General features: G+C 35.4%; 2 protein-coding genes and 4 non-coding genes across 6 annotated transcripts; 3 read left to right on the top strand and 3 right to left on the bottom strand.

Annotated features, from left to right (window-relative positions):
* Positions 1-14,334: 14,334 nt before the first annotated feature.
* LOC113852159 lies at positions 14,335-25,716 on the bottom strand. Its single transcript, XM_027482407.1, has 3 exons — positions 25,512-25,716; positions 20,730-20,985; positions 14,335-14,710 (listed from the first exon to the last, which is right to left on the bottom strand). Exons 1-3 carry the CDS (start codon positions 25,714-25,716, stop codon positions 14,335-14,337), a joined length of 837 nt encoding a protein of 278 aa, XP_027338208.1.
* On the top strand, positions 22,787-22,893 carry LOC113853560. The gene has a single exon (XR_003502644.1). It is a non-coding gene; the product is annotated as a small nucleolar RNA R71 (small nucleolar RNA).
* Positions 25,717-26,576: 860 nt separating the features above from the next.
* On the bottom strand, positions 26,577-26,683 carry LOC113853614. The gene has a single exon (XR_003502671.1). It is a non-coding gene; the product is annotated as a small nucleolar RNA R71 (small nucleolar RNA).
* A 12,838-nt stretch (positions 26,684-39,521) lies between these two features.
* On the bottom strand, positions 39,522-41,553 carry LOC113852148. Its single transcript, XM_027482397.1, has 4 exons — positions 41,446-41,553; positions 40,886-40,987; positions 40,065-40,380; positions 39,522-39,991 (listed from the first exon to the last, which is right to left on the bottom strand). Exons 1-4 carry the CDS (start codon positions 41,551-41,553, stop codon positions 39,522-39,524), a joined length of 996 nt encoding a protein of 331 aa, XP_027338198.1.
* Positions 41,554-43,743: 2,190 nt separating this feature from the next.
* Positions 43,744-43,850, top strand: LOC113853516. Its single transcript, XR_003502627.1, has one exon. It is a non-coding gene; the product is annotated as a small nucleolar RNA R71 (small nucleolar RNA).
* An 8,722-nt stretch (positions 43,851-52,572) lies between these two features.
* Positions 52,573-52,679, top strand: LOC113853485. Its single transcript, XR_003502623.1, has one exon. It is a non-coding gene; the product is annotated as a small nucleolar RNA R71 (small nucleolar RNA).
* The last annotated feature ends 19,410 nt before the right edge of the window (positions 52,680-72,089 follow it).

The raw sequence follows: 72,089 nt of genomic DNA, 5'->3' as shown, positions 1-72,089 counted from the left end.
GTGTTGTTGTAGGAAGTTATAAAAAAAATCATAGAATCAAATTGAGTTTCAAGTATCGTCCTCAAGGAATAAAGTTCTCAATTACTACTTCACAAGATCACAATTAGTTGAGCTTTACAAATTTCAGATGGATTTGGTATGAATGTATCAAAAATGAAATTAGAAAGTAAAACAGAACAGTTAGCACAGAGTAGCTAGAAAATTGTTTCACCAAAACTTCAACATTGAATCAATTAAGTTCTAAACTTTCAAGCATTTAGATGGAATGACAATCAGTTTCATGTTATATTAATCAAAGGACAATCCCTTGCCTCAATGAATCTAGCATCTAATCAAATCACTCTAATCCCTTAGATCTAATCTAATCAAATGTTGCATTAAGTTTGAGAAACCAAAAGATTGCAAGATTAAGATATCTTATCCCTAAGAAACCAATAACCTTGGCAACTAATTCAGATCTAAGAAACAAATTCAATTCCCATTGATAAGAGTTCCTTTATGATTAGTTGATCAAATTTCCATTCAATCACTACTTTAACAGTAGAATCAATCACTCAATCCAATCCAAAACTCAAAGTTCAGATCCAAAATCAATTCAACATTTTTTTTTCAGATTCACAGTTCCTAACCACAAAGAGTTTAAGTAAACAATACAGAAAGAGAAGAGAAGAGAAGAGGAGAAGAGAATGAACAAAGAAGAAACATCTTCAAGCCAATCTCCAATCTGATCCCTCAAGAAATGAAGCTTTGTGTTCGTCCTCAATCTCCCTCTCTGACTCTCTCAACAACAAAACAAATGGAAAATTATAAAAATAAACCAAAAATTCCCTAATTCCTGAGCTAACTGTCTTTTATAGAATTCCTGCTCTGCTGGCGTGATCACTTTTGCCAAATTACGGTAGTTTTGTTAGATATTTGGATCAATGTGGCAAGGAATTGTCCTTTGATTAATCTAGTGAAATTGATCATATATGAATTAAGAAACTTAGAGTTCAGATCTCATTCAGTTTTGCAATTGATAAAGAGGTGAAATCAACCCTAATTTCATTTACATATAATTTCATTAATAAAATTCGTAGCTCTGCTTTGTTGTAATTTTCTTATTTCTACACTTTATTGCTTTTGTTTGCAAATGCTCAAAACACTTCAAAATTCATTTAGCTGAACTAGTTATTGATTTGTGAAGTGGTAATTGATAAAATTAATCCTTCAGGACGATACTTGGGACTCAAACATGATTCCAAGATTTTATTACTTGCTACAACTACCTATTCCAAGATTTTATTACTTGCTCAAACATGAAACATTTATTTCTCTCCAGACAGTCCTCCTCTCTCATTTTTTTTCTCTGTTCTCTCACCTATTTCCCTTAGTGAAAGCATTCTCAAAGTTGAATTCCTTCCCAATCAAAGTGAGAACATCTACCTCATCAAGATCTAGGTGAGTTTCCGAAGCCCAGTGATAAATCCACATTTTACTACATTTTAAGCGTAATTTTTGTTAATAAATAAGTAGTAAAGTACAAAATAAACATGAAAATACCATAAAAATTGCATTGATATTCATAATTGTGTAGTGAGTTTGAAATTTTGGATTTTATTCTAATTCTGGAGAAATTTAGCTTAAAAGGAATTAATTTTTGTGCAGAAGCTTGGGCTTAAGACTTTGAAGTTGATATTGAAGCGAAGAAGTAGAAGAATTGAGCTTAAAAGATTAAGAATGAAGTGATAAATGTTAGGCGTAGCCACTTTGGATGCATAGAGTTAACACTTTAAAGAAGAAAATCTATGAAGATCAAGAGCGTAGCAACTCTAAGTACTGAAAGTGAACACTCCAGCAATAGAATTCATGAAGGGCCTGCGCGTTAACACTCTTGCTACTGAGAATAATAATGCCCAAGGCTAATTTGCTCAGGAATCATGCACGTAAACACTCTCGCCACAGAGAGTAGCCACGTGGAGCTTCGCTTAAACACTCTCGCTATTGAAAGTAGCCACGCGCAAGGCAGAATTTCACAAAACAGTTGTGCTTAAATACTCTTACCACTGAAAGTGTTTATACAAAATAATGAAATTCTGGAAACTACTTTTAAGTGTAAACTTTGGATGATTTGAATTCCTACTTCAGCCATACAAGCTTCTAGAAGGCCTTCCATGTTTAAACTCTCAGTGATTAAAGTGTAAAAGTGGAACAAGGCAGGAAAAATTATAAATAGTAGTTAAGAGTTCAGATTTTGGGACTTTTGAATCATTTTGTCATTCTTTTCACTTTCTAACTGTTTTAACTTCCAAGGGAAGTCAAAGAGAAGGATTAGGAGTGACTTTCAAGCTTTATTGCTAAAGGAATCAGGGTGAAGATTGGGTCTTGGAAGATGTTCTTCTGCTCCTTGTCTTCTTCTTCTCTTACTTTTCCTTCTTCCATTGTAATGTTGTTCTAAACCTTTTTTGTTAGGGATCCATGGATCTAGACTTGATATTGTGATGTAGTTTTGGTTTGGACCTTGTTGTTTGCAATCTAACACTAACAAGTGCACTAGGATTGCAGCAAGTAATGAGTAATTTTTAAGAACAGAATATCGTTTCCACAGGGAATTTAGATTTCAAGTATTAATTCACAAACTTATAACCATTTGAGCCATACGAATTTTGAATGAAATTTGTAACATGTAATAGCAATAACCAGAACAATACAGAGAAGTAAACTTGCAGTAAAAACAGAGTAATAAAGTTGTGATGGATTGAGATAGGAATGAAGAATAGTTAGGAATTTACTTCACAAGAATGTCAATATTAATTCAATTATGCCTCTGAACATTCAAGAACTTGGTTAATTGACAATCAGTTTCGCATATTAATAACCAAAGGTTAATCCCTTAACTCATTGACCCTAACAAGCAATTAAACCACCCTAATCCCTTAGGTGAAGTTCAATTTCAAGTTGCATTAAGACTTAGAACCTTAGGATTGGAGAATTAGGTCCTTTTATCCCTATGAAATCCGTAAATTCTGATTGCTAATTCAGATCGGAGAAGCAAATCCAACTTCTATTGGTAATTGTTCCTCTTTGATAAATCATACGAATTTCCATTCATAAAGTGCAATAACAGCAAAATTCACAATTCAATTAATCCAAGAACTCAAAATTTAGAAGCAAGAGTCAAATCAATACATCAATTCGAGTTCCATAAACTCCTAACTACAAAGAATTAAGCAAACATTGAAACAAAGGAAGAGAAAGAAGGAGAAGAAGAGAAGAAGTGCAGAGAAGCCATCTCCACGAGCTCCAATCCAATGCCTCTTCTTGGAGCTTTGAAATTCGACCCCACTCCTCTCTCTCACTCTCTCCCAACGAGAATCTAACAGAAAAAATGGAAAATGAACAAAAGATGCCCACTTCTGAGCTTAAGACATGTATTTATAGAAATCTCGATTCTGTGCATTGTCACTTTGTTTCATAAAAGTGACCACGCAGAGGATTATTCTATTTCTGGAAGACTGGAGCATTCACATTTGTTGATAAGAGTAGCAACGCAGGAGGTCGAGGAGTGCGCATGATCACTTTCGAGAGCAAGAATGATCACGCGTAACTTGCCTTGTTTCACTCCTCTTTGGAACTTCCACTGTCGCTGGTAAGAGTGGTAACGCAGAGCTTGTTAAAATCTTGCCATCTCTGGAACGTTCACTTTCGCCAGTAATAGTGACCACGCAGAGCTCGCTGAAATTCTTTCTTCTCTGGAACGTTCACTTTTGTTGGCGAGAGTGACAACGCACAACTCTGTTGAGATTGAACCTCTCTGGAACGTTCACTTTCAGTGATAATAGTGATCAATCCCACACTCAACTTCTCATTTAAGCTATGAATCACTCACTTTCGCTGGCAAGAGTAACCACGCCCAGCTTAACTTCCATGAGCCATGTTCTTTGAGTCCAGACTTGCTACTTTTCTGCTATTTCTCTATTAATCTACCAGCATCATGGTCTTTGCTCAGAATTTTCTACAAAAACACACTTCAATTATTAATTTCTACACAGAAAATTCATAAATACTAAACTAACTATGTATTTAAAGAAATTCTTCAATCATTCTATTTTTATGATTTTGTTCTGCTTTTTCCAACACATTTTCCTTATCAAATGGATTAAAACTATAGTAAAATACTAGTAAAAATATGGATTCATCAGACCTTAAGGTTTTAATTGAATTGAGTATGTGATTATGTTCTTAATGTAGTTGTGAACTAATCATTCATTCAATTGAAGTTAGAGGAATTTTTATCAATGGAAATTGCATTTATTTTTCAGATCTAAATCATATACCTAGGTTATGGAGGCCTTAGGAATAAGTGATCATAATCTAGTAATCCTATAATTTCTAGAACTTAATGCAATATTTGATTGAATTTCACCTAAGGAATTATTAGGGAGATTTAATTAGGTACTAGGATGAATGAGGCAAGGAATTGTCCTTTGGTTAAAGAAGTAAAATTGATTATCAATTTATTAGAATTCTTAAGAGTCCAGAACATTATTACACTGCAATAGAAAATCTGGTGAAGTGATTCCTAACTATTTTTCACTTAACATTTTAATACAAAATTCGTATTCTATTTTGACAGCATATTTGGTACCTTTTGTTGTTTTTATCTCTTATTCTTACATTTTACAAATCTTCCAAATGAATTATGTGGCTCAAATAATTGTTGAATTGTGAAGTGGTAATTGAAAATAAGATCCTTGTGGACAATACTTGGGAATCATTGATTTCCAAAATTTTATTACTTGCTACAACTACCTAGTACACTTGCTAGTTAGTGATTTTACACAAAGTATATTGTTATATTATAAAGTGTAACAAGTTTTTAGCGCCATAGTTGGGGATCTTTGTTTTTCAATATCATTAATAGTGAGGAGACAATTAGATTGAGCTATTTGTTTTTCTTTAATTCTGTTTTTATATACTTGAAATTCATAGTACTTTTTGATAATTTTCTGAACAATGTTGCTGTCCAGTTTTGTAAAAACCTTGTGGAATTTCATTTTATGTTTAGTTCAGATGTTTACATATTGATTTTTGTTCTTAATTCATTGTAGAATATTCTGCTAGTAATCTTCTGCATAATACTGTCCTGTATTTTGATCATTTTCAAGTGTTTTTGTTTGAGTTTAATTTTCTTGTGTTTTATATGATGAGTCACAAACTCATCTAAGAAATTAAAGATTTTTGGCATATTTCATTGGATTTAAATCATAAGTTAATGCAATTAATTGGAAAATTCAATGGAATGTTGCAAGTACTAAAAAATTTATATAGACCATTCATATTCTGATGTTTGTGACGCCTAAAAAATAGCAGGATTTTTTTATTTTTTATTTTTTTGTACGAACATAAGCTCTCTCTTCATAGAGAGTTTTAATCACACAATCAATATTCCGTATTCCATAGACAATCATCATTTCACTTCCCAATTTCAACCACACAGTGGGATAAGGATAAACATAACTCATGACATAAAGGTACCTCAAGGTATTTAAACATCAGTTTGGCAGAAATAGTAAAATGTTCAGATAGTGTCGAGAGCAACAAACATTAATTCAATCCATCAAACAGAATAGCAACATAAGTAAACCAAACACCCTAAGAGCAGTCCCACTAGGACAAAAACAAACAACAAACATCACTCATAAGGTGAATAATCCTCTATGGGATCAGACTCCTCAGAAGATGTCGGGGAAGCAAAGCTAGAAGAAGCAGCGTCGTCAGTGTCCTCTTCAATCCATCCAGCAGTGTGAGCTGGCGAATGGTTTGTAGTGAAGGGCGAATAGGTGTTTGGGTAGGTAGGGAGCATGTGGGGTAGTACATCATCATTCCTCACTGAGGGTTCTGCCATATGGACATCTCTCTCAGTGGCCACAGAGGGTGGAGTAGGATCCTCAGTAAGGAATGGTATAGGTGCAGGTACTGGTCTAGAACTGGGAGTACAGGGATCAACAGACATGGGAGAAGGAGTAGCTATAAGGGCAGGATAAGGTAGGTGAGAATCTCCAGGTGGGGTAGAGAAAACAAGCTCAATGGGGGTATCAACCATAAAGTGGGTGGTCCATGAGTGTCTGACATCCTGTCCATGAATCACTCGTGCCATTCCATGGAAGATGCTTTGCTGTGCTGCCGTGTCGAACACCCAAACGTCCTCCTCAGATGGCAGGATCCATACCTTCACTCAGAAGCTGGTCATCTGTATAATGCATATACAAAAGTACAACAACACACACAAACAGGGGTGAGTTCTCCAAACACAAACAAACATCCAATAGCCGTACCCCCAAGGAAGGTGGCTTTTCACACCATCACCCAAACCACATCATTATCCAATCTCAAAATAAACATCGATACAATATAAGTCGGTTCATACTTCTCATAGAAAATTCCTAGGTTCATCAAACTAATAATGCACATGATGCATGAATGCAAGTTTCTTTCCTCGCTATCCATCCCTCGAATTTTTGTTTTAATGCATATGGTATGCATGGGGATCCCTTACTCTACTGCCGGCGACTTGCCCAACATTTAGTGTAGAGTTAACAATTTCATATCCAAGTCGTGTGGCAATCGGAGGACTCCATTCCCTGCATCACAATTGCACAGAAAAGAATTTGTATCATTATTCAAAAACACCCAAACTGGTGCTGGCCCCAAACTGGGTCTCTTCGGGAATGGACCTCAACGACCCTAGGATGTGGAGTTCTTGTCGGGCTTGGCTAAGGCTTGCAAGTAGGGTCACGACCCGACCACAGAGATCTCTGCTGCGCCATCTAGGTCGACTGTTCCCCCTTTCGCCACCCCCGTAGGTCTACTCGGGACCGAACCTCCAATACCTACAGCTGTGCCTTTGTTATGCCATCAAGTCGTTCCAAAGAAACGTTATGATGCATGGAGCATGATTTTCTTTTCCTTCCCCAATGTTTTCTCAATCTTGGATCACATGGAATTCAAGCACAGAATCAAAGCCCTCACAAGGCCTGCTTAATCATTATTCACTTTTTCATCCAGCATAATTTTGTTAAACGACAAGGTTTAGGAATTACATACGAGCTTCCAATCCCATCAATACACATCCACTACTTCTCAACACATAAGTTTCAGTAATTTGACATAACCCACTCAGATTTTCCTCCTCCAATTCCATTATAATAATTTACTATATCACCATTGCTCATTTTATCATTTCCCTCGCTATTAACTATACTACTTCCTATTTAGATATAACGTGTTTCCATTTTCCTCTTTTCCTCTGGTTTTTCCATTTAGTTATTTTCTAATTACTTGTATTGATTCCCGATTACCTATTCAATTCAAGGTTACTTAGTTTAGTTCTAGCTCTCTTTAGGTTTATTAATATTAAGTTCTCATGCGATGGGTTCTATTAAGTAGTTAATAGTGAGATCTTTCCAAGAATGACTTTTATCAATTAACTACTATGTCCAGACCCTTAATTACCATCTCCATACCTTTAATTACTATCTTTTTAGTTTGGGTAAACTTTCCATCAAAAAGGGCTGCACTTGATTTTTATTTTTTTTTCCTTTTCACTCCTTATATAATGCAATGAACATGATGCATGATTTATCTTAATACTCACAAATCCAGGTGCAAACAGCAAACACACCCTATCATTACTCAATCCTTATCACTCATATTTCATCAAAATTAACACAATTTCAAGTACAACTTTTAGGATTCCTCATCATCAAAACCGAGAGTGAATAGTTTTCACTTTCTTGTCCACCACAAATTCCCAAAGGACCATATGCATGAAACTTTTAAACCAAGTGGAAACATACATCACAATCAATTCAATCATCCATCATCCAAACTAGCAAGCAACCATTTTCATGCAAATCACACAAAGTCTAGCACGGTTTTCAAATTCTAAAGTGTAGTTCAATATGCTAGTCTTTTTCATGAAAGGTCAAATTTGTCCAACCTTTCCACTAGATTTCCGTCAAGTTAAAATAGGTAACACAAAGGAAATTAACATGCAATGACATAGTTTCATCGTCCAAGTGCAGGAGCAACATTTCCAAGTGACATTCAAACTTCCAAGGAAAAACCGAAACACTTAGGGACTGAAATCAACATGCAATGGCTTCCATTTCACATGCAATCCAAGGTTTATTGATTACAAGAGTAGATCAACATTTTAAAGAAAGAATCCAGCCAAACAAAAGTGAAACCGAGGCATGCACAAAGGGATCCAAAGCATTCCATGGTTAAAATTCAACATGCAGGTGAAAGGATATGTTAATCAAGTCCTTGGTTAATGGTTTCAAGGAAGAAATATCATTAATTCAAAGATTTCTCCAAGGAGACATAAAAATCGAACATGCACAAGGGAAAATCCACATCCACACATCAAAGTTTCAAGCTTTTAAGGAACAAAGTTGATTAAAAGTGGAATCAAACTCTTTAGGATGTAACCGAGGCATGTAAACAAGGAAATCCACACACTTTTCGGATAAAATTTAACATGCAAGTTCAGATTTGAAGTTCTTCAAACATGTAGTCCAATATACACTATTTTTCAAAGGGAAAATCAGCAAAAACAGCCAAGAAATGGACATGCAAACACATCAATGGTGAGAACTCCCCCTTGCCTTGAATGTGTCAAAAATTTGTGAGTAAAAGGAGTTGATCTTGGCTGGTTCTTCAAAAGAAAGGTGCTGGACCGAGAGGATGAGTTTTAAACTTCAATCTTTCTCCTCTTGGCTAGGTTGTCTTCCTCGGTTCTTTGAAGAGAAAAGGGGAAAAGCTTCAAAATGGTTAAGATCAAAGTGAGAAAGGAAGTTTTAGGAGCTTTTGGTGTTAGGCTTCCAAGGTTCTTCAAATCAAAGAAGGAAAAAGGGTGAGAAAGCTTACCTCCTTGAAGGAATGGTCACGATTTTGAAGAATCAAGCAAGAGAATGCAAGGGTGAAAGCTTGGAGCTCCTTGGCTTGTCTTGAGAGGTTGAGAAGATGAGAAATTTTGAAGGGATTTAGGGAGAGGGGGTCTCGGTTTCTTTGAAGAAAATGGAGAGAATAGGAACTTGAAAGAATTTTGAGAGAAAGAGTGGGAGGCTCACGGTTCTTAGAGTGAAAAAGAGAGGAAATAAGGTAGCTTGACCTATTTATATGAAGTGTTCAATTTTCCTTTGCCAAATGTAACTTAATGCTCACGGTTTGGGCTTGTGGGACAAGGTTCAAATGCCAAAACTGCACAAAATTGATTTGAAGCAATTTGGAAGTGAATTTTGGTGAAAAACTTGAATAATAAGGGTGCCACGGTTTTTGTGCATGAATAGTGAATTCTTTTTGCAAACTTACAAGTTAAGTAAATACAATTTGGCAAGCAAAATGCATGGAGGAATATGGAGGCTACATGCACACGGTTTTGGAGTAGAATATTCCAAGAATTGCACAAATTTCCAAAGGCTAGATTCTAGGCAGCAAATGCATGCAATGCGATTGGCCGACAAGGAATTTGACGTGACGAGATTGACTTTTGAAGGGACATTTGACATGGTGCAAATTTCAAGAAAAGCATTTAATTAAAGTAATCATGATGCCGGCCTTTTAGAAGACAAGACAAGAAAGTTTCGGAATAATTATGTCTACAAATCAGGGGGCAAGAATCTTTTGCATGAAATTCTAATGGCTGATACTAGATTTGGAAATCTTTACAGTAATGATTACTAGATTTTGTGAGATTCCGTGCAGAATTTCGACGGCTAAGGAATGATTACAAAATCTTAGTAATGATTACAAAATCTCACGTTTTTCAAGGCAGATAATTTTGATTTGACAATTTAAATAAGATAAAATTTAACTTTTCCGGATAAAATTATTAGGAGTATTACGGACAGTACAACTGAACATACTCAAAGAAATCCTTGGACGATATTGAAACCATATATTGCATGCAGTTATCCTAAAATGCCGAACTTAGAAATAAATCAATATTCTATCAAAATAAAATAATTTAACCTCTATCTAATTATTCCGGTACTAAAGAACCAGAATAAGCAAGTAAGTATGATTCAAGGGTCACTAGCTAAATCAAGAGGATCGGGGCGTTACAATGTTGGCAATTGAATTTTTGAAGGAAATTAGACAAAAAGTGACAATTGGACTAAAAACCGAAAGCTAAGTACTGCAAGACACACTTTGTGGGGACATAAAGTTTCGTTTGTGGGGACACAATGCTGACAGAGCCTATAAAAGCAGAAAATTATGAAAAGCTTGACATCTTTTATTTCTTTCCTTTTTAGTACATTCTAGAGCGCAGAAATCTAGGTTTTTAAAGACAGCTTACGTAGAATATGGTAGCTAGGGTATTTTCTTTACATCTTTGCTAGAGGATTCTTATGGGAACTTGGATTTCATCTCATTTTTTCTAGTTTATGTAATAGAACAGTAACTTCTCATTTCTTCTATTTGCTGCAAACGTTATTGTGAATATGAACTCTATTTCTGCAATATATTTTAGTTTTATATTACTTACTTTCCTCATGTCTAGCTAAATATTTTGGGGTTGAGTGAGGATGAACTTATACCTTTTACCCTTTGCAATGACCTAACATTGGATATAGCTCAAGATACAAACTTTATTCTATTATTTTGATTCTGAACTTAATGCCTCACTGTTCCACGTGAATAGGGTTGATGAAAAGGAGTTCATTACTAGAAAGTTGTGTGCTTTCTTGAACTAGAACCAAAATGCTTATTAAAAATTGTCTAGGAATAGAAGTTTATAATGATGTGGTCTATTGGATTTTAAATCTTAATGTTGGATGTTTTTAGTTGTATCTAAGGAATTAGGACACTAATTTCATTTTAGAACCAATTACCAAGGAATTGGAATTGGGTATTTTAGAAAATCTGACCATTAGATGAAGTTGTATTTTGAGTTATGCATATACTTGTAAGCAAAGGGAAAGGAATAAGGGATTTTGAACTCAACCTATTTTTAATTGTGTTTAGACCCATCTCCTATAATTTAGACATTTACATTCTGCAATTAATGAGTAAATTTAAGATCCAAATATCGTCTCCACAGGGAATTTAAGTTTCAAGTACCACTTCATAGAATTATAACCATTTGAGCCATACAAATTTGAAAGGAGAGTTGTAACATACAAAAGCAATAAACCAAAACAATTAAGAGTAAATAAAAATGTGCAGAAAATAGATCAACGAATGCAATGTGAGATTAGAAATGGATTGAAAGGTAGTTAGGAATTTACTTCACAAGAATGTCAATATTAATTCAGTTATGCTTCAAAAAATTCAAGAACTTGATTAATTGACAATCAGTTTCGCATATCAATAGCCAAAGGTTAATCCCTTAACTCATTGACCCTAACAAGCAACTAAACCAACCTAATCCCTTAGGTGAAGTTAAATTTCAAGTTGCATTAAGACTTAGAACCTTAAGATTATAGAATGAGGTCTCCTTATCCCTATGAAATCCCTAAATTCTGATTGCAAACCTAGATCAGAGAATCAAATCTAACTTCCATTGGTAAATGTTCCTCTTTGATGAACTATACGAATTTCCATTCATAGATTGCAAGAAAAGTAGAATTCACAATCCAATTAATCCAAGAACTCAAAATTCAAAACCAAGAGTCAAATCAATACATCAATTCGAGTTCCATAAACTCCTTCCTAACTACAAGAAAACTACTCGACATGCGAGAAGAGAAAGAGAAAGAAAAATAAGAAAAAGAAGAAAAACTCTAAGAAGCCATAGCTAAAAGCTCCAATCCGATTCCTCTTTGTGGAAGCTTCAAGACTTAACCCCAATCTTCTCTCTCAATCTCTCTCAACGACAATCTAACAGAAAAATGGAAAAATAAGACTGAATCCCGAAAATCTGGGCACATTTGGTATTTATAGAAATTCCCAGATTTGCACGTTATCACTTTTATGAAAAATAGTATCTACGCAGAAGGTTTATGGTTGCGCGTTAACACTTCTATGAGAAAAAGTGGCCACGCGTAACTTTCTTGATATTGAGAGCTCTCTGGAACTATCACTCTTGCTGATAAAAGTGACAACGTATAGCTCAAGTGGTTGCGCATGATTACTCTTATGAATAAAAGTGATTACGCGCAACTCGCTAAGTTGAAGGCTCTCTAGAACGTTCACTTTCGATGATAATAGTGGTTACACAGAGCTTTCTTGATATTTTGCCTCTTTGGAATGCTCACTTTTAATGATAAAAGTGGTAGCGCCCAGGCTTCACTTCTTCTTTTAGCTCTGGAGTGATCACTTTCACTGACAATAGTGATCACGCCCAGTCTGCATTTTCTTGTTCTTGTGTTTTTGGAGTCCAGACTTGCTTCTTTCCTCTTCCTTGTCATTAAGCCTCCATTTTTATGAACCTTGCTTGAATTATTCCTTCAAAAACAAGATTAAAAACTTAATTCCTAAATAAAAATTTCACAATTACTAAGATAACTACAATTTTAAAGAACACTTCAATTCATTCTCTTTTCTGAGTTTTTCTGCTTTCTTCATATATTTTTCTTATCAAATGTGTTAGAATTATGCTAAAATATCAGTAAAAATATGGATTCATCACTACCCCAAACTTGAATTTTTGCTTGTCCCCAAGCAAATCAAATTAAACCAAGGGTAATTTCCTCCAATTTCAAATTCAATTAAGAAACTGTTTTTCTCAGATTTTCCAATTTCCAATTCTGTGTTTTCTGCAAAATTTTCAATCAAAGTGTTCATCCAAATACTCATCATGATATTCCTACTGCATAATCATCATTGCGTAAGAATTGCTATCTAAGTTCATATATTTCATCAAAATTCATGTGAGTACAATTAATCAACATGATCACAGCTCACTTGGAAGTGTTTCTCTCATCACTCAACAGTGTTTAGGTGTTGTTTTCTCTCTAAATCATCAATTCAACTACACTCTACCATATGCTTGCCTAATTTCTCCATCTCCTCTGCTTAATACAATTAATCACACATCTAGAGGGCTTTTTGCAGGTTATAATCGGGCTTAGGTTAAGGTAGATACTCAACAAAATAGGAAGCAAATGCAATTTCAAAAGATCAGAGGCATTTTGAGTGAATGACTTTAAAACTAGTATGGTTTTGCCTCATTTCTCACTAACTTTCTCAATTATGCAGCAAACAACTTGTTTTTGTGCAGCAGAATTTTCATTTTCATTTTTCTTTTCTTTTTCTCTGCAACAGTTTGCTGCGAATTTAAACTCCATATTGCTCTTTTCAACTCAATTTCTGTTTTTGAACTCATGTTTTTCTCTTTTCACAATTTTCTGCAGCCAGTTTTGCTGCATAATTTCTTTATTTTTTTGCAGCCAGTTTTGTTCTTACTTTCTAACTTTTTGAACTCAAACTTAGATAGCTTGTTATTCCCCTACCCCAAACTTATAAATTTGCTTGTCCTCAAGCAACATAATATGGATGCTACCCCAAACTTAGTTTTAAAGCTCATTCTTGATTATACTCACTATGCCTCTGATTCATTGAATGGTAAAATTGGTTTTTCAGCAGGGCTTGTAATGAAGTTAATTCAAGAAGAGGAATATTAAGCTCAAAGGGGTAAACTAGGGTATTCAAGCATAAGGGAAGGCATTTAGGCTGACTAGGTATATCAAAACATGGCCTCCATCATGTGTGTGAAAACTATAAACATGCATATTCAATTAAGAACAAAGGCAAGTTCTAGAGAATGCAGCAAATTCTGATTAATCACGCAAGAAAAAGAAGCATGCAGCTCAAATCTCACTCAGGTTGTGTAAGTGACATGTTAATCAATGAACTCACATTTCTCTTTTCAGATTTATATGCACCTAGTGGCAAGACTGCCTCATTTTTGAAAATACAAGTGTAATCTCATGTTGAGAATGAGAAAAACAACTAAAAAAAATTCAAATAGAATCCACAGAATTATCAAACATCTTGCAGTCAATGTACAGAAAAACAGCTCATATTCTATACTATTAACAGTAAATTTTCAGTGTATTGTATAGCTAACACATGAATCAAGAAATAGGGAATAAAAACACCCTTTTTCATGGCAGCTTGTGCAAGTGTCAACATCCAATGTGTGTGAGTGTTGTGTGTGACATTCTTTGCACAAAACACCAGGATTCCATCAATGATCAGTAATAGAAAGGGATTAAAACTGCAAAATTATTAAACTGAACAGAAAGTGATTGTCATTACAACTAAAAACATTAAAAATTATTCTGAATAACTACTGAATTTATAGACTTTTAAAAGAAAAACAACAAAAATAAAACTCCTAATCTATTCTTCTGCACTATCTTCATCTCCTGAACTTTCTTCTTCAGAACCCTCCTCTTCTTCTTCTTCTTCTTCCACTACTTCTTCAAATGTTGGCTGAGGAAAATAGGTTCTGTAGATGGGCATATTCTTGAACACAGAGGAGTGGAGACATTGGGCATTTTCTGCTACATCAGGGGTATGGTACATTTCCTCTTTTGTCATCCCCATTTTCTGCCCAATGTTGAGCATTATGCACTCCATCAGCATGACTCCAGCTTTTATGCTATTGTGGAGCTCATTCTGCCTTTCAGCCAATTGATTTTTCCCTTTAGCTAGTTGCTTTAGGGTATCCTTCATCATCATAGGCTTCTTCTTCTTGTACTTGGAGGGATGGGAGCTGCAGACGTACAGGAGACAGTAGCATAAATTTCTTTTATCATGGTTGTAGTAATGAATGGTGCAGCCCTGATCTTTTCTTGATAATCTCCAATTTCTACTCCTGCATCCTCACATAGCAAGATGATGATTGAGGGAAAAGCTAAGAAATCCCTTTTTGTCTTTAGGATGCCCAAGATGCATTCACTTATAACTTCTCCCACATCTATGTAGATGTCTGAGACTATGGCAAACAACAAAAATAGCCCTCTTGACAGCCAATGTGGAGCTGTGTTTGACAGGCATGAATGAGTTCAAAATGAACATGCTCCACACTTTGGAAAAGGGTAGCAGAATCTTGGTGATTATATGCTTTGGCTTGTTAGATTGGTTCAGCTCCCATGTGGTGCCTGGTTTACCAATCTTTTCCAGAATCCGCACAAAGTCAATGTCTGGACTTTCTTAAATGATTTGAAGTCCAGTTGTGCAGAATGTTGTGCAGAGTTAATTTCCAGCACCCTGTTGATGTTTGCTGGCGAGAAATCAATCCTCATTCCTTTGACCATGGAGCTGAACTTAGGGATTCAATTTCCCTTAAACCTCATGGCATTGGCATAGAATTCCTGAGTTATTTCCCTCCAACCCAGGTCAGCTGCTGCACAGAAAAATTCCCATCCTCTTTTTTGAATTTCTTCTTTACATTCTAGGTAATTGTCCCCAGCTATTTGGAATGCTCTGTCGGGAACAATTTTTCTTCTCAGAATGTTGGCTCTGAAAAAGTTTTCATGAGCCACACTTCTGAATCTGGGGTCATGTGTGGTAGGTGGGGAAGAGGTTGAAGGTGCAGTTGTTCTTGGCAGAGGTGATGGGGAAGGTGAAGGTGTAGGGGATCTTATCTGAAGTGGTGGAGAAGGTGAAGTTGCAGGGGATCTTGGCTGAGGTGGGTCAGAAATTTCAATGGGTGAGGAGCTGAGGAGCTTGAGACACCATCAGTTCTGGCCCTCTTTGCTGCTAGATTATTCCTAGCTTGAAGATTTCTACTGGATCTTTTTCTAGGAGTTGTAGAAGATGCAGCTTGCTTCTTCTTAGAAGTTGTAGAAGATGCGGCTTGCTTCTTCTTAGAAGGGCCCACAGGTGTATTGAAGGAAGTTCTAACCATTTTTCAGTTTCTACAAAAGAAAATGTAAAATTTTAACACATATGATATTTCTATGTTTGTAGAAAATTCCAGCAAATAGTTTACAGACATTCATTGTTTCACACTATGCTCATGCAGGTTGCTGTTAAGATAAAATCCAACATTCAAATACCAACACTCAGTTGCATAAACTTAAGCATTCATAGTGAAAGCATATAAAATCCTGCTGTAGGAGTTCAAAGTACACACTCTTAGAAAATATTAGGTTAACGCAGAAAAATTATTACAGGTCTTGACCAATTTTCAAAAAAATTCGGTAATTTCAGCAAAAGATTACAAGGTTTTACCCAATTTTCAACTAAGTATGCACTTCAATTCTTCCCAGCATAATTTCTAGCTCAATTTCATTACAATCATGCATTCTAATTTCCAATCCCACCTTTTCAGAAAATTCTGTTGCTATCTACTCAGATTCTACAGAGATTTGGTTCATATAGTGCAATGTGATTTCAATTATCCCATCAAATTAACATACATGACATGGAACACCTATTTAGAGTATTATCCATTCTATTATGGAACCAAATAGCCTCAGAACATGAATTCAAGTCTGCTATCAGAATATGTAATATATAGATGTAACAGTACAGATGCACAACATTAATCAATCAAATTTAGAGGAATTTTAATATTCCTAATTTGGAAGTTCAGGTTGCGTTTACTCTCATAAAGAAATAGGGTAGCGCAGAGCAATATTTTCAGGTTTCAACCAATTTTCAAACATAGTTTTGCAACCTAATCATTTTTAGCAACAAGCTATTTTATCAAAGTAATGCAGAGTTGATTGTCCTGGTATTTTTCAAGCATTCGATTGTATTACAAGTAGCATATGTTTACAATTAATCTCATGCAACAATTTCAGTTCAAACATTTTCACTGACGTCTTTTTAGGTCATCCCAGTTTCTGCAGAATTTTTATTCAAATATTGTGCAATGCAGATTCAGATGCTCCTAAAAAAAATTTAAATGACAGGGAAAACTTATTCAGTGTATTGTTCATACAATGCCCCATTACCCCATTCAACATTTTTCCCAAACTTCAAACACAAAAAACCCTAACTACAGTTTTAGAGGGATGAGAGTAACCGTACCTTGTAGGAAGATGCAGAAATGTATGAGAAATGCTTGATGATGCTAGGTCGACGCACACAGGGGATGAGATTTGCAGAGAAAGCTCAGAAAGAGATGAAGTTTTAAGAGTGAAGAGTGTGTGTGCATGCTCAGGTTAGAGAATATATATGGTTACGCTAGGAACGTGACAACTTTTTAAAACAAAAATGAACGTTGCAAAATTAATTAGTCTCAGCGTACTCACTATTTCTGAACAAAGTGAGTGTTCTAGAGAGTTGTTTTTTTCAGAGTGTGGAGCGCGTTGTCACTATTGCTAGGCAAAGTGATAGTGACAACGCGCAGCAGAGTGACAACTTTTTTCAATAAAAGGAATAACGCAGAAAGATTGAAAGTCTACTCACCTATGCGTAACCACTTTTGACAGAAAAATGAAGCGTTCCAGAGAGCTCATTTTCCTATCTATCTCTGCGTGATCACTTTTATCACTAAAAGTGATTGTTCCAGCAGAAATCTTCAAAATGCATTCTCTGCGTAGAGTCTTTTCTGCAACAAAGTGACTCCTTTCATTAACCAATTGCTTCTAAATTCTCAATTAACTCACTTTTCACACTCTAATCCATCAAATACACACTCTAAACATTGAATCTCAATTCAAGTATCCCAAATGTACCTCAGAAACTCAGACGCAGTAGAATATTCACATACATTATGCAGACTTTTCAAAAAGTTGTAAAATCTGATTATGCAGAATTTTTAAACCCTTGAATACACATTCACCACATTAATTCTAAATTTAAGTATCCAGATGCACCTCAGAAAATAGGTTCAACAGTATTTTTGCAGAGTATTTGCAGAACAGCAGAAAATTACAAAACAAGAATATGCAAAATTCTAAAACACTATAGAAAACTTAAAATGGGTTAGAAATGTGAGTTGCCTCTCACAAAGCACTTCTTTAATGTCACTAGCTTGACATTAAATGCTCCTCACTCAAGAGGAACCAATTTCAAGCATGAGATATTCCTTGTAAACTCCTCTCCATGATAGATCTTCAATCTTTGGCCATTGACCTTGAATTCTTTCCTTGTTTTCTGATCTTCTATAAGGATTGCTCCAAAGGGAGAAGTCTCCTTAATCAAAAATGGTCCAGACCATCTGGATTTCAGTTTCCCTGGAAACAATTTTAATCTAGAATTGAATAACAGCACTTGCTGCCCAGGTCTGAAATCTTTTTATAGCATGAACTTGTCATGGATTCTCTTTGTTCTTTCTTTATATAACTTTGCATTTTCATAGGCTTGCTGTCTGAATTCCTCCAACTCATGCAGCTGCAGAACTCTCTTCTTTTCAGCACTTGACAAATCAAAGTTAAGCCACTTGGTAGTCCAATATGCTCTATGTTCCAGCTCTAAGGGTAGATGACAGGCCTTTCTAAATACTAACTGGTATGGAGACATACCAATTGGAGTTTTAAAAGCAGTCCTATATGCCCACAATGAATCATCCAACCTTTTTGACCAATCTTTCCTTGAGCTATTCACTACTTTCTCTAGAATTTGCTTGATTTGTCTATTTGAAACCTCCACTTGTCCACTTGTTTGTGGATGGTATGGAGTAGCAACCTTGTGCTTCACACCATATTTCATTAATACAGCTTCAAGATACTTGTTGCAGAAATGGGTACCTCCATCACTTATCAGCACTCTAGGCACACTAAATCTTGAAGAAAATATTCTTTCTTATAAAAGAAATCACTACCTTTGCATCATTTGATCTAGTAGGAATAGCTTCTACCCATTTAGAAACATAATCCACTGCTACTAAGATGTATTCATGCAAAAATGATGGGGGAAAAGGTCCTATGAAATCAATCCCCCATACACCAAATAGCTCCACTTCTAGGATGTTGGTTAGTGGTAGCTCATGTCTTCTTGAAATATTTCCAGTTCTTTGACATTTATCACAATTTTCCACATACTTCTTGGCATCTTTGAAGAGTGTAGGCCAAAAGAAACCTGCTTGCAAAACTTTTGCAGCAGTCCTTGAGCTTGCATGGTGGCCTCTATATTCTGAATTGGGACAATGCCATAGTATCTCAGCTTACTCACTTTGTGGAATGCACCTTCAAAGTAACCCTTCCACTCCAATTTTGAACAAATAAGGGTCTTCCCATACATAGAATTTGCTGTCATGTAAGAACTTCTTCTTTTGCTGCCAAGTAAACCTCTTTGGGATGAATTGAGTTGCCTTAAAGTTTGCAATGTCAGCAAACCAAGGTATGTTTTCCACTACAAACAGCTTTTCATCTGGAAATTCTTCATTTATTTCCAATGATTCAGTGGTTAAACTCTCCAATGGAAATCTGGATAGGTGGTCAGCAACACCATTTTCTTTCCCTTACTTGTCTTTGATTTGTAGCTCGAATTCTTGGAGAAGTAGAATCCATCTTAATAATCTGGGCTTTGCATCCTATTTTGTCAAAAAGTATTTAAGAGCAGCATGATCAGTGTATACAATCACTTTTGAACCCATTAAATATGATCTGAACTTATCAAAAGCATATACAATAGCTAGAAGCTCTTTTTCTATTGTTGTGTAATTCACTTATGCAGGATTTAATACTTTACTTGAATAGTAAATAACATGCAATTTCTTATCTTTTCTCTGTTCTAAAACAGCACCCACTGCATTATCACTTGCATCACACATGAGTTCAAAAGGTAATTTCCAATTTGGTTTTGCAAGGATAGGTGTATAAATTAGTTTTTCTTTTAAAACAGAAAATGCATGCAAGCAATTATCATCAAATATGAAATCAGCATCCTTTATAAGTAAATTACTCAGAGGTTTAACAATTTTGGAAAAATCTTTTATGAACCTCCTATAAAAGCCAGCATGTCCTAAAAAACTTCTAACTCCCTTAACATTGATAGGTGGAGGCAGTTTACTAATGACTTCTATCTTAGCATGGTCCATCTCCATTCCTTTTTCTGAAATTTTATGACCAAGAACAATGCCTTCTTGTACCATGAAATGGCACTTTTCCTAGTTCAAGACCAGATTGGTATCTTGACATCTCTGCAAAATAATAGATAGATTAGCCAAGCAATCATCAAAAGAATCACAAAAAACAGAGAAGTCATCCACGAACACTTCAATGATGTTTTCTACCAAGTCAGAAAAAATAGAAAGCATGCATCTTTGGAAAGTGGCAAGGGCATTACATAAACCAAAAGGCATTCTCCGATATGCAAAGATTCCAAATGGACATGTAAATGCAGTCTTCTCTTGATCCAAAGGATCCACTGCTATTTGGTTGTATCCTGAATAACCATCAAGGAAACAATAGAATAAATGTCCAGCAAGTCTTTCCAACATTTGATCTGCAAATGGTAGTGGGAAATGGTCTTTTCTGGTTACATCATTTAACTTGCTATAGTCTATGCACATTCTCCATCCAGTCACAGTCCTAGTGTGTATAACTTCATTCTTCTCATTGGCTACAACAGTCATCCTTCCTTTCTTTGGAACAACTTGGACTGGACTCACCCAATTGTTGTCAGAAATTGGGTAGATTATTTCTGCATCTAGCAACTTCATGACCTCTTTCTTAACTACCTCTTTCATGGCTGGATTCAACCTTCTTTGTGGCTGCACAACAGGCTTAAAATTATTTTCAAATAAAATTTTGTGCTTACAAAATGAGGGATTTATACCTTTCAGATCTGCAATACTCGAGCCAATTGCAGATTTGTGTTCTCTTAGGATTTGCAGCAGCTTTTCCTCTTGTTCTTTCTTGAGCTCATTGTTGATGATGACTAGATTCTCATGGTTCTCATCCACAAATGCATATTGCAGGTGAGAGGGAAGCTGTTTCAGCTCTAGCTTCTGCTTTTCCTCTTCTCTAACATTCTTTTTCAGTTCTTCCTTCACTGAATTTTCTGCAGGTTTTTGAATTGGCAGGGCTTCCAATTGCTGTTGCACTTCTATGATGTATTCTTCATTCAGAATTTCAGACTTGACATTCCCTGCAGATATTATTTCTTCTAACACAACAGTTTCATCAAATTCATTTATATGGTGTTGTGTAATAAAAGCATCTAGTATATCTACCTTCATGCATGTATTATCTTCAACTAGATATTTTAAAGCTTTAAACACATCAAATACTACCTTCTTATCTTGAACTCGAAGCATAAGTTCACCTTTCTGCACATCTATTAAAGCTCTCCCTGTTGCAAGGAATGGTCTTCCTAATATCAATGGAATATTAGCATCCACTTCCATATCCAGAATTACAAAATCTGCAGGAAAAATGAACTTGTCAATTTTAACTAACAAATCTTCAACAACTCCATATGGATAAGTGTATGATCTATCAACTAGCTGCAGTGTGATGTTGGTGGGCTTCACTTCCTTTATGCCAAGTTTCTGCAAAACAGCCAATGGCATCAAGTTTATGCTTGCTCCCAAGTCACACAATGCTCTTCCCACAGTGCAATTTCCTATTTCACAAGGAATGCTGAATGATCCAGGATCTTTCAGTTTTTGAGGAAGTTTTCTCTTGAGAATGGCACTGCACTCCTCTGTTAAAGGTACTGTTTTGTCGTGCTCTAGCTTCCTTTCTCTGGAAAGTAGTTCTTTCATAAATTTTGCATATGAAGGCATCTGCTCCAAGGCTTCTGCAAAAGGAATGTTAATCTGTAATTTCTTAAAGACATTCATAAACCTTTCAAATTGTTCCTCCTGTTAGGATTTTGGACCCTTTAAGGATAAGGCAGCCTCTTGTATTTTTTTGGATCTATTGGCTTGCAAGCATCTTCAAAGAGTTGCTTCTTGGTTTTCCTCTTAGAATTCATAGGAACTTCTACTTTTTCTTCTGAATGATCTTTCTTCAATAGCTTAAAATTTCCTTGTTGCAAATCTTGTTCAATTTTCCTTTCTGCTGCATCATTGACTTTCTTTTCTGCAGGTTTAGGACTTGCAACCACAGTTTCACTCCTTGTAATTATGGCTTGACATTGCTCCTTAGGATTGATTACTGTGTTGCTTGGAAATCTTCCTTCATCCCTGCTGGACAGTTGTTCAGCTAGCTGTCCAATTTGTGTTTCCAATTTCTTTGTAGAAGCTTCTTGGTTCTTGAAGCTTGTTTGGGTCACCTTCATGAATTGCAACATGGTTTCTTCCATCTCAGTCAACCTTTCATTCTTAGGCTTGAAAAATTTCTGAGTTCCTTGAGGTTGAGTGGATGGATTCCTCTGAAAATAAGACTGTTGTGTTGTTGGACCTGTATTAGAAAAAGGTAAATTGGAGTTAGAATTCTTGGCAGCAGAATATTGATTATTCCAATTAAAATATTGCTGACTTCTATTATTCAAAAATTGAAATCCAGGGAGATAGAAGGATTGTTGTCTCTGAAAATTGTTCATATAATTTACTTGTTCTTGTCTTTCACTTGTAGATGCCTCGCATGCACCATTTACATGGTTTCCTCCACAGAAATCACAGCTTAGCTGACTGGTAGGCATACTCCTTGTTTGAAGGTTGCTGATTTGTTGAGTTAGGGCAACTATTTGTTCTGAAAACATCTAATTTTGTAGCTGATTCTGTTCAAGAAAGGTTTCCAAAACCTTTGCTTCATAACCAGAGTTTCTTCCTTGATTCCTTGAGTTTGAATTTTGGTCCATTGAAGATGTCATCATCTCAATAATCCTCTGAGCTTCTTCCAAGGACTTTGTATTTAATGAACCTCTAGTAGCAGCATCAACCATTGTTCTTGTTGATGTGTTCATTCCATTGTAGAAAGTTTCCAATCGCATCCAATCTGGAATACAATGATGTGGACACCTTCTCAGCAATTCTTTATATCTTTCCCAAGCTTCATACAAGGATTCTCTTTCTTGCTGCACAAAGGATGTAATTTCTCCTCTCAGCTTAGTAGCTTTGGATGGAGGGAAGTACATAGTTAGAAACTTATTCACAAATTCTGTCCAAGTTGTTATGCTTCCTTGTGGTTGAGCTTGCAACTAGCATTTGGCTCTATCTCTCAAGGAAAAAGGAAATAATCTCAGTCTGATGGCTTCTTCATTAACCCCATTCATTCTTATGGTGTCACATAGCTGCAGAAAATTTGAAATATGTTGGTTAGGATCATCAGAATTTCCACCAAAAAACTGATCCTGTTGAACTAAGTGTAATAAGGCAAGTTTAATCTCAAAATGGTTGGCTTGGATAGTTGGCCTAATTATAGAAGAATTAAAACCTTGCATGTTAGGAATTGCATAGTCCCCTAATGTTCTAATTCTATTTTGCTCTGCCATCTCTATTTTTGGATTTGGTTGTCTCAAAGGTGTAGGTGTTCTTTTCACTCTTGGATTGTTCTGAATTTCTGGAGAATAGACAACTTCTAAATCACTATCACTTCCTAAGAATTTTTCTGCTTTAGACTCTTTTCTCAATCTTCTTAAGGTTATGTCTATGTCAGGATCAAAGACCAGAATTGATTTATTCTTGTTTTTACCACGAATATACAAGTCAAAATGAAACAAAATTAGACTACAATCAGTATTCAGAAATGCACAATAGAAATTATGCAGAAAAATATCAGCAAAAGCATATAAAACTCAAGTCTAGCAGCTACAGAATTATGCAGAATTGTAGATTCATGCAGAAATTATCTACTATTATTCTATACTTATCTAATTAAAGGCAAAACAAAGTAATTTCCATGTAATACAAAATTTAAGAGAAAAATTCAGAATTCAAGAACTCAATCTAGTAATTTTTCTGTTACTAATGATATTGAAATACAAAATTCCCTAGCAATGGCGCCATAAACTTGTTTATAATTTTAAACACTAGCAGGTGCACTAGGAATTACAGCAAGTATTGAGTAAATTTAAGATCCAAGTATCGTCTCCACAGGGAATTAGGAATTCAATTACCAATTCGCAGAGCAAAAACTAGTTGAGTCATACGAATTTGGAAAGGATGTAACATATCAAAGCAATAAACCAGAACAATACAAAGAATTAAACTTGCAGTAAAAACAGAGTATAAGATTTGTGATGAATTGAGATAGGAATGAAGAATAGTTAGGAATTTACTTCACAAGAATGTCAATATTGATTCAATTATGCCTCTGAACATTCAAGAACTTGGTTAATTGACAATCAGTTTCACATATTAATAGCCAAAGGTTAATCCCTTAACTCATTGACCCTAACAAGCAACTAAACCACCCTAATCCCTTAGATGAAGTTCAATTTCAAGTTGCATTAAGACTTAGAACCTTAGGATTGCAGAATTAGGTCTCCTTATCCTTAAGAAATCCCCAATTCTGATTGCTAACTCAAATCAAAGAAGCAAATCCAACTTCCATTGGTAATTGTTCCTCTTTGATGAACCATACAAATTTCCATTCATAGATTGCAATAACAGCAGAATTAACAATTCAATTAATCCAAGAACTCAAAATTTAGAAGCAAAAGTCAAATCAATACATCAATTCGACTTCCATAAACTCCTAACTACAAAGAATTAAGCAAACATTAAAACAAAGAAAGAGAAAGAAAGAGAAGAAGAGAAGAATTGCAGAGAAGCCATTTCCACGAGCTCCAATCCAATGCCTCTTCTTGGAGCTTCAAAATTTGACCCCGCTCCTCTCTCTCAGTCTCTCCCAACGAGAATCTAATAGAAAAAATAGAAAATAAACAAAAGATATCGAGTTCTGAGCTTAAGACATGTATTTATAGAAATCTCAATTTTGTGCGTTGTCACTTTGTTTCATAAAAGTGACCACACAGAGGCTCATTCTATTTCTAGAAGACTGGAACATTCACTTTCGTTGATAAGAGTAGCAACGCAGGAGGTCAAGGAGTGCGAGTGATCACTTTCGAGAGCAAGAGTGATCACTCGCAGCTTGCCTTGTTTCACTCCTCTCTGGAACATCCACTTTCGCTGGCAAGAGTGGTAACATAGAGCTTGCTAAAAATTTTCCTTCTCTGGAACACTCACTTTCGCCAGTAAGAGTGACCATGCAGAGCTCGCTAAAATTCTTTCTTCTTTGGAATGTTCACTTTTGTTGGCGAGAGTAACAACGCACAGCTCTGCTAAGATTGAACTTCTCTGGAATGTTCACTTTCAGTGATAATAGTGATCACGCCCACACTCAACTTCTCATTTAAGCTATGAATCACTCACTTTCCCTGGCAAGAGTAACCACGCCCAGCTTAAACTCCATGAGCCATGTTCTTTGAGTCCAGACTTGCTACTTTTATGCTATTTCTCTATTGATCTACCAACCTCATGGTCTTTGGTCAAAATTTTCTACAAAACACACTTCAATTATTAATTTCTACACAAAAAATTCATAAATGCTAAACTAACTATGTATTTAAAGAAATTCTTCAATCATTCTATTTTTATGATTTTTTTTTCTGCTTTTTCCAACACATTTTCCTTATCAAATGGACTAAAATTATAGTAAAATACTAGTAAAAATATGGATTCATCATGTGGTACAGTTCATCTTTGGTCATTCCCATCTTCTGACCAATATTCATCAAGACACACTCCAGCAACATTATTCCAGATTTCACACTACTGTGCAACTCATTTTGCCTCTCAGCCAATAAGTTCTGTCTTTCAGCAAGAAATGCTATCTTTTCTTTCATTGTTGTTGGGTTTTCTCTCTTGAACTGGGAGGGTATAGGAGTTACTGATGTACATGATGTAGAAGCATAGATTTCCTTCACCATTGCTACTGAAATTGGGGGTGCAGCTCTAACCCTTTCCTAGTAATCACCAAATTCAATCCCTACATCCTCACACAGAGCAGTTATTAATGAAGGAAAAGCTAAAGAGTCTCTTTTTCTTTTCAGGATGTCTAAGATACATCCACTAATAACTTCCTATACATTAATGTACATGTCATTCACTATAGCAAATAAAAGTTCAGCCTTTTTTACTGCTAAAGTGGAGTTGTGCTTGACTGGCATGAATGAACTTAAGATGAAGGCACTCCACACTTTGGCAAATGGTAGGTGATGAATCCATATTTTACTAGTATTTTACAATAGTTTTTAGTGCAATTAATAAAGAAAACATGCTAGAAATAGTAGAAAACTCTTAAAAAATTAATAAAATGTTGCATGTCACTTTTAAACATAGTTATTTTAAAATTCATTGATTTTCTATGTAAAAAGTGACATTTCAAGTATGCCTTCGTAGGGAATTTTGAGCTAAGTTCATGAGGATTGGATGATCAAAGGAAAAATAGAAGAAAAGTAGCAAAAATTGGAGGAAAGAAGTTGATAATTGAAGAACAACCAATCATTTTGAGATAAAACCAGCCTTACTTCACCTAGTGCAGCAGGACCAATTTTCTGGTAGAATTTCTGATGATCCTAATCTACATATTTCTAATTTTCTGCAGTTGTGTGATACGATAAGGATGAATTGAGTAAGTGAAGATACTATAAGACTGAGGCTATTTCCATTTTCTTTAAGAGACAAAGCCAAATGTTGGTTACAAGCACAGCCTCAGGGAAGTATCACCACATGGACTGAACTTGTGAATAAATTTCTAACAAAATATTTTCCTCCCTCAAAAGCTTCTAAGCTGAGAGGAGAAATAACATCTTTTGTGCAGCAGGAAGGAGAATCACTTTATGAAGCATGGGAAAGATATAAAGAGTTGCTGAGAAGATATCCACATCATTGTATTCCAGAATGGATGCAGCTGGAAACTTTTTATAATGGAATGAATGTAGTAACTAGAACTATGACTGATGTAGCTGCAGGAGGATCTTTGAGCATGAAATCCTTGGAAGAAGCCCAAAGAATCATTGAGATGATGGCTTCATCCATGTATCAGAATTCCAACTTGAGGAATACAAGAAGAGGCAATGAATACGAAGCAAAGATGATGGAAACTTTTCTTGCATAGAATTAGCTGTAGAACCAATTATTTTCTGATCAAATAGCAGCTTTGACTCAGCAGATTAATAATTTGCCGATTGGAAATGTGGTAACAAGTCAGTTGACATGCGATTTTTGTGGAGGGAATCATGCTAATGGTGCATGTAATGTACCTACCCCTGAACCACAAGAGCAAGTCAATTATATGGGGAATTATCAAAGACAGCAACAATCTTATCCTCAACAATCATTTCCTCCTGGATTTCAGTATTCTAATAATAGGAATCAACAATTTTATAATTGGAATCCTCAGAATTCTACAATGAAAAGCACTAATACATCTCTTCCATTTTCAAATGCAAGAAATCACCAACAAAAGCAGTACTTTCAAGGAAATTCTTCTACTCAACCTCAAAGGAGTCAACATTCAGCTAGACCAATGAGTGAAAGAATGAACGAGAATGAGGAAACAATGTTACAATTCATGAAAGTCACTCAATCCAGCATCAAGAATCAAGAAGCTTCTATGAAGAAGTTAGAAACTCAAATTGGACAGCTCGCTGAACAATTAACAAGCAGAGATGAAGGAAGATTTCCAAGTAACACAGTGGTGAATCCAAAGGAACAATGTCAAGCTATAGTTACAAGAAGTGGAGCTGTTGTAGCAAGTCCAAAACCAGCTGAAAAGAGACTGAATAATGTTGCAACCGAAAAGCAAGTAGAAAATGCAGTAGAGGAAAGAAATTTAAAAGAAGAATTGCAGCAAGGGAACTTCAAGCTACTAAAGAGAGAACATTCAGAAAAGAATGAAGAAGTTCATAAAAGTCCTGAAAGAAAGACAAAGAAGCAATTATTTGAGGACACTTACAAGCCAATTGATCCAGAAAAATATAAGAGACTGCCTTATCCCTAAAGAGTGCAAAATCCTAAGCAAGAGGAGCAGTTTGAGAGGTTTCTAAATGTGTTCAAAAAGCTACAAATTAACATTCCATTTACTGAAGCTTTGGAGCAAATGCCATCTTATGCAAAATTCATGAAGGAACTACTCTCCAAGAAAAGGAAGTTAGAACATGATAAGACGGTACCCTTGACAGAGGAGTGCAGTGCTATTCTTAGAAGAAAACTTCCTCTAAAATTAAAAGACCCAGGATCCTTTAGCATACCTTGTGAAATAGGAAATTGTACTATAGGAAAAGCATTGTGTGATTTGGGGGCAAGCATTAATTTGATGCCATTAGCCATTATGAAGAAATTGGGGATAGAGGAAGTGAAACCAACCAACATTACATTGCAATTAGCTGATAGATCATATACTTATCCATATGGAGTAGTAGAGGATTTGTTGGTTAAGGTTGACAAATTTATTTTTCCTGCAGATTTTGTCATATTGGACATGGAGGTAGATGTAAACATACCATTAATCTTGGGCAGACCTTTCCTTGCAACTGGACGAGCTCTCATTGATGTACAAAAAGGAGAGTTAATGCTTAAAGTTCAAGAGGAAAAGGTAATATTTAATGTATTTGAAGCTTTGAAATATCCAATTGATGATAACACATGTATGAGAGTAGATACATTGGATTCTATGATCACTCCTTATTCTTTAAATGGATTTGACGAAATTTCTGTGTTGAGAGAAACCATAGCTGCAGGAAATACTAAATCTCTACATTTTGAAGATGAAAACGTATTTGAAATGGAGCAGCAATTGGAAACTCTACCTATTTTAATACCTGCAGAAGAATCAATCAAAGAGGAGTTGAAAATTGAAGGAGAAGAAGAGAAAAGTCAGAAGCTGGAATTAAAGCAACTTCCATCTCACTTGAGATATGCATTCTTGGATCATAAACATGAAAATCCAGTTATCATAAGCAATGAACTCAAGGAAGAAGAGGAGGAGAAGTTGCTGAGAATTTTGAGAACCCATAAATCAGCAATAGGGTGGAACATCTCAGATTTGAAAGGTATAAATCCATCCTTTTGTAAGCACAGAATTTTATTTGAAGAAAATTTTAAACCAGTTGTGCAGCCTCAAAGAGGATTAAACCCTGCCATGAAGGAAGTGGTAACGAAGGAAGTCATTAAACTATTAGATGCAGGGATCATATATCCTATTTTAGACAGCAATTGGGTAAGTCCTGTGCAAGTGGTACCTAAAAAGGGTGGAATGACTGTAGTACCAAATGAAAAGAATGAGTTGATATCCACAAGGACTGTCACAGGATGGAGGATGTGTATAGATTATAGAAAGCTGAATGATGCAACTAGAAAAGATCATTTTCCTCTACCTTTTGCAGACCAAATGCTAGAAAGGTTAGCTGGACATGCATTTTACTGCTTTTTAGATGGATATTCTGACTATAACCAAATTGTTGTAGATCCAATTGATCAAGAAAAAATTGTTTTTACTTGTCCCTTTGGAATATTTGCATATAGAAGAATGCCGTTTGGGCTGTGTAATGCTCCAGCTACATTTCAAAGGTGCATGTTAGCTATTTTTTCTGACTTAGTTGAGAAAATAATTGAGGTATTCATGGACAATTTTTCTGTTTTTGGGAATTCATTTGATGATTGTTTATCTAACTTGTCCATTGTTTTGCAGAGATGTCAAGGCACCAACTTGGTGTTAAATTGAGAGAAATGTCACTTTATGGTGCAAGAAGGAATAGTGCTTGGCCATAAGATTTCAATTAGAGGGATCGAGGTTGATCAAGCTAAAATAGAAGTGATTAGTAAATTACCTCCACCTGTGAATGTGAAAGGAATTAGAAGTTTCTTAGGCCATGCTGGGTTTTATAGGAGGTTCATTAAAGATTTTTCTAAAATTGCCAAACCTCTGAGTGACTTGCTTGTAAAGGATGCAGCATTTGTATTTGATGAATCTTGTATGCATGCTTTTACTATCTTAAAAGAAAAACTGATTTCTGCTCCAATTCTTGTTAAACCTGACTGGACTATACCATTTGAGCTAATGTGTGATGCAAGTGACAATGCAGTGGGTGCTGTATTAGGACAAAGAAAAGATAAAAGACTACATGTGATTTACTATGCTAGTAGAGTCCTAAACTCTGCACAGATTAATTACACAACCACTAAAAAAGAGTTGCTTGCTATAGTATTTGCTTTTGATAAATTCAGGTCTTATTTAGTAGGGTCCAAGGTTGTGCTATATACTGACCATGCTGCTCTGAAATATTTGTTTCCTAAGCAGGATGCTAAACCAAGACTGCTGAGATGGATTCTACTACTTCAAGAATTTGAGTTAGAAATTCGAGATAAGAAAGGAAAAGAGAATGGTGTTGCAGACCATCTATCCAGAATTCCATTGGATACAATGTCATCAGATTACTTGGATATTAATGAAGAATTTCCTGATGAAAAGCTACTAACTGTGGATGAAGTACCTTGGTTTGTTGATATAGCGATTTTTAAGGCCACTCAGAACATTCCAAAGAGAATGAATTGGCAGCAAAGAAAGAAATTTCTTCATGACAGCAAGTTCTATATTTGGGAAGATCCTCATCTATTCAAAATTGGAGTAGATGGCATTTTGAGAAGATGTATTTCACAGAAAGAACAAGCTGATATCCTATGGCATTGCCACAATTCAGATTATGGAGGCCATCATGGTGGATCAAGAACAGCTGCCAAAGTATTACAAGCTGGATTTTTCTGGCCTACATTGTTCAGAGATGCAAAAATTTATGTAGAAAAATGTGATAAATGCCAAAGAGTTGGTAACATTTCTAGAAGACATGAGATGCCTTTGAACAATATCTTGGAGGTGGAACTGTTTGATGTATGGGGAATAGACTTTATGGGACCCTTTCCAACTTCTTTTTCTCATGAATACATACTTGTGGCAGTGGATTATGTGTCTAAATGGGCAGAAGCTATACCAACCAGAACAAACGAAGCCAAAGTGGTGATTTCCTTCATAAAGAAAAACATTTTTTCAAGATTTGGAGTGCCAAGAATTCTGATTAGTGATGGAGGATCACACTTCTCCAATAAATACCTTGATAATGTTCTGGATAAGTATGGAGTAAAACACAGAGCAGCAACTCCTTATCATCCTCAAACAAGCGAACAAGTGGAAATTTCAAACAGAGAAATCAAGAAGATATTAGAGAAAGTAGTCAGTAACTCAAGAAAAGCTTGCTCAAGGAAGCTTGATGATACATTATGGGCATACAGAACTGCATTCAAAACACCAATTGGTATGTCACCATATCAATTAGTGTTTGGGAAATCATGTCATCTTCCTGTGGAACTTGAACATAGAGCATATTGGGCTACTAAATGGCTGAATTTTGATTCAACCAAGGCTGGAGAAAAGAGAGTGTTACAGCTACATGAACTGGAGGAATTCAGACAAATTGCATATGAAAATGAAAAACTGTATAAAGAAAGGACTAAAAGAATACATGACAGATTCATCTTGCAGAGAGAATTCAGACCAGGGCAGTTAGTTCTACTATTCAATTCTAGATTGAAGTTGTTTCCTGGAAAACTCAAGTCTAGATGGTCAGGACCTTTTATGGTAAAAGAAGTATCTCCCTTTGGTGCTGTGTTACTTGAAGATCAGAGAGAAGGGAGAAAGTTTAAAGTCAATGGTCAAAGACTGAAGATTTACAATGGAGGAGAATTCAATAGGAACCACTTTTTCTAGTAATAGTAATCACACAGAAGGATATTACCTGTGCGTGATCACTTTTTCTGGAAAAAGTGAACACGCGCAATTCATTTCAAATTACTCAATGCAAAGCCCTCTGGAACGTTAACTATTTCTAGAAATAGGGAACACGCACATGCTATTTACCCTCAAAGTGTTCACTTTTGCCAGAAAAAGTGAACACGCACACAGCATCATCTCTACAACTTCCATTTTTTCTGAAAAAAGTGGCCACGTGCAGTAAGCGTGTCCATTAAAATGCATAAAAGGAACCACGCAGAGCCATTTTCAGAATTTCAAATCTTCATTTCTTCATCCCATTTCTCAAATTCTTAATCTTTTTAACCTTTTTCTGAACGAAATTTGTTTCTAAGCAATAAATTGAAGTTCATTATGCACATTTCTCCAAATCCAGGTCAGTATTCTACTTCTCTGATTTAGAAATTAGGGTTCTTCATTTTGTAGAATTGTGGAAAACACTGAGTAATGGAAAAACCTAAATTTTCTTGTTAATAACTAATCTGAACATGCAATTACAAGGCAATGTAGAGTAATTCTCACTTCAATTGATAGATTTTTAGATGGAAAAAGACCTACATTGACAGATTGCATGAGTTAACCTTAGGACTTAAAGTGAAAAATAGTTAGGAAGAAATTTCTGCATACATGTAACTCTTGAACTCTAGCATTTTGCATTCAAAAGCATGAATATCTGAGTTTAAATGCTTCAAGGAACCATATTCTGCATTGTTATGATATTCTTAAATTTTGCATTATTCATATTCTGCTATTCTGAAATTGAAAATGTCCTGCATTGCATTGCATTCATGTCTTTCAGTGTATTGAAATATTCTTTTTATGAAGAAAATTTAAAAAAAAAAATGGTAAGGACATCAGACAACACTCCAGTTGGCTCTTCTAGAGGTACTCCTAGGATAAAGAGAGGAAGATTAGCAAGAGCCTCTTCATCAAGGCCAAATCCTCAACATGATCCAAGGTTCAGGAGTATAGCTCATGAGAATTATTTCAGAGCTAATATCTTGAGAAGAAAGATTGTCCAAGATAGAGCAATTGAGATAGCTGAAGACCATTATCTAGAATACAAGGAGGAAATTCAGAAAAGAGAATGGGAATCCTTCTGCATGATGGCTGGCATTGGCTGGAGAGACATTACACAAGAATTTTATGCCAATGCCATGAGATTCAAGGGAGATCAGCTGCCTAAATACCATTCAATGGTCAAGGGGACAATAGTTGATTTTTCTGCTGCTAACATCAATAGAGTCCTCAACATTAAGACTCAAAAACAACCTGGGCAGCAAGACTTTAAAGCGTTCAGGGATGCTGAAGATAAGGACTATGTTCAAGTCCTTGAGAGGATTGGGAAACCAGGGACTACTTGGGAGCTGAATCTATCAGAGAAACCCAAATGCATCACTACCAAGAACCTTTTACCCTTTGCAAAAGTGTGGAGCACATTTATTTTGAGTTCATTCATGCCTGTTAGGCATAGCTCCACTCTAGCAGTGAAGAGAGCTGAGCTCCTATATGCTATAGTTAACGATTTTTATATAGATGTAGGAGAAGTGATTAGTGGATGCATTCTGGACATCCTCAAGAGAAAAAGAGATTCTCTAGCTTTCCCTTCTTTAATAACTGTTCTTTGTGAGGATGCAGGTATTGAAATTGGAGATTATCAAATCAAAATTAGAGCTGCACCTCCAATTACAGTAGCTATGGTGAAGGAAATTTATGCTACTGTCTCTTGCACATCAGCAGCCCCAATTCCCTCCCAGTATAAAAGAGAGAATCCAACCAGAATGAAGGAGAAGATAGCCTTCATGGCTGAAAGACAAAACTCCTTAGCTGAGAGGCAGAATGAGTTGCACAGCAATCTGAAGGCTGGCATCATGCTTCTAGAAGGTGTTCTCATGAACATTGGTCAAAAGATGGGCATGACCAAAGAAGACTTGTACCACACTCCACATCAAGCAGAGAATGCCCAATGCCTGAGGTCAACTGTCTTCAAAGACCTCCCCATCTACAGAACTCATTTCCCTCCACCAGCAGCTGCTGTAGAAGAAGAAGATGATGATGAAGAGGATGATTTGGAAGATGAGGATGAGGATGAAGATGAAGAGTAGATTAGGAATTTAATTTTCTGTCATTAGTTTAATTTTTGTTAAAAAATTGTAATTAGAATTTCAGACTTTTGAGTGTTGTAATTACATTTTAAGTTTTATTTTGGTTATGAACAATTCTGTTTTAAATATCTACTAGCTTTGAATTTTATTGAGTTTTAATCTGATAATTGATAAACAACTTGTGAAGTTTTTGTGCAGACCATGCTCTCAAACTCTGAACAAGGAGCACAGGGAATGATTGAAATATGCACAGCTACCATGAAAGGGGGGTTTAATTCTGTACCTCTATTTTCATGTGTACAGCTTACATTTTGCATAAAATTTTCACAAGTTAGAAAAATATTAAACTGCATTAGATTTTGTTTTCTTGATAAATAAACCTGATTTTCACCTGATTGAAATTTTGATTGTTGAATTACATAAGTTGTTTTTCTCATTCTTAACATGATTGTCGTACTTGTATTTTTAAAAAATAAAGCAGTCTTGCCATTTTATTCATGCAAATTCTTGAAGTAAATAGTGAACTGAATTGATAAATATTATCCATTTACTTCCTTGGTGAGACTTGAACCTTTTCATTCATTGATGTGTGACTGATCTCAAATTCTGATTCACTCTCTAGAACTTGCTTTGTTTCTTAACTGAATATGTTGTTTTGCACTAATCACATAAAGGATGGAGGCCATTATTCAGATTTACCTAGTGTGCCAAATAGACTGCCTTTCATTCTTGAATGTCCTAATTAGCCCCTTTGAGCTGATAGCCTTTCTTTGATTAACCTCAATACAAGCTTTTCTAGAAAAATTACCTATTCAAATAGAAAAGAGGCAAATTGAGTTGAATCAAAGATAAGTTTTAAAACTAAGTTTGGGGTAACATCATGTTTCTAGTGCATTACTTGAGGACAAGCAATGTTCTAAGTTTGGGGTAGAAAGGATTGAGAAAAGGATTGAAATGAATTAAGAAAGTTAGAAAAAGTCATGCAGAGAAAATATGAAAAAGAAGTAACAAGCTGCAAGTAAAAATAGAAAAATGAAAAAGAAATAAAAAGAAATCAGCAAATCAAAAAGGAAAAGGAAATTGGTAGATAATTCTACAAAAATTTAAACTGTGATTGAAAGTTGATTAAGAATAGAAACAGTTGATGCAGCCCTTACTAAGTTTAAAAGCTTATCTACTCAATTTGCATCTTTTTCTGTTTGAAATTAGCTGCAATTATATCCTGAATTCATTGAAATCATACCTGTCCTTGAGCCTTAATATTACCTAAAAAGTCCTCTTGATATGTGATTAATTGTAAATTTGCAAAGGAGGTAGAGAATATAGGCAAGCTTATGGCAGAGTTTGATGAATTTGGTGATGCTGAGAGCAAACACAAGCTTAAACACTAATTGAGCTAGAGAAACACTTTCTGAGAGCTGTGATAATGTTTCTCAACTCTGTTTGCATGTAGCTTTAATGATTTGCTTGATTGAAATGAATGAGATTGTGCAGCAAATAGATAAGTCAAGTATGACTATCATGATGTAGAATTGGTGAATGACTTAGTGAGAAAACAACTAGAATGCATTAAAGTAAAATGGATTCTTAATATGAATTTTTTTGAAAAATGTAAAAAGTTTTTGGATTCCAATTAATAAGAATTTACACCCTTGATATGTTCTAATTTGCTTAAGGACAAGCAAAAATTCAAGTTTGGGGTAGTGATGAATCCATATTTTACTAGTATTTTACAATAGTTTTTAGTGCAATTAATAAAGAAAACATGCTAGAAATAGTAGAAAACTCTTAAAAAATTAATAAAATGTTGCATGTCACTTTTAAACATAGTTATTTTAAAATTCATTGATTTTCTATGTAAAAAGTGACATTTCAAGTATGCCTTTGTAGGGAATTCTGAGCTAAGTTCATGAGGATTGGATGATCAAAGGAAAAATAGAAGAAAAGTAGCAAAACTTGAAGGAAAGAAGTTGATAATTGAAGAACAGCCTCTGAGTGATCACTTTCGCTGGTGAAAGTGATCACTCCAGAACCATAAAATGGAGAAGAGCTTCTGCGTAATCACTTTTGCTGGCAAAAGTGATCGTTCCAGAACATGCGCAAGAAAGCAGCTTCTGCATGTTCACTATTTCCAGCAGAAGTGAACACGCGCATGACATTAGCAAAGGAAGCTTCTGCGTGGCTACTATTTTCAACAAAAGTGAACACTTTAAAGTGCGCATGGCTACTATCACCAGCAAAAGTGAACACGCGCAAGTGGAAATGAAGAATTAGCCTCTGCATGATTACTATTGTTGGAAAAAGTGATCACGCCAGCAGAGCGAGAATTCTATAAAAGGCAGTTAGCTCAGGAATTTTGGAGTTTTTGTTCATTTTTCATTTTCCATTTGTTTTTGTTGTTGAGAGAGTCAGAGAGGGAGATTGAGGACGAACACCAAGCTTCATTTCTTGAGGGATTAGATTGGAGATTGGCTTGAAGATGTTTCTTCTTTGTTCATTCTCTTCTCCTCTTCTCTTCTCTTCTCTTTTTGTAATGTTTGCTTAAACTCTTTGTGGTTAGGAATTGTGAATCTGAAATGGAAATGTTGAATTGATTTTGGATCTGAACTTTGAGTTTTGGATTGGATTGAGTGATTGATTCTGCTGTTAAAGTAGTGATTGATTGGAAATTTGATCAACTAATCATAGAGGAACTCTTATCAATGGGAATTGAATTTGTTTCTCAGATCTGAATTAATTACCAAGGTTATTGGTTTCTTAGGGATAAGATATCTTAATCTTGCAATCTTTTGGTTTCTCAAACTTAATGCAGCATTTGATTGGATTAGATCTAAGGGATTGGAGTAATTTGATTAGATGCTAGATTCATTGAGGCAAGGGATTATCCTTTGATTAATACAACGTGAAACTGATTGTCATTCCATCTAAATGCTTGAAAGTTCAGAACTTTATTGATTCAATGTTGAAGTTTTGGTGAAACAATTTCCTAACTACTCTTTCTACATCTATTTACTATATACTTTTGTACTAACTATTCTGTTTTACTTTCTAATTTCATTTTTGATACATTCATACCAATTCCATCTGAAATTTGTAAAGCTCAACTAATTGTGGTCTTGTGAAGTGGTAATTGAGAACTTTATTCCCTGAGGACGATACTTGGAACTCAATTTGATTCTAAGATTTTTTATAACTTGCTACAACAACACTAGTACACTTGCTAGTCAGTTTACCTTCATTGCAACAGCAGTTGTAAAGAGTGTGACAGTAGGAGGTTCTTGGTGGTGATGCACTTGGGTTTCTCTGTTGTGTTCAGCTCCCAAGTAGTCCCTGGTCTTCCAATCCTTTACAAGATTTCAGCATAGTCCTTGTCTTGAAAATCCTTGAAAGCACTGAATTCTTATTGTCCAGGTTGTGTTTGAGTGTTGATGTTGTCAGTAGAGAAATCTACCCTCATTCCCTTGACCATGGTGTGGTATTTTGGTATCTGATCTCCCTTGAATCTCATGACATTGGCATAGAATTCTTGTGTAATTTCCCTCCATCCTATTCCAGCTATTGAGCAGAAGGATTCTCACTCTCTTTTTTGAATCTCTTCTTTGTATTCTGGGTAATGGTCTTCAGCAATTTCAAAAGCTCTGTACTAGACTATTTTCCTCCTTAGAATATTAGCTTTGAAGTAGTTTTCATGTGCTAGGCTTTTGAATCTTGGGTCATGTTGAGGAATTTTCCTTGAGGAAGAAGCTCCTGCTATTCTCCCCCGCTTTGTTCTTGGAGTTCCCCTTGAAGATCCAACTAGAGTGTTGTCTGATGTTCTTGCCATTTTTTAAATTCCTGCTAGAAAAGTTCATTTAAGCATGCTAAAATATAATATGCTATAATGAATTACTACAATTACTTATACCTACAATGTAATGTAACATGCAAATGCAGGACATTATCAATCCAAATCAAAGAAATAATAGTTTGTATCCCTAATGTAGAACAATATCAAAATTCATATTGAATATTCCTATGCCTTTTAGTTTTAGCATAGAGTATGAAAATAATACAAACAAATTCATCTTTAGAATTATCAATAAGCATTTTCAATTAAGCTTTAATTCACTCACTCTCAGTGGAAAGATTCTTTTTTTTTTCATGTAAAATTCTCAGTCATTCAGTTTTTATAACAATAAGAAATTTTAGTTTAACATTTTTCAATAACGTCCTTTAGGTCAATTCACTCAAATATTACAATGTAGGTATGATTCATCTAATGAAATTGCCAAATGAAGTAAGAAATGAGCTACATTATCCTTTAATCTCAGGTTCAGATAAATTATTATCAGAAAATTCTCTCAGTTTTCATATTCAGAGTTTTCCAGAATTTTCAACAATGAAGAACCCTAATCTTTGCTACAAGAATGAAGAGGAACTTACCTGGAATAGAGTTGCTGCAATGTCGACTCAAATGTGCTATAAAGAACAAATTGCTCTAACAAACAACTCACAAAAGATAAGAATCTCAAAAGAATGATGAGAGAAATATGATAACATGCAAGCTTACTTCTTGTGCATGGTTACTTTTGTTGGTGAAAGTAAGCATTCCAGAGAGCTATGTATTTTTCAAATTTTTGGAATGGACTATGCGTTATCACTATTTCTGGGAAAAGTGATAATGTGCAACTTACTCTCTAAGCGCGATTACTATTTTCAAGAATAGGAGTAAGCTTACTATCTCATACTTACCTGCACATGGCCACTTTTCTCAAGAAAAGTGGTTGTTCCAGAAAGAGGCATCTCCTTTAGACATCTGCGTGATCACTTTTGTCAGTAAAAGTGATTGTTTCAGAAGGGTGTGTTATCCTTCGTACCTCTGCGTGACCACTTTTGTCAGGAAAAGTGATTGTTCTAGAGGGGCACATTAACCTGCAACTTCTGTGTGACTCCTTTCCTGAAAAATAGTAACTCCTTTCATCAATCAAAGCCTTTAAAGAACTCAGGTAGCTCACTTACTCAACTATAATCCTTTCAATACATATTCACAACATGAAACCTCAATTCATTCAACAAATTATCTCCAAAATATAGATGAAACAGAATCACAGAAAGTAAAATTTCAGAAATTGAAGTAAAATGAATAACAAAAATTCAAGTAAAATGCAAATAGAGTAAAATGGTTCAGAAATGTGAGTTGCCTCTCACAAAGCGCTCTTTTAACGTCACTAGCTTGACGTTAAATGTTCCTCACTGCTAAGCAACCAAGTTAATGCAAAAATTATTCTTGATGACTTCTCCTCCATGGTAGATTTTTAACCTTTGACCATTTACTTTAAATTCTCTCCTTTCTTTCTGATCTTCAAGTAATACAGCACCAAAGGGAGAAACTTCTTTCACCATAAAGGGTCCTAACCATCTTGACTTGAGCTTTCCAGGAAATAACTTTAATCTTGAATTGAATAGCAGAACTAGCTGCCCTAGTCTGAACACTCTTTGCAAAATGAATTTATCATGTATTCTTTTAGTCCGCTCCTTATACAGCTTTGCATTTGCATATGCAAACTGTCTAAACTCTTCCAGGTTATGTAGTTGTAGCACTCTCTTTTCTCCAGCATTGGTTAAATAAAAATTTAACCATTTAGTAGCCCAATATGCTTTATGTTCAAGTTCTACAGGAAGATGACAAGCCTTTCCAAATACTAATTGATATGGTGACATACCAATTGGTGTTTGCCCAAACTATGTCATCCAGCTTCCTTGACCAGTCTTTTCTTGAATTATTCACCACTTTCTCCAAGATTTTCTTGATTTCTCTGTTAGAGATTTCAACTTGTCCACTTGTTTAAGGATGGTAAGGTGTTGCTATTCTGTGTTTTACTCCATACTTTTCTAGAACAGATTCAAGGTATTTGTTGCAGAAGTGTGATCCTCCATCACTTATCAGAATTCTAGGTAGTCCAAATCTTGGAAAAATGTTCTTCTTTATGAATGAAATCACCACTTTGGCTTCATTTGTTCTAGTTGGTATAACTTCCATCCATTTAGATACATAATCTACTGCCACCAATATATATTCATGAGTAAAAGAGGTTAGAAAAGGTCCCATAAAGTCTATTCCCCACACATCAAGCAGTTCCACCTCTAAGATGTTGTTCAAAGGCATTTCATGTCTTTTAGAAATGTTGCCCACTCTTTGGCATTTGTTGTAATTCTCTACATAGACTTTTGCATCTTTGAACAATGTAGGCCAGAAAAAACTAGCTTGTAGAACTTTGGCAGCTGTCCTAGATCCTTCATGATGGCCTCCATAATCTAAATTGTGGTAGTGCCATAGGATATCAGTTTGCTCTTTATGTGGAATGCATCTTCTCAATATACCATCTACTCCAATTTTGAATAGAAAAGGATCTTCCCAAGCTATCATGAAGAAACTTCTTCCTCTGCTGCCAACTCATTCTCCTTGGGATATGCTGAGTAGCCTTAAAGTTTGCTATATCAGCAAACCAAGGTAGGTCTTCCACAACCAACAGCTTTTCATCAGGAAATTCCTCATTAATGTCATAGCAATCTGATTGCAATGCTTCCAAGGGTATTCGAGATAGATGATCTGCAACATCATTATCTTTTCCCTTCTTGTCTTTAATTTCCAATTCAAATTCTATAAGTAGCAGGATCCATCTCAGCAGTCTTGGTTTGACATCCTGTTTAGAAAACAATTATTTCAAGGCAGCATGGTCAGTATATACCACAACTTTGGATCCTACCAAATAAGATCTGAATTTATCAAAAGTAAACACTATAGCAACAAACTCTTTTTTAGTGGTTGTGTAATTAATCTTTGCAGAATTTAGGACTCCACTAGCATAGTAAATCACATGTAGTCTTTTATCTTTTCTTCGTCCTAATATAGCACCCATTGCATTGTCACTTGCATCACACAATTTCAAATGGTAAAGTCCAGTCAGGTTTAACAAGTATTGGAGCAGAAATCAGCTTCTCTTTTAAAATGAAAAAAGCATGCAGGCATGATTCATCAAATACAAATGCTACATCCTTAACTAGCAAGTCACTAAGAGGTTTGGCAATGTTAGAAAAATCTTTAATGAACCTCCTATAAAACCCTACATGGCCTAAAAAGCTTCTAATCCCTTTTACATTCACAGGTTAGGGAAGTTTACTAATCACTTCAATTTTTGCTTGATCCACCTCCATCCCTCTAACTGAAATCTTATGGCCAAGCACTATTCCCTCTTGTACCATAAAGTGAGATTTTTCCCAATTCAACACCAAGTTGGTGTCTTGGCATCTCTGCAAAATAGTGGACAGATTAAATAGGCAGTCATCAAATGAATTTCTAAACACAGAAAAATCATCCATAAATACTTCAATTATCTTCTCAACCAAGTCAGAAAAAATAGCTAACATGCACCTTTGAAATGTAGCTAGAGCATTACAAAGCCGAAAAGGCATCCTTCTATACGCAAATATTCCAAAGGGACAAGTAAATGCAGTTTTTTCTTGGTCAATTAGATCTACAGCAATTTGGTTATAGCCAAAATATCCATCTAAAAAGCAATAAAATGCATGGCCAACTAACCTTTCTAGCATTTGGTGTGCAAAAGGTAGAGGAAAGTGGTCTTGTTTGGTCACATCATTCAGCCTTCTATAATCTATGCACATCCTCCATCCCGTTACTGTCCTTGTAGGTATCAACTCATTTTTTTCATTTGGTACCACAGTCATTCCTCCACTTGTACAGGACTCACCCAGCTACTGTTTGAAATAGGATATACAATCCCTACATCTAATAGTTTCATGACCTTCTTCCTTACTACTTCCTTCATAGCAGGATTTAACCTTCTTTGAGGTTGCATAACTGGTTTAAAATTTTCCTCAAACAAAATTCTATGTTTGCAAAAGGCTGGGTTTATACCTTTCAAATCTGAAATGCTCTATCCTATTGCTGATTTGTGTTCTCTCAGAATTCTCAGTAGCTTCTCCTCCTCTTCTTCCTTGAGTTCATTACTAATGATGATTGGATTTTCATATTTTTGGTCCAAGAATGCATATCTCAAATGAGAAGGCAGTTGTTTGAGCTCCAATTTCTGAGTTTGCTCTTCTTTCACTTCCTTTTTCAGCTCTTCATTGATTGATTTTTCTGCAGGGGTTAGAACTGATAGAGATTCCAATTGCTGCTCAATTTCCAGAAGGTATTCTTTTTTAATCATCAAAGATTTAGTATTTCCTGCAGCTATGGTTTCTCTCAACACAGAAATTTCATCAAACTCATCAAAAGAATAAGGAGTAATAAGAGAATCCAATATATCCATTCTCATACATATGTTATCATCAATCGGATATTTTAATGCTTCAAACACATTAAATATTACCTTTTCATCTTGAACTCTAAGCATGAGCTCTCCCTTTTGCACATCAATGAGAACTCTTCCAGTTACAAGGAATGGTCTGCCTAGAATCAAAGGTATGTTCGCATCCACCTCCATATCTAGAATGACAAAGTCTGCAGGAAAAATGAATTTATCAATCTTAACCAACAAATCTTCTACCACTCCATAGGGATAAGTATATGATCTATCAACTAATTGCCATGTAATGTTGGTTAGTTTCAGTTCTTCTATTCCTAATTTCTTCATGATAGCTAATGGTATTAAGTTAATGCTTGCTTCCAATCACACAATGCCTTTCACACAGTACAATTTCCTATCTCACAAGGTATGCTGAAGGATCTTGGATCCTTGAGTTTTTAAGGAAGCTTTCTTTTTAGAATGGCACTGCATTCCTCTGTTAATGGCATTGTCCTATCATGTTCCAATTTCCTTTTCTTGGAGAGCAATTCCTTCATGAACTTGGCATAAGATGGCATCTACTCCAAGGCTTCTACAAAAGGAATGTTGATATGTAATTTCTTGAACACATTCAGAAATCTTTCAAACTGCTCCTCTTGCTTAGGATTCTGCACTCTTTGAGGATAAGACAACCTCTTATAATTTTTTGGATCTATTGGTTTGCAAGCATCCTCAAAAAGTTGTTCCTTGGTCTTTCTCTCAGAATTTGTATGAGTTTCTCCCTTATTTTCTAAATGTTCTCTCTTAAGTAACTTGAAATTTCCTTGCTGCAGATCTTTTTCTCTTCTTCATTCTTCTGTTGCATTACTCACTTTCTTTTCTGCAGGTTTGGGACTGGCTACCGCAGCTCCACTCCTTGTGGTTATAGCTTGACACTGCTATTTTGGATTTATCATTGTGTTACTTGGAAATCTCCCTTCATCTCTATTTGTTAGTTGTTCAGCCAACTGTCCAATTTGAGTTTCTAACTTCTTCATGGAAGCTTCTTGATTTTTAATGCTGGTTTGAGTGACTTTCATAAATTGCAGCATTGTTTCTTCAATTTCATTCATCCTTTCATTCATAGGTCTAGCTGAATTCTGACTCCTTTGAAATTGCATAGAAGAATTTCCTTGAAAATATTGTTGTTGTTGTGAAGTTCCTACATTCAAAAATGGAAGAAAGGGACTAGTGTTTTTGATAGCAGAATTTTGAGGATTCCATTTATAAAACTATTGATTCTTGTTATTTGAATGTTGGAATCCAGGAGGAAATGATTGTTGAGGATAAGATTGCTGTTGTCTTTGATAATTCCCCATGTAATTGACTTGCTCTTGTGGATTTGGTGTAGGTACATCACATGCACCATTAACATGATTCCCTCCACAAAAATCACAGCTCAATTGATTGGTTACCACATTTTCAGCTTGTAGATTGCTGATCTGTTGAGTCAGAGTTGCTATTTGCTCAGAAAATAATTGATTCTGCAGCTGATTTTGTGCAAGAAAGGTTTCTATAACTTTGGCTTCATATCCATTACTTCTCCCTGCATTTCTTCAGTTGGAGTTTTGGTACATAGATGAAACCATCATCTCAATGATTCTTTGAGCTTCTTCTAAGGATTTCATGCTTAAAGAACCTACTGCAACTGCATCCACCATGGTTCTAGTCACTACATTCATTCCGTTGTAAAAGGTTTCCAACTGCATCCACTCTGAAATACAATGCTGTGGACATCTTCTTAGCAACTCTTTATATCTTTCCCAGGCTTCATATAATGATTCCCCTTCTAGTTGCATAAAGGATATGATTTCTCCTCTCAGTTTGGCAGCTTTTGATGGAGGAAAATACTTGGTTAAAAATTTGTTCACAAGCTCTGTCCATGTGGTGATGCTCCCTTGAGGCTGTGCTTCTAACCAACACTTGGCCTTGTCTCTCAAAGAAAATGGAAATAGCCTCAGTCTTATAGCATCGTCACTAACTCCATTCATCCTTATAGTGTCACATAACTGCAGAAAATTAGAAATATACAGGTTAGGATCATCAGAAATTCCACCAAAAAATTGATCCTGTTGTACCAAATGAAGTAAGGCTGGTTTTATTTCAAAGTGATTAGCTTGAATGGTTGGTCTAACTATTGAAGAGTTATAGCCTTGCATATTTGGAATTGCATAATCCCTTAGTGTCCTTATCCTATGTTCTTTTGCCATTTCAATTTAGTTTTATATTTGAAAAAGAGGAAGGAAGCCCAGCAGTTGGCGGTAACATACTCAGACCACATCTCTACAGTTCCTCTTGACGCTTTCATCACTAACCAAGCACACCCACTCATCTCACTTTATGTTTTTATAACCCTCTCCATCTTCGCTATCTCCCCTATTTTCTCTTCCGAACCCTAAAATCAAAATGTTGGAGCATTACAAAGGTACTTTGTTTTGCACTTTCTTGCCCTATTTTTAGTGTACTACTTCTTCCCTCTTCTTCTCCGTTCTTGCATTTGTCTGTTATGCGTTTTATCCTCATAATTTCTGTCACCTTCGAAACAAAAGTAAATTTGACTAGTAAGTGTACTAATGTTATTGTAGCAAGTTATAAAAATGATAGAACTGTGTTTGAGTCCCAAATACCATCCTCAGGGAATAAAGTACTCAATTATCACTTCACAAAGTCCACAATTTGTTGAGCATCACGAATTTCAGATGGATTTTGGAGATAAAAGTGACAGATATTAAAATCAGAAAGGAAAACAAAACAATGAACATGTAATTATGTGATTAACAAATGTATAGAACATAGTTAGGGAGTTGTTTCACCAAAACTTCAGTGTTGAATCAACAAAGTTCTGAACATTCAAGTAATTAGAAGGAATGACAATCAGTTTCACGTTATTTTAATCAAAGGTTAATTCCTTAACTTAATGAATCTAACATTCAATTAAATCACTCTAATTCCTTAGATCTGGTTCAATTAAATGTTTCTTTAAGTGTTAGAAACCAGAAGATTGCAAGATCAAGTTATCTTATTCCTAAGAAATCTATAATCCTGATAATTGATTCAGATATGAGAAACAAGTTCAATTTCCATTGATAAGCGTTTCTCTATAATTAGCTAATCAAACTTCCATTCAATCACCACGAAAAATGTAGAATCAATCACTCAATCCATTCCAATACTCAAAATCCAGATCCAGAATCAATTCAACACATTCGTTTTGGATTCACAATCCCTAACTACGAAAGGTTCAAGCAGCCATTACAACAGAAAAAAGAGAAAAAGAGAGAAGAGGAGAATAAACACAGAAGAAGAATCTTCAATTGATCTTCAATCTGATTCCTCTAGGTTGAAGTTCGATGTTCATCCCCAATCACTCTCTCAGTCTCTCTCCACACCAGAAAACTAAGTGAAAATGAAAAATGAACAAAAGATCCTAAGATATCTGAGCTAAGATATTCTTCATAAAAGTAGTCACACTGAGATTGAGATCTGTGCGTGTTAACTTTTGTGGATAAAAGGAGAACGCGCAACTCTGCAGTGTTAGAGGTCTCTTTGTAACATTCACTTTTGTGAACAAAAGTGATAACGCGTAGCTTGCTTTCTTAGAAAAAGTGGTAACGCGCATCAACCTTAACTTGTAACTACACATTACTCATGCGCGTGATCACTATTATTGGAAAAAGTAACTATGCGCATCACATTACCTTTATTTAAACCTAGGCATGGTTACTTTCACTCGGAAAAGTGATTGTTCCAGAGAAGGGTTCGTTCCTTGCTCCTCTGCGTGATCACTTTCATTAGCAAAAGTGATTGTTCATAATGGAACCCTGTAATTGAAGCTCTGCGTGATCACTTTTCTGCAAAATAGTGACTCCTTTTGTTATTCAAAGCTCCTTACAAACTTAATTGCCTCATGCATTCAATTTCAATCATCTCATTTATGCATCCACAACATGAACCTTCATTGAATTAACACATTATTCCTAAAACACATATAAAACAGAATCTAAAATCAGAAAATTACAGAAATTGAAATAAAGAATTAACAAAAGTTTAAGTAAAATGCAAATAGAGTAAAAATGGTTTAGAAATGTGAGTTGTCTCTCACAAAGCGCTCTTTTAACGTCACTAGCTTGACGTTAAATGTTCCTCACTGCTAAGAAACCAAGTTAATGCAAAAGGTGTTCCTATTGAATTCTCCTCCATTGTAAATCTTCAGTCTTTGACCATTGACTTTAAACTTTCTCCCTTCTCTCTGATCTTTAAGTAACACAGCACCAAAGGGAGATACTTCCTTTACCATAAAAGGTCCTGACCATCTAGACTTGAGCTTTCCAGGGAACAACTTCAATCTAGAGTTGAATAGTAGAACTAGCTGCCCTGGTTTGAATTCTCTCTACAGGATGAATCTGTCATGTATTCTTTTAGTCCTTTCTTTATATAGTTTTGCATTTTCATATGCAAATTGTCTGAATTCCTCCAGTTCATGTAGCTGTAGCACTTTCTTTTCTCCAGCCTTGGTTGAATCAAAATTTAGCCATTTAGTAGCCCAATATGCTCTATGTTCAAGTTCCACAGGAAGATGACATGATTTCCCAAACACTAATTGATATGGTGACATACCAATTTGTGTTTTGAATGCAATTCTGTATGCCCATAATGTATCATCAAGCTTTCTTGACCAATCTTTTCTTGAGTTACTGACTACTTTCTCTAAGATCTTCTTGATTTCTCTGTTTGAAATTTCACTTGTCCACTTGTTTGAGGATGATAAGGAGTTGCTACTCTGTGTTTTACTCCATACTTATCTAGAGCATTATCAAGGTATTTATTGCAGAAGTGTGATCCTCCATCACTAATTAGAATTCTTGGCACTCCAAATCTTGAAAAAATGTTTTTCTTTATGAAGGAAATCACCACTTTGGCTTTATTTGTTCTGGTTGGTATAGCTTCCACCCATTTAGACACATAATCCACTGCCACAAGTATGTATTCATGAGAAAAAGAAGTTGGAAAGGGTCCCATAAAGTCTATTCCCCATACATCAAACAGTTCCACCTCCAAGATATTGTTCAAAGGCATCTCATGTCTTCTAGAAATGTTACCAACTCTTTGGCATTTATCACAGTTTTCTACATAAATTTTTGCATCTCTGAACAATGTAGGCCAGAAAAATCTAGCTTGTAATACTTTGGCAGCTGTTCTTGATCCACCATGATGGCCTCCATAATCTGAATTGTGGCAATGCCATAGGATATCAGCTTGTTCTTTCTGTGGAATACATCTTCTCAAAATGCCATCTACTCCAATTTTGAATAGATGGGGATCTTCCCAAATATAGAACTTGTTGTCATGAAGAAATTTCTTTCTTGGCTGCCAATTCATTCTCTTTGGAATGTGCTGAGTGGCCTTAAAATTTGCTATATCAGCAAACCAAGGTAATTCATCCACAGTTAGCAGCTTTTTCTCAAGAAATTCTTCATTAATATCCAAGTAATCTGATGGCAATGTGTCCAACGGAATTCTGGATAGATAATCTGCAACACTATTCTCTTTTCCTTTCTTATCTCGAATTTCTAACTCAAATTCTTGAAGTAGTAGAATCCATCTCAGCAGTCTTGGTTTAGCATCCTGCTTAGAAAGCAAATATTTCAGAGTAGCATGGTCAATATATACCACAACCTTGGACCCTACTAAATAAGACCTGAACTTATCAAAAGCAAATACTATAGCAAGCAACTCTTTTTCAGTGGTTGTGTAATTAATCTGTGCAGAGTTTAGGCCTCTACTAGCAAAGTAAATCACATGCAGTCTTTTATCTTTTCTTTGTCCTAATACAGCACCCACTGCATTGTCACTTGCATCACACATTAGCTAAAATGGTATAGTCCAGTCAGGTTTAACAAGAATTGGAGCAGTGATGAATCTATATTTTTACTGATATTCTAGCATAATTCTAACACATTTGATAAGAAAAATATATGAATCTTTACTGTTTTGTTTAAATTTGTAGCTATCTTAGCAATTGTGAAAATTTTACTTAGGAATTAAGTTTTTAATCTTATTTTTGAAGGAATAATTGGAGCAAAGATCATGAAAATGAAGGCTTGATGACAAGGAAGAAGAAAGAAGCAAGTCTGGACTCCAAAAACACAAGAACAAAAAAGTACAGACTGGGTGTGATCACTATTGTCAACAAAAGTGATCACTCCAGAGCTCAAAGAAGAAGTGAAGCCTGGGCGTTACCACTATTATCATCGAAAATGAACGTTCCAGAGAGCCTTCAACTTGGCGAGTTACGCGTAATCACTTTTTCTCATAAGAGTGATCACGTGCAACCACTTGAGTTATGCGTTGCCACTTTTATCAAGAAAAGTGATAGTTCCAGATACGGTCAATATCAGGAAAGTTGCACGTGGCCACTTTTTCTCAAAAAAGTGTTAACGTGCAACCATAAAACTTCTGCGTAGCTACTATTTCTCATAAAAGTGATGATGCGCTAGGAAATTTTATAAATATCAGAAACGTTCCGAAATTAAAGGATTCTGTTCATTTTCAGTTTTGTTAGTTAGATTCCCGTTAGAGGAAGTGAGAGAGAGGAGTGAGGATTCGAATCTTGGAGCTTCACGAAGAGGCATTGGAGTGAAGCAGCTTCCATGGCAATTCTGAGTTTCTTCTTCTCTTCTTCTCTTTCTTTTTCTTCCTCTGCTGTCATGGCTATGTAATTCTTTCATAGTTAGGGATTGTCGATCTGAAATGAACATGTTTAATTGATTTTGGATCTAGATTTCAAGCTTTGAAATAGATTGAGTGATTGATTCTGCACTTTATGTAGTAATTGAATGGGAATTTGATTAACTAATTACAGAGGAACTCTTGTCAATGGAAATTGAATTTGTTCGTCAGATCTGAACCAATCACCGAGATTATAGTTTTCTTAGGGATAAGATGCTTTGATCTTGCAATCTTCTGGTTTCTTACACTTAAAGCAATGTTACATTGAATCAGATCTAAAGAATTAGAATGCTTTAATTGAATGTTAGGTTCACTGAGTTAAGGAATTAACCTCTGAATAATATAATGTGAAACTGATTGTCATTCTTTCCAATTGCTTGCCAATTCAGAACTTTATTGATTAAACATTGGAGTTTTGGTGAAGCAATTCCTTAGCTATGGTCTCTCCCTCTGTTATCACATAACTGTTTGTTCATTGTTCTGTTTCTGCACGTTCTTTTACTCTTAATTATTCTGGTTTGCTGTTATTACTTGTTACTACTCGCCTTCCAAAATTCGTATGGCTCAAATGGTTACAATTTTGTGAATTGATACTTGAAATCTAAATTCCCTGTGGAGACGATATTTGGATCTTAATTTTACTCATTACTTGCTGCAATCCTAGTGCACTTGCTAGTGTTAAATTGCGAACAACAAGCAGAAATCAGTTTTTCTTTTAAAATAGTAAAAGCATGCATACAAGATTCATCAAATACAAATGCTGCATCCTTTACAAGCAAGTCACTAAGAGGTTTGGCAATTTTAGAAAAATCTTTAATGAACCTCCTATAAAACCCAGCATGGCCTAAGAAACTTCTAATTCCTTTCACATTCACAGGTGGAGGTAATTTACTAATCACTTCTATTTTAGCTTGATCAACCTCCATCCCTCTAATTGAAATCTTATGGCCAAGCACTATTCCTTCTTGCACCATAAAGTGACATTTCTCCCAATTCAACACCAAGTTGGTGTCTTGACATCTCTGCAAAACAATGGACAAATTAGATAAACAACTATCAAATGAATTCCTGAAAACAGAAAAATCGTCCATGAATACCTCAATTATTTTCTCAACCAAGTTAGAAAAAATAGCTAACATGCACATTTGAAATGTAGCTGGAGCATTACACAGCCTAAAAGGCATTCTTCTATATGCAAATATTCCAAAGGGACAAGTAAAAGCAGTTTTTTCTTGATCAATTGGATCTACAGCAATTTGGTTATAGCCAGAATATCCATCTAAAAAGCAGTAAAATGCATGTCTAACTAACCTTTCTAGCATTTGGTCTGCAAAAGGTAGAGGAAAATGATCTTTTCTGGTTGCATCATTCAGCTTTCTATAATCTATACACATCCTCCATCCTGTGACAGTCCTTATGGGTATCAACTCATTCTTTTCATTTGGTACTACAGTCATTCCACCCATTTTAGGTACCACTTGCACAGGACTTACCCAATTGCTATCTGAAATAGGATATATGATCCCTGCATCTAATAGTTTAATGACTTCCTTCCTTACCACTTCCTTCATGGCAGGGTTTAATCTTCTTTGAGGCTGCACAACTGGTTTAAAATTTTCTTCAAATAAAATTCTGTGCTTGCAAAAGGCTGGATTTATACCTTTTAAATCTGAGATGTTCCACCTTATTGCTGATTTATGGGTTCTCAAAATTCTCAGCAACTTCTCCTCCTCTTCTTCCTTGAGTTCATTGCTTATGATAACTGGATTTTCATGTTTATGATCCAAGAATGCATATCTCAAGTGAGATGGAAGTTGCTTTAATTCTAGCTTCTGACTTTTCTCTTCTTCTCCTTCATTTTTCAACTCCTCTTTGATCGATTTTTCTGCAGGTATTAAAATAGGTAGAGTTTCCAATTGTTGCTCCATTTCAAATACATTTTCATCTTCAAAATGTAGAGGTTTAGTATTTCCTGCAGCTATGGTTTCTCTCAACATAGAAATTTCATCAAATCCATTCAAAGAATAAGGAGTGATCATAGAATCCAATGTATTTACTCTCATACATGTGTTATCATCAATTGGATATTTCAAAGCTTCAAATATATTAAATATTACCTTTTTCTCTTGAACTCTAAGTATTAACTCTCCTTTTTGCACATCAATGAGAGCTCATCCAGTTGCAAGGAAAGGTCTGCCTAAGATTAATGGTATGTTTGCATCTACCTCCATGTCCAATATAACAAAATCTGCAGGAAAAATAAATTTGTCAACGTTAACTAACAAATCCTCTACTACTCTATATGAATAAGTATATGATCTATCAGCTAATTGCAATATAATGTTGGTTGGTTTCACTTCTTCTATCCCCAATTTCTTCATAATGGCTAATGGCATCAAATTAGTGCTTGCCCCCAAGTCACACAATGCTTTTCCCACAGTACAATTTCCTATTTCACAAGGTATGCTAAAGGATCCTGGTTCTTTTAATTTTTGAGGAAGTTTTCTTCTAAGAATAGCACTGCACTCCTCTGTCAAGGGTACAGTCTTATCATGTTCTAACTTCCTTTTCTTGGAGAGTAGTTCCTTCATGAATTTGGCATAAGATTGCATTTGCTCCAAAGCTTCAGCAAATGGGATGTTAATTTGTAGCTTTTTGAACACGTTTAGAAACCTCTCAAACTGCTCCTCTTGCTTAGGATTTTGCACTCTTTGAGGATAAGGTAGTCTCTTATATTTTTCTGGATTAATTGGCTTGTAAGTGTCCTCAAATAATTGCTTCTTTGTCTTTCTTTCAGGACTTTTATGAACTTCTTCATTCTTTTCTAAATGTTCTCTCTTTAGTAGCTTGAAATTCCCTTGCTGCAATTCTTCTTTTAAATCTCTTTCCTCTGCTGCATTTTCTACTTGCTTTTCTGCTGCAATATTATTCAATTTCTTTTCAGCTGGTTTTGGACTGGCTACAACAGCTCCACTTCTTGTAACTATAGCTTGACATTGTTCCTTTGGATTCACCACTGTGTTGCTTGGAAATCTTTCTTCATCTCTGCTTGTTAATTGTTCAGCCAGTTGTCCAATTTGAGTTTCTAACTTCTTCATAGAAGCTTCTTGATTCTTGATGCTGGATTGAGTGACTTTCATGAATTGTAACATTGTTTCCTCAATCTCGTTCATTCTTTCACTCATTGGTCTAGCTGAATGTTGACTCCTTTGAGGTTGAGTAGAAGAATTTCCTTGAAAGTACTGTTGTTGGTGGTGATTTCCTGCATTTGAAAATAGAAGAGATGTATTAGTGCTTTTCATTGCAGAATTCTAAGGATTCCATTTATAAAATTATTGATTCCTATTATTAGAATACTGAAATCCAGGAGGAAATGATTGTTAAGGAGAAGATTGTTGCTGTCTTTGATAATTCCCCATATAATTGACTTGCCCTTGTGGTTCAGGTGTAGGTACATCACATGCACCATTAGCATGATTCCCTCCACAAAAATCGCATGTCAACTGACTTGTTACCACATTTCCAGTCTACAAATTATTAATCTGCTGAGTCAAAGCTGCTATTTGATCAGAAAATAATTGGTTCTGCAACTGATTCTGTGCAAGAAAAGTTTTCATCATCTTTGCTTCATATCCATTGCCTTTTTTTGTATTCCTCAAGTTAGAATTCTGATACATGGATGAAGCCATCATCTCAATGATTCTTTGGGCTTTTTCCAAGGATTTCATGCTCAAAGATCCTCCTGCAGCTGCATCAATCATAGTTCTAGTTATTACATTCATTCCACTATAAAAAGTTTCTAGCTGCATCCATTCTAGAATACAATGATGTGGACATCTTCTCAGCAACTCTTTATATCTTTCTCATGCTTCATAAAGTGATTCTCCTTCCTGCTGCACAAAAGATGTTATTTCTCCTCTCATCTTAGCAGCTTTTGAGGGAGTAAAATATTTTGTTAGAAATTTATTCACAAGTTCAGTCCATGTGGTGATACTTCCCTGAGGATGTGCTTGTAACCAACATTTGGCTTTGTCTCTTAAATAAAATGGAAATAGCGTCAGTATTATAGCATCTTCACTTACTCCATTCATCCTTATAGTATCACACAACTATAGAAAATTAGAAATATGCAGATTAGGATCATCAGAAATTCCACCAGAAAATTGGTCCTGCTGCACTAGGTGAAGTAAGGCTGGTTTTATCTCAAAATGATTGGCTTGAATGGTTGGTCTAACAATTGAAGAATTATAGCCTTGCATATCTGGAATTGCATAATCTCCTAGTGTTCTCATTCTATGTTGTTCTGCCATTTCAACTTTTGGAGTTGGTTGTCTAAAGAGTGAATGTTTCCTATTTGCAAAAGGAGTGACTTGAAATTCTGGAGAATGTATAACCTCTAGATCACTGTCACTTCCTAAAGATCTCTCTGCTCTAGTCTCTTTTCTTAATCTCCTAAGAGTTCTATCAATGTCAGGATCAAAGACAAGAGTAGATTTATTTTTGTTTTTGCCACGCATATACAACTAAACACAGATATAGTATAATGAGAATAGAAAACTGCACATGTAATGTAATATTTACAGAAAATTTAAAGAAATAAATGCTCAATCTAGTTATTTTCCTGTTACTAATGATATTGAAACAAATTATTCCCCTGCAACGGCGCCAAAAACTTGTTACTTTTACAACTGTTGTTGCACTGTAAGTAAACTGACTAGCAAGTGTACTAGTGTTGTTGTAGCAAGTTATAAAAAATCTTAGAATCAAATTGAGTTCCAAGTATCGTCCTCAGGGAATAAAGTTCTCAATTACTACTTCACAAGATCACAATTAGTGGAGCTTTACAATTTTTAGATGGATTTGGTATGAATGTATCAAAAACAAAATTAGAAAGTAAAAGAGAATAGTTAGCATAAAAGTATATAGTAAATAGATGTAGAAAGAGTAGTTAGGAAATTGTTTCACCAAAACTTTAACATTGAATCAATAAAGTTCTGAACTTTCAAGCATTTAGATGGAATGACAATCAGTTTCACGTTGTATTAATCAAAGGACAATCCCTTGCCTCAATGAATCTAGCATCTAATCAAATCACTCTTATCCCTTAGATCTAATCCAATCAAATGCTGCATTAAGTTTGTGAAACCAAAAGATTGCAAGATTAAGATATCTTATCTCTAAGAAACCAATAACCTTGGCAATTAATTCAGATCTGAGAAACAAATTCAATTCCTATTGATAAGAGTTCCTCTATGATTAGTTGATCAAATTTCCATTCAATCACTACTTTAACAGCAGAATCAATCACTCAATCCAATCCAAAACTCAAAGTTCAGATCCAAAATCAATTCAACATTTCTATTTCAGATTCACAGTTCCTAACCACAAAGAGTTTAATCAAACATTACAAAAAGAGAAGAGAAGAGAAGAAGAGAATGAACAAAGAAGAAACATCTTCAAGCCAATCTCCAATCTGATCCCTCAAGAAATGAAGCTTGGTGTTCGTCCTCAATGTCCCTCTCTGACTCTTTCAACAACAAAAACAAAACAGAAAAATATAAAAAAATGAACCAAAAAATTCTCTTCAAAATTCCTAAGCTAACTGTCTTTTATAGAATTCCCGCTCTGCTGGCGTGATCACTTTTCCACTTGCGCGTGTTCACTTTTACTGAAATAGTACCACGCAGAAGCTTCCCTTACTAATGTCATGCGCGTGTTCATTTCTGCTAGAAATAATGAACACACAGAGACTACCTTCTTGCACGTGTTCACTTTTGTGGATAATAGTGAACACGCGCAGCAACTCTTCTTGGAGGACTCTCTAGGACGCTCACTTTTTCCAAAAAAAGTGATTACACAGAAGCTCTTCTCAATGCAACCTCTCTGGAATGATCACTTTTGCTAGCAAAAGTGATTACGCAAAAACTCTTCTTCATTTTATGGTTCTGGAGTGATCACTTTCACCAGCGAAAGTGATCACTCAGAGGCTGTTCTTCAATTATCGACTTCTTTCCTCCAATTTTTGCTACTTTTCTTCTATTTCTCCTTTAATCATCCAATCCTCATGAACTTAGCTCAGAATTCCCTACAAAAGCATACTTGAATTGTCACTTTTTACATAGAAAATCAATGAATTTTAAAATAACTATGTTTAAAAGTGACATGCAATATTTTATTATTTTTTTAAGGGTTTTCTACTATTTCTAGCATGTTTTCTTTATTAATTGCACTAAAAACTATTGTAAAATACTAGTAAAATATGGATTCATCACACTTTGGTAGCACAAAACCTCACAATGCACACTCTGACATCCACTTAAACTGTGAATCTGATAAAGTCAAATTTAATGCTTGTACCTGTCTCTTTCTATAACCAACTCACTATTTCTCTCTATTTTCCAGCAGCAACATGGCCAATAGACCCAGGAAGATCACCCCTAGAACCAAGAGAGCCAGAATTGCTGAAGCTTCATCATCTAGACCCCCTCTTGCCCATGACCCAAAGTTTAGATCCTTGGCTCATGAACAATATTTCAGAAGCAACATCCTGCGAAGGCAGATAGTGCAGGATCGTAATTTTGAGATCCAGGACGGTACATACACTCAATTTTAGAAAGAAATTCAGAGACAGAGTTGGGATCTATTTACCACTTGTGCTGGAAATGGGTGGAAAGAGATCACCCAATAATTTTATGCTAATGCAATGAGGGTGAAAGGAGACCAGCTGGCCCTTAGACACACCATGGTGCGAGGTGTGGAAATTGATTTCTCCCCATCCAACATTCAGAGGATCTTGAACATACCTCCAGTGGAGAGGCGAGCTGGACAGCTTGATTTTTTCACATTCAGCTATTTGAAAGAGAAGGACTACAAGCCTATACTCCAGGACATCTGTAAACCAGGAGAAAATTGGAAGTTTGACATGCAGCTCATGCCCAAGAATCTGACTACCAAATACCTCCTTCCACTAGCCAAGGTGTGGAGCATCTTCCTGCTGAGCTTCTTCATGCCAGTACGCCATTCATCTACATTGGCTGTCAAGAGAGCTAAACTTATATATGCCATCCTCACTAGTATGCCTATCCATATGGGAGACATTATTAGTAACTTCATCATGGGAATTTTAAGCACCAAGAGGGACTCCCTTGCTTTTCCTTTCCATCATCACTATGCTCTGCCAGGATGCTGGAGTAGACATGGGTGAATATCAGCAGAGAGTCAAAGCTGCCCCTCCCATCACTACAGCCATGGTGAAGGATCTTTTACATGCTAAGAAGAAGACTGCTGACCCAGGCCTCTCCCTACCTGCTGAATATAGGAAGAGAACCCAGTTGAACCTTAGAGAACAAGTCAAGCAAATAGCACTGAGGCAGGATGCAATCCATGCTAGCCAGAAATCCATGCTGACCCTCCTGGAAACTATGTCACTTAACATAGGAAAGAAGCTGGGCATGACATCAGAACAAATTTATGACACCCCTACCTTCACTGCCCCTTTCCTCAGAGCAGCAGTTAACCAGGATTTACCTCCTTTTACCACCACCACCCATGCACCTGCAGCTGAGAAGGATAACAACTCCAATTTTCAGAGGAGGAAGAGGATGATGATGAGGACGATGACAACCTTTCATCCACCAACTCAGACGAAGATCTCATCAAGCTCCACTTTCCCTTCTGCTATTTACATTTCTGCAATTTCTAGTTCATTTCCCTATATTTAGTAACTACTACTTTCCCTGTAACTATCATCTTTAGTACCATCTTCCCCTTTATTTTCCTGCCTCAACCCCTTGAACAATATTTGACGCTTTCATATATACTATTTGTAGTTTAAATTCCATTATTATACTCTGTGCTAAATCCACTATGCGTCTTTATGCAGAGAATGCCCTCAATAACATCAAGAGGAGCATGGAATTGATCTCTGAGTGTGACTCTGAAAGGGGGTGATCTCTTTGCCTCTGTTTCACATTGTTTAGTCTGTTTTTCCTGCATAGTTCATAGATAAAATACAAAAATAATTTCTTTGTTTCTTTATTTTTGATGAAGTTCAGTTTTCTAATTCTGATTTTATATTCTCATTACACTTCTCATTCAACTCAATCATTCTCTGTTTTGTAAATAATTACCGTTCCTACCATACTGAACTTAGTTTCTTGTAAGGTGAATTGTACTCACATGTTGTTAAGTAATTATCATCTTTTACCATGGTAGAGAATTGGGCCTCAAATTTCTTTTCTGTGTGCACATTACATGTATTTTTGCATCTATCCTCTAGAACTTGCCTTGTTTCTTAATTGAATTTGCATTGTGCAATTTTTCATCTAGATGATTGAGGCCTTCTTTGCACATAACCACCCTAGAACACCCTCCCACCAAATTTCCCTTTGTCTACACAACCTTCTTTTGCTAAACTTAGTCTGCAAACATAATTTCCTTCCCTTTAGAGAGGTATTTCTTCTGAGTTGCGTCAAGAATGATTGCAAAAAACTAAGTGTCGGGTGCTAATTGTGGCTATAGTTGCTTGAGGACAAGCAAGATTTTAAGTTTGGGGTGGTGAGCATTATACATGTCAATATTACATGTAAAAAAAATGCTTGAATTTGAAGAAAAGAATGATTGCCAAAGTCCAATAAATTACAAAAATGAGTGAAAGGAGAAGAAAAAGAAAAATATAGCAAGGCATTTTTATAGAAAAAGAAGTTCCACTAAGGCAAAATAATGAAAAACATGATGAAAGAATGTTTGAACCTCATAAACTGCATCATTTAGTGCATTCCATTCTAGTTGTTGTACTCATTCACTCAAAAGAATTCCCTTCTCTTAAAAACCCACTTGAGCTTTTGTCCTTCCTTGATAAAAAATTGAACCTAATCTAAACACATTTGTGACTAACAAAGCCCTTATGATAGGTAGTACATTGTATCTAGGCAAAAGAGATTGAGAATATGGCCAAGCATATGATAAGGTGAGGCAAAATGCATGAATTGAGAGAAACACTGAGCCTTAAACATTAATGAGTGAGAGTGAAACACTATACTGTGAGCTGGATGATTTCTTTGCATTGTGTGGACTGCATGAAACCTTGCTGGATTTTTGTTTCAGTTTAGTGGAACTTTGCATGAAAATAATTGATATGAGTCTGATTGCCTTGTTGAATGAATCCATGATTTTGGAAATATTGGAAGTGCCAATTAGGATCTAATATTGGAATGAAAATTTTGAGGAAAATTTTCGGATAAATCCAACCCTCTACCTTTAATTTTCTTAAGTTTTGATTTGCTTAAGGACAAGTAAAAGTTTAAGTTTGGGGTTGTGATGAATCCACAATTTATAGATATTTTGTCTAGCTTTTATAGAACTTTAATATGAAAAATAGACTTAGAGATTGTAAATAATATAAAAACTTCATTTAGGTCAAATATTATAGCTTTCTTAATTTTTGTCTTATTTCTGCTAATTTTTGTGAATATATTTTGCAATTTTGATCATTTGAATAATTGTGCAGAAAATTCTAGACAAATTTCATGAATTTTTGGCTCTGTGGAAAATATGAACTAAGAGTAATCACTCTCAGTTACCATAGTGATCACTCCAGGGAGCTGATTCTAAGGGGTAGGCCAGAGTAAACACTCTCAGAAGTGAGAGTGATCACTCCAGAGAGCTTCAAAATAAGGGACCTACATGTAAACACTCTCAAAAGTGAGAGTGATCACTCTAGAGAGCTTCAGAATGACCAAACCTGTGCATAAACACTCTCAGAAGTGAGAGTAATCACTCCAGAAAGCTCCAGAACCACCAGACCTGTGCGTAAAGATTCTCAGAAGTGAGAGTAACCACTCCAGAAAGGGAAAAATATGAAGTTGCTGTGCGTAAACACTCTTGTTTACAGAGTGATCACTTTGGGGCCATGTCAGACTTAGTATATATAGATTTTTAGAAATTAGGGTACGGATCTTTTCATAATTTTAGATTCTTTGCCACTTTTGGGAGCATTCTGCAGAGCTTAGGTTCCTTGGGTGACAGCCAAGGCCAATCTTAGGGTTTGATTTACAATTTCTCTTCACTTTCCTTTAATTCTTGCATTGATGTTATTGATTTCCCTTTGTTTTCATCTTGAATTTGTAAGACCCATCCTTATAGAGTGCTAAACTTTCTTGTAATCCTTAGTGAGTTCATGGATTCTTGAATTCCTAGGTATGAATGTCAATATACTTCCTTTTTCTTCATGAATTTACATTTCCCAACTCTTTGAATTGAATTAATGGTTGAATGAGGGGGACATTACTTAATTAACCCTAATTCATTTTAATGAAATTCTTAACTTAGTTTGCTTAATCCTAAGTTAATTTCTAAGGTTAGATAATCTTAGGGAAAAGAGTTAGAGCCCATATAAATTGCTTAATTCGTGTGGGACTTTAAGGTTAATTCTTGCTTTTAGACTTACCCTAATTCAGAGGAAGAAGAAAGGTATTGAATCTTGAGAAGGATAGGGATAGAATTACATGAACAAACTAAGGATTGCACATTTCATTGATTGGATTCATTAATTTCATCACTTGCCTTTACATTAACATTGGAATCACACAAAACTCCCTTGTTTTAATTGCTTTCATAGTAAATGTTCACAACATGTTCAGTGTATGTTACAAACTAAAGTCATTGGAGACAACCTAGGTTTGCACCCTAAATTACATAAATTTTTCTGCATATTTTGATGAAGGTTAACGACAATCTTTTTGCAAATGAAAAAAAATATTTCGTTCATCAGTGGTAATGCAGAGCTATCTGAAATTTTACCTTCTCTAGAACACTCACTTTCACCAGCAAGAGTGTTAACGCAGAGCCTATTCTTTTGAATAACTCTCTATAACACTCACTTTTGCCAGCAAGAGTGTTAACGAAGAGCTTGTTTCTTCTAAATAACTTTCTGGAACACTCACTTTCGCCAGCAAGAGTGACCACGCCCAGACTTCACTTCTCCTTTAAGCTCTGGAGTGATCACTTTTACTGACAATAGTGATCACGCCCAACTTGCATTCCATAATTCTTGTGTTTTGAGTCCAAAATTACTACTCTTCCTCTTCCTTTCCATTGATCTTCCATTTCCATGAACCTTGCTTAGATTATTCCTACAAAAACAAGATTAAATTTTTAATTTCTAAGCAGAAATCTCACAAATGCTAAAATAACTAAGTATTCAAAGAAAACCTTCAACCATTCTATTTTTCTGAGTTTTTCTGCTTTTCTAACATATTTTTCTTATCAGATGGGTTAGAATTACACTAAAATATTAGTAAAAAAATGAATTCATCACTACCCCAAACTTGCATTTTTGCTTGTCCTCAAGCAAATCAAACTAAACCAAGGGTAACTCCTCCATTGTTCAAAATCAATTCACAACTACTTATCTTAGAATTTTTCCAATTTCTAATTCTGTGATTCTGCAAATTTTCAATAAAGTGGTTCATCCAATTACACATCATGATAGTCACACTGTATTCATCAATTATGGGCAAGAATTTTGCTATCTAAGTATATATATCAGCAAAGTTCATGTGAGTACAATTTATAAACATGATCACAGCTCACTTGGAAGTGTTTCTCTCATCACTCAACAGTGTTTGGGTACTGTTTTCTCTCTAAATCATCAATTTGACTACACTCTACCATATGCTTGCCCATATTCTCAATCTCCTCTGCTTAATACATGCAATCACATATCCAGAGGACTTTTTCAGGTTATAACAAGGCTAAGGTTAAGGTATGTGTTGAACAAAATGGAAACAATACATGCAATTTCAAACGATCAAAGGCATTTTGAGTGAATGATTTTTAAAACGAGCCTAAAACTGCATTATTTCTCATTGATTCTCTCACTTATGCAGCAAACAAAATGATTTTCGTGCAGCAGAATTTTCATTTTCTTTCTCTTCTTTTCTTGCTTTCATTCACTATCTTCTTTTCATTGTATTTCTTTTTCGTTTTCTGCAGCAATTTGCTGTAAATCTTTCTCTTGAACTTACATGTTGCTCTTTTCACAGCTTTGCTACATTTTTTCATTTTTCTGCAACACAGCTTTGCTGCATATTTTCTTCATTTTTCTGCAACACTTTTGTTCTTTCTTTCTGACTTTTTGAACTTAACACTTAGATAGCTTGCTATTTCCACCCCAAACTTAGAACATTACTTGTCCTCAAGCAATTAAAATATGGATGCCACCCCAAACTTAGTTTTAAAACTCCTTCTTGATTAAACTCACTATGCCTCTTTTCATTTGAATGGTAAAATTGGTTTTTCAGCAAGGCTTATAATGAGGTAATTTCAAGAAAAGGGATATTAAGCTCAAAGGGGTGAACTAAGACATTCAATCACAAAGGAAGGCATTTAGGCTAACTAGGCATAATCAAACATGGCCTCCATGATATATGTGATAACTATAACTTGCATATTTAATCAAGAAACAAGGCAAGTTCTAGAGGGTTCAGCAAAATTATGATTAATCACACATGCAATAAAAATATGCAGCTCAAGTCTCACTAGAGGTTTATATGTGAACATGTAAATCAATGAACTCACAATTCACTTTTCAGAATTATATGCACCTAATGACAAGACTGCCTCATTTTGAAAATACAAGTGTGCTCTCATTTTGAGAATGGGAAAAACAACTTAAAAAGAACAAAATCAAACAGAATTCACAGAATTATCAATTAGCTTTATTTGATTAACAACCACTAGTTTAATATCTATTCTAGTATTTTGGTCTTTTTCAGAAACAATTCAGTGTAATGTGAAGCTAACACATGAACAAGAGGTAGAGAATGAAACCTCCCGTTAATGGCAGCTTGTGCAAATGTCATCATCCATTGTGTGTGAGTTTTGTGTGATTGTGATATTTTCTGCATAAAAACACCACAATTCCATCAATCATTAGAAAATAAGGTAATTGAAATTTCAGAATTATAAAACTAGAGAAACTGAACTTCATTACAACTAAAAAGTGTTAAAATTGTTCTGGACAACTATTGCATTTATAGAAACAGAAATCCTAATTGTTAAAATTTACATAAACTGAAATTAAAAACAAGCAGAATTAAAAATCCTAAATCTAGTCTTCTGCTGCATCCTCATCCTCTGAAGTATCTTCCTCCTCTTCCTCATCTTCCTCCTCCACTGCTTTTTCAGATAGCTGTGGAAAATAGGTTCTGTAAATTGGCAGATCTTTAAACACAGAAAAGCGAAGACAATGGGCTTTTTTTGCCAATTCAGGAGTGTGGTACATGTCCTCTTTGGTCATTCCTATTTTCTAAACAATATTTAGCATGATACACTCCAACAGCATAACTCTAGCTTTGACACTGTTGTGGAGTTTAGTTTGCCTCTCAGCCAGCCGGTTTTGTCTCTCAGCCATTAGCTTGAAGGAGTCTTTCATCATCATACGCTTTTCCTTTCTGTATTGAGAAGGAATGGGAGTTGCAAAGGTGTAGGAAGTGGTGGCATAAATTTCTTTCACCATAGAGACAGAAATGGGAGGCACAGACCTAATCCTTTCTTAGTATTCTCCAACGTTCACACCTGCATCTTCACAGAGCAGTGTGATTATTGAGGGAAAAGCCAGTGAATCCCTCTTTGTCTTCAGGATATTCAAGATGCACTCGCTGATAATTTCCCCCACATCTATGTACATGTCTGTGACTATGGCAAAAAGCAACTCAACCCTCTTCATTGCCAATGTAGAGCTGTGTTTTACTGGCATGAAAGAATTCAGTATAAATATGCTCCACACCTTGGCAAAAGGCAATAAATTTTTAGTGACTATGGGCTTCTTAGCCTGGTTCAGCTTCCAGGTTGTTCCTGGCCTTCCAATCTTTTCCAGAATTTGCACATAGTCAATGTCAGGACTGTTCTTGAATGCACTGAATTCTAGCTGTGCAGGTTGCAGTGCAGAATTTATGTTCAACACTCTGTTTATGTTTGCAGGAGTGAAGTCCACTCTCATCCCCTTCACCATTGTGTTGAACTTAGGAAATTTGTCTCCTTTAAACCTCACAACATTGGTATAAAACTCCTGGGTTATTTCCCTCCAACCCATTCTGGCTAAAGAACAGAAGGATTCCCAATCCCTCTTCTGAATTTCTTCCTTGTATTCTAGGTAATTGTTTCCAGCTATTCCAAAAGCTCTGTATAGGACAATCTTCCTCCTCAGAATATTTGCCTTGAAGAAGTTTTCATGCGCAATACTTCTAAACCTTGGATCACAGACTTCAATTGGAGATGAAGCTGATGCACCATCTGTTCTGGCCTTCTTTAATCTAGGAGTATTTCTGGAGGTTCCAGCTTGAATGTTCTTGTTGGATCTCCTTTTTGGAGTGTTGCTGGAAGATCCAACTTTTTCTTCTTAGAGGAGCCAACTGGTGTGTTCAAAGAAGTTTTGGCCATCTTTTAGTTTCTGCAAAAAGGAAGTTATTTGACAGTTTAACTTTTTAACACATAATGGTTAAAGTATAAATTTCTATACTGCAGAAAGTTCAATCAAGCAATTTTTCAGAAATTCAATTTTTCTAACACTATAATCATACAGACTGCTGTTAAGATAATTCAACATGCACACAAAAACATACAACTGCACAAGCTTAAGCATTTACAGTCAAATCCTGTTAAATCCCAATATATAAATTCAGAGTGCACACTCTCAGAACATATCAGGTTAAAGCAGAGGGATTATTACAGGTCTTAACCAAATTTCTACAAGACTCGGTAATTTCAACATAAGAGCTATTTTAGTAGGACAAGGTATGTCAATATTCAGATATAAAAACACAAATGCACAGAATTGGTTAACCATATTAAGAGAATTTTTAAATTGACCTCCCTAATTTTGTAAATTCAGAATGCACACTTTCACAGAAATTTATGGTAATGCAGAAGAAGATTCACATGTCTTCAACCAATTTTCAACCAGATATGCACTCTAATCCTTCCCAGCATAATTTCTAACGCAATTTTATCATAGTCATGCATCCTAATTTCCAATTCAACCTTTTCAAAAAATTCTGTTGTGATCAACTTAGATTCTGTAGAGTTTTGGTTCAAATGTGTTGCAATGTAGTTTCAATTATCCCAATGAGAACAACATATCACAATTGGTAGAGAAAACCTATTTAGAGTGTTGTCTATTTTATTATTGAACCAAATAATACCAGAACAGTTCCCCTAATTCTCATTTCTGACTTTTCCCAAAACCTTAAACACAGAATCCAGTTTAGAAGATAAATTCATACAATCATCTTTCAATTAGAACATTTTTATTGAAGTCTTTATAGATCACTAAACTTCTGCAGAAATTTAATCAGAGAGTTGGCACAATGCAGATTCTAATTTCCTAGAAAATAACCTCCGAACAGTGCCCCATTGTTCATTCGAGAATTTCTTTTCACTTAAAACCAAAAAATATTGTAGAATGTAACTCCAAACACTCACCTTCATCATTTTTATTCAAAGAATTTTTTTTATTGAAAATGGATTCAAAGTTAGAAGTACAAATTACTGTTCTGAATTGAATTCAAGTCTATTATCAGAATATGTAATATATGTATATATACAACAATACAGATGCACAACCTTAAACAATCAGATTCAAAGAAATCCTAATTTGGAAGTTCAGATTGGATTCACTATTACAACAAAACAGGGTAGCAAAGAGCAAATTCTTTTTTTCAAGTTTCAACTAAGTTCTCAAACATGGTTTTTCAACCCAATCATTTTCAGCAAAAACGATTCAATCAAAGTAATGCAAATTTGAATCCTCTTTTTAAAAAAATTTTAATGACAGAGAAACTTATTCAATGTATTGTCCATGCTATTATTGAGTCAAATAACCTCAAAATAATTTCCTATTGCTCCCTTTTTCAGTTACCTCAAAACATTAACACAGAAAACCCTAATCCGTTATTTCAGATAGAAGAAGATCGCGTTCCTAACGAAAAGGATGTAGAAATATGGGAAAAAAGCTTTCTGCTGCTTGGTTGATGTATTCAAGGATTGAAATCAAAGTGAATGTTCAGAGAGAAGAGGAATTTTAGGGTGTAAAGGTGTGTGCGTGTTCACTTTGTTTTATATTTATAGTCACGCTTGGGCACGTGACAACTCTAAACAGGAAAAGTGAATGTTACATCATTTAAGACACTCAGTGTGATTACTCTATCTGATTAGAGTGAACGTTCCAGAGAGTTAAATTTTCAGGGTGAGGGGCACGTTATCACTTTGCCCAGTGTTGCAACATTTTTCACAAAAAGGAGTAACGCACATAAGAGAAATCAAACTTACCTATGCGTAACCACTTTTGCCAGGGAAAGTGAGTGTTCTAGAGAGTATGTTTTCTCATCTACCTCTGCGTGATCACTCTCATCAGTGAGAGTGAGTGTTCCAGAGGAGCGTGTTTACCTTGATGCCTCTGCGTGATCACTTTTGTCAGTAAAAGTGATTGTTCCATCAGAGATCCTCAAAATGCATTCTCTGCGTAGCTTCTTTCCTGCAAAATAGTGACTCCTTTCATTAATCAAATGCCTCTAAAACCTCAATTAACTCACTTCTCACACTCTAATCCTTCAATTTACTTCTCTCAATCCTCAAATCTCTAATCAATTATGAGATTCAATTCAAAAAACCAAATGCAGCAGCATATTTGCAGAATTTGCATAGAATTGTAAAGCATGAATATGCAGAATTCTAAACGTTCAAATACACATTCACAACATCAACTCTCTAATCAATTATGATATCCACTTCAGAAAATCAGATTGATCAGAACTAGCAAAAAATTATAAGACATGAATATGCCGAATTCTAAATTGCAGAAACTGCAGAATTATGTAAATATGAATTGCAAACTTCTAAAACAATACAAAAAAGCTTAAAATGAGTTAGAAATGTGAGTTGCCTCTCACAAAGCGCTTCTTTAACGTTACTAGCTTGATGTTAAATGTTCCTCACTCAAGAGGAACCAATTTCATGCATGAGATATTCGTTGTAAACTTCTCTCCATGATAGATCTTCAATTCTGACCATTAACCTTGAATTCTCTCCCTGTCTTTTGATCCTCGATCAGAATTGTTCCAAAGGGAGATGTTTCTTTGATCATAAAAGTTCCAAACCATCTTGATCTCAGTTTGCCTGGAAACAGTTTTACCCTAGAATTGAACAACAATACTTGCTGTCCAGGTCTGAATTCTCTCTGCAGAATGAACTTGTCATGAATTCTCTTGGTTCTTTCTTTGTACAAATTTGCATTCTCATAAGCTTGCTGTCTGAATTCCTCCAATTCATGTAATTGCAGAATTCTCTTCTTTCCAGCACTTGGTAAATCAAAGTTTAGCCACTTTGTAGTCCAATAAGCTCTATGCTCCAACTCTAAAGGTAAATGACATGCTTTTCCAAAGACTAATTGATATGGTGACATACCAATTGGAGTTTTAAAAGCAGTCCTGTATGCACATAGGGAATCATCCAGCTTCTTTGACCAGTCTTTTCTTGAACTACTCACTACTTTCTCCAAAATTTGTTTGATTTCTCTGTTTGACACTTCCACTTGTCCACTTGTTTGTGGATGGTATGGAGTAGCAACCTTGTGCTTCACACCATACTTCATTAATACTACTTCAAGGTATTTGTTGCAAAAGTGAGCACCTCCATCACTTATCAGAAATCTGGGTACTCCAAACCTTGAAAGAATGTTCTTTTTTATAAAAGATATCACTACCTTGTCATCATTTGATCTTGTAGGAATGGATTTCACCCATTTAGAAACATAATCCACTGCCACTAAGATGTATTCATGTGAAAATGATGGGGAAAAGGTCCCATAAAGTCAATCCCCCATACATCAAATAGCTTCACTTCTAAAATGTTTATCAATGGTAGCTCATGTTTTCTGTTCTTTGACATTTATCATAGCTTTCAACATACTTCTTAGCATCCTTGAAGAGTGTAGGCCAAAAGAATCCTGCTTGCAAGACTTTTGCAGCAGTCCTTGAACTTGCATGGTGGCCTCCATATTCTAAATTGTGATAATGCCATAGAATCTCAGCTTGCTCACTTTGTGGAATGCACCTCCTAATTATACCATCTACCCCAATCTTGAACAAGTAAGGGTCTTCCCACACATAGAATTTGTTGTCATGTAAGAACTTATTCTTTTGATGCCAAGTAAACCTCTTTGGGATGAATTGAGTAGCCTTAAAACTTGCCATATCAGCAAACCAAGGCATGTCTTCCACTGCAAAAAGCCTTTCATCTGGAAACTCTTCATTAATTTTCAATGAGTTAGGGGTCAGACTTTCCAATGGAAGTCTAGACAAGTGGTCAGCTACCCCATTTTCCTTTTCTTTCTTATCTCTAATTTCCAGCTCAAACTCTTGCAACATCAAAATCCATCTCAGCAATCTTGGCTTGGCATCCTGTTTTGACAACAAGTATTTAAGTGCAGAATGGTCAGTATATACAATTACTTTTGAACCCATCAAATATGATCTAAATTTATCAAAGGCAAACACAATAGCAAGGAGTTCTTTTTATGTGGTTGTGTAATTTACTTGTGCTGGATTTAAAACTTTGTTGGAATAATAAATGACATGCACTTTCCTATCATTTTTCTGTCCTAAAACAGCACCCACTGCACTATCACTTGCATCACACATTAGTTCAAAAGGCAAATTCCAATTTGGTTTTGCAAGAATAGGTGAAGAAATCAGTTTTTCTTTCAAAACAGAAAATACATGCAAACAAGCATTATCAAATATAAAATTAGCATATTTCACAAGTAGATCACTAAGAGGTTTTGCAATTTTAGAAAAGTCCTTGATAAACCTCCTATAAAAATCAGCATGTCCTAAAAAACTCCTAATTCCTTTAACATTGATTGTTGGAGGTAGTTTACTAATGACTTCTACTTTTGCTTAGTCCACCTCCATTCCTTTTTCTGAAATCTTATGACCAAGAACAATGCCTTCTTAGACAATGAAATGTCATTTCTCCCCATTCAACACAAGGTTAGTATCTTGACATCTCTGCAAAATAGTGGATAGATTAGCTAAACAATCATCAAATGAATCACCAAAAATAGAAAAAATCATCCATAAACACTTCAATGATGTTTTCTACCAAATCAGAAAAAATGGAAAGCATACACCTTTGAAAGGTGGCAGGAGCATTGCATAATCTAAAAAACATTCTTCTATATGCAAAGACTCTAAATGGACATGTAAAAGCAGTCTTTTCTGGGTCCAAAGGATCCACTGCTATTTGGTTGTATCTTGAATAACCATAAAGGAAACAATAGAATGAATGCACAACAAGTCTTTCCAGCCTTTGATCTGCAATTGGTAATGGAAAATGGTCCTTTTTAGTTGCATCATTTAACTTCCTATAGTCAATACCCATACGCCAGCCAGTAACAGTCCTAGTAAGGATGAGTTCATTCTTCTCATTAGGTACAACTGTCATTCCTCCCTTCTTAGGGACAACTTAGACTGGACTCACCCATTGGCTATCAGAAATTGGATAAATAATCCCTGCATCTAAAAACTTCATAACTTCTTTCTTGACTACTTCTTTCATGGCTGGGTTCAATCTTCTTTGTGGCTGCACAACTGGCTTAAAATTTTCTTCAAATAAAATTTTGTGCTTACAAAAAGAAGGATTTATACCTTTCAAATCTGCAATACTCCAGCCAATTGCAGATTTGTGTTCTCTCAAGATCCTCAGCAGCTTTTCCTCTTGTTCTTCTTTGAGCTCAATGTTGATGATGACTGGATTCTCATGGTTCTTATCTAGAAAAGCATACCTCAAGTGTGATGGCAGCTGCTTAAGCTCTAGCTTCTACTCTTTTTCTTCTTTGACTTCATTTTTTAATTCCTCTTTAACTGAATTTTCTGCAGGATTTTGAATTGGTAGGGCTTTTAGTTGCTGCTCAATTTCCATCATTTGTTTTGTTTTACAAATCTCAGAATTTGTATTTCTTACAGCTATGGTTTCTCTCAACACATAATTTTCATCAAATTCATTAATAGGATAATGTGTAATAAGAGAATCCAATATATCTACTCTCATGCATGAATTATCTTCAGCTGGATATTTCAATGCTTCAAACACATTAAACACTACCTTTTCATCTTGAACTCGAAGCATAAGTTCTCCTTTCTGCACATCTATTAGAGCTCTCCCTGTTGCAAGGAATGGCCTTCCTAGGATCAAAGGAATATTGGCATCCACCTGCATGTCCAGAATTACAAAATCAGCAGGAAAAATGAACTTATCAACTTTAACCAATAAATCTTCAACAACTCCATATGGATAAGTGTATGATCTATTAGCTAGCTGCAGTGTGATGTTGGTGGGTTTCACTTCTTCTATGCCTAGTTTCTTCATGATAGCTAAAGGCATCAAGTTTATGCTTGCTCCCAAGTCACACAATGCTCTTCCAATAGTGCACTGTCTTATTTCACATGAAATGCTGAATGATCCTAGATCTTTGAGTTTTTGAGGAAGCTTTCTCTTGAGAATGGCACTGCACTCCTCTGTCAAAGGTACTATTTTGTCATGCTCTAGCTTCCTTTTTCTGGAAAGTAGTTCTTTCATAAATTTTGCATATGAAGGCATCTGCTCCAAGGCTTCTACAAAAGGTATGTTAATCTATAATTTCTTAAAAACATTAAGAAACCTTTCAAATTATTCTTCCTGTTTAGGATTTTGAACTCTTTGAGGATAAGGCAGCCTCTTGTATTTTTCTGGATCTATTGGCTTGCAAGCATCTTCAAAGAGTTGTTTCTTTGTCTTCCTTTCAGAATTTATAGGAGCTTCCACTTTTTCTTCTGATTGCTCTTTCTTTAATAGCTTAAATTTTCCTTGTTGCAGATCTTGTTTGATACTCCTTTCTTCTACTACATCTTTGACTTTCTTTTTTGTAGATTTTGGACTTGCAACCACAGCTCCACTCCTTGTAGTGATGGCTTGACATTGCTCCTTAGGATTTATTACTGTGTTACTTAGAAATTTTCCCTCATCTCTGCTGGACAACTGTTCAGCTAACTGTCCAATTTGGGTTTCTAGTTTCTTCATAGAAGCTTCTTGGTTCTTGAAGCTTGTTTGGGTCACCTTCATAAACTGCAGCATGGTTTCCTCCATCTCAGTCAACCTTTCATTCATAGGTTTGGAATATTTCTGAATTCCTTAAGGTTGAGCGGATGGATTCCTCTGAAAATAATAATATTGTGTTGTTGTACCTGCATTAGAAAAGGTAAATTGGAGTTAGAACTCTTGGCAGTAGAATATTGATTATTCCAATTAGAATACTGTTGACTTTTATTATTTGAAAATTGAAATCCAAGAGGATATGAGGACTGTTGTCTCTGAAAATTGTTCATATAATTCACTTGTTCCTGTGGTTCACTTGTAGATGCCTCACATGCACCATTTGCATGGTTTCCTCCACAGAAATCACAGCTTAGCTGACTGGTAGGCATACTCCCTGCTTGAAATATGTAAGTTAGGGTCATCAGATTTCCACTAGAAAACTGATCCTGTTGGACTAAGTGTAATAAGGCAGGTTTAATCTCAAAATGATTGGCTTGGATAGTTGGCCTAATTATAGAAGAATTAAAACCTTGCATGTTAGGAATTGCATAGTCCCCTAATGTTCTATTTCTATTTTGCTCTGCCATCTCTATTTCTGGATTTGGTTGTCTCAAAGGTGTAGGTGTTCTTTTTACTCTAGGAGTGTTCTGAATTTCTGGAGAATAGACAGCTTCTACTTTACTATCACTTCCTATGAATTTTTTTACTCTAGCCTCTTTTCTCAATCTTCTTAAGGTTATGTCTATGTCAGGATCAAAGACCAGAATTGATTTATTCTTGTTTTTACCACGCATATACAAATCAAAATGCAACAAAATTAGACTACAAATTAGTATTTAGAAATTCACAACAGAAATTATGCAGAAAAATATCAGTGAAAACATATAAAACTCAAGTCTAGCAGCTACAGAATTATGCAGAATTGCATAATCATGCAAAAATTATCTATTATTATTCTATACTTATCTAATTAAAGGCAAAACATAGTATTTCTATGTAATATGAAATTTAAGAGAAAAATTCAGAAATTAAGAACTCAATCTAGCAATTTTTCTACTACCAATGATATTGAAATACAAAATTTCTTCGGCAACGGCGCCAAAAACTTGTTGTTAAATTTCTCTAAACACTAGCAAGTGCACTAGGAATTGCAGCAAGTAATGAGTAAATTTAAGATCAGAATATTGTCTCCACAGGGAATTAGGAATTCAATTACCAATTCACAGAACAATTACCATTTGAGCCATACGAATTTGGAAAGTATGCAACATATGAAAGCAATGAATTAGAACAATACAAAGAATTGAACTTGCAGTAAAAATAGAATGTGAAAGCTGTGATGAAATGAGATATGAATGAAGAATAGTTAGGAATTTACTTCACAAGAATGTCAATGTTAATTCAATTATACTTCTGAATGTTCAAGCAATTGGTTAATTGACAATTATAACTAGTCAAAGGTTAATCCCTTAACTCATTGACCCTAACAATCCACTAATCCCCTCTAATCCCTTAAGTGAAGTTCAATTTCATGTTGCATTAAGACTTAGAACCGTAAGATTGCAGAATTAAGTGTACTTATCCCTAAGAAACCCCTAATACTGGTTGTTAATTCAAATCAGAGAATCAAATCCAATTCCCATTGACAAATGTTCCTCTTTGATTAATCAAATGAATTCCCATTCAAAGATAACATAAAGTGCAAAATTAATAACTCAATTAATCCAAAAACTCAAAATTCAGAAGCAAGAATCAAATCAATACATCAATTCGAGTTCTATAAACTCCTAACTATGAAGAATTACACAGACATTGTGACAGCGAAAGAGAAAGAAGGAGAAGAAGAGAAAAAATTCAGAAAAGCCATAGCCACGAGCTCCAATCCAATCCCTCTTCTTGAAGCTTCGAGGTTCGACCCCAGTCTTCTCTCTCACTCTCTCCCAACGACAATCTAACAGAAAAAATGGAAAATGAGCAAAAGATCCCGAGTTCTGAGCTTAAAACATGTTTTTATAGAAATCCTAATTTTGTGCGTTATCACTCTTGCAGATAAGAGTGGCCACACAGAAGCTCATGTGGTTTCTGGAAATTAGAACTACCACTTTCGCTGGTAAGAGTTGCAACGCAAATGGTCGAGTGGTTGTGTCTGATCACTTTCGAGAGTAAGAGTGACCACGCGCAGCTTGCCTTGATTCACTCCTCTC

This window comes from Abrus precatorius, unplaced genomic scaffold (genome assembly GCF_003935025.1).
Source record: "Abrus precatorius isolate BTA unplaced genomic scaffold, Abrus_2018 Scaffold0, whole genome shotgun sequence".
Classification (NCBI taxonomy): Eukaryota; Viridiplantae; Streptophyta; class Magnoliopsida; order Fabales; family Fabaceae; genus Abrus; species Abrus precatorius.
Note: the sequence above shows the minus strand (reverse complement) of the source record. Positions and strands in the feature narration are given on the sequence as shown.

Excerpts from the sequence above, each read along its gene's own strand:
- LOC113852148 (XM_027482397.1), bottom strand. The coding sequence starts at position 41,553 with ATGCAACCTCAAAGAAGGTTAAATCCTGCTATGAAGGAAGTAGTAAGG. Across the intron at positions 40,988-41,445 it reads CTATTTCAAACAGTAGCTGG|AGATGCCAAGACACCAACTT; the intron begins GTGAGTCCTGTA and ends ACTATTTTGCAG. Across the intron at positions 40,381-40,885 it reads TTTCAGTTAGAGGGATGGAG|GATGTCAAACCAAGACTGCT; the intron begins GTGGATCAAGCA and ends TTTTCTAAACAG.
- LOC113852159 (XM_027482407.1), bottom strand. The coding sequence starts at position 25,716 with ATGGTGAAGGAAATCTATGCTTCTACATCATGTACATCAGTAACTCCT. Across the intron at positions 20,986-25,511 it reads GTGTGTCTTGATGAATATTG|GGAATGTCAAGTCTGAAATT; the intron begins GTCAGAAGATGG and ends TAATATCTGCAG. Across the intron at positions 14,711-20,729 it reads GAACAAGAGGAAAAGCTGCT|CTCCCATCCCTCCAAGTACA; the intron begins GCAAATCCTAAG and ends GTACGTCTGCAG.